Genomic DNA, 72089 nt, shown 5'->3' on the forward strand with positions numbered 1-72089 from the left:
AAGTAAACGCAGAACCTGGACTGAATGTTCTGAACTTATAGTAGGTCTAAATCCATAAAAAGATTTCAAGGTATGGTGAATTTGCTTTTGCAGCAACAGAATTTCTTGATGCCACTGCTTACACTTAGAGTAAAAAAATTGGTCAAGGAGGAATGAGAAAGTGGCTGTTCTTTGAGAAGTCTGTACTCCTCTAATACAACTATGGTTTTACTACTCCTTCAGGATGAGAAAGACCAAAACTGTGATGTACATTTGCGTGTGTGTACTGTTTCTGTTCAGAAGGGCAATGGATGATTGTTGCTTCCCACAGAATTGCTCCAGCATCTCTTAAACAAGACTCCTACATATCAGTTTGGAACAATAAAATTGTTACTTTAACTTTTATAGTTAGGTTACTGGTAATCTACAGGTAGATAATTATTATTTAAAGTGATAAAAATCAATATTGTGTTATTTTGTATAGTTTATTGAAATACTTGTGAAAGCCTTTGCAGCATGAAATATAATGGTACAACTTTGATTGGTTTTGGTTTTGAAAAGCATAATTGCACACAGAACATCTACAGTCTGTTACCAAAATTTATTAAACAGGGAGAAAAGTTATTGCATACATCACAGAGTAGGAAGCCAAATGCTGACTTGAGAAGCAATCTGAAAGGAATTAGCAAGAGAAGTATGCAGTTCCTGAAAAGTTGGTAGCAATTCTCTCTCACCAGTAAGGTAAGTACAGGTAAGAGAAGAACAGCTAAACTTCAGATGTCCCAGGTTCTGTCAAGTTCTAACACTAATTACTAACTTCTTGAGCAGTTCCCTCTACTGCCCATTTCAATATTTCCCTGCATTTACATGCTGCATTTTCAAAGGTGATGTTAATAATAAAATTTAGGTATAAAAATGCACTACACATCGATACTTCAATAGAAGCTGATCCTATCTTAATGAAAAAAACCTTTTAAAAGTATGTGTTTTCAGAGTGTTTTCACAAGATATATTGAATAGTTTTGGTCCTTTTCCCACATTTTAATAGGTTTTGCTTAGAGCCGTGTCATAATTCTGGCCAGAAAAAATTATCCAGTGCATAATAGCTAAATTTTTTCACTACTGCTACTATCCTCTTTGCCCTGTTAGAGGGGAAAAAAGAGCTTCCAGACTCATTAGCAGATACACTGATCCTACTGATTCTGTATTTCTTAATAAACAGGTTGTTCATGAAGTCAGTCTGTTTATATTAATTTATGATCTGTGGAAGCACTGGGAAATTTTTTTTTTTTTTGAGTCTTCTCATATTACCTATGGGGTTTATGAATCTAGAAAGAAGCAAAATACCTTTAAAAGGACCACATGAGGGTTGTAAAGCCTTTCTAGGAGCCCATAGGGGTCTCTGTGGGACAATCCATATGGCTGTGAGTTCTGTGTTGCAGCAGGCATAAAACAGCATCCCTGCCTTTGAAACAGACAGAGCTATTGAGATGAAATGACAGAGATGGAAATACTGCTGAAAAAAAAAAAAACCAGTGGGAAATACTGTGGCTAGAGAAAGAGTAGACTACAACTGTGCACTTTATTATCTATGCAAAGGGTTGATTATGTTGGTTTTTTTTTTTCACCTGTAGTTTCATTTTGATTTGGTTCTTTTCGGAATACTGGGGTGTATAAATATTATCTTTAAAATACTTCTTTAATTTCAAGAAGACAAATAATGATGATTATTCATGTGTTTTAGAATCCAACGTAAATTCTCCTGAACAAAGCTTCTACTCTAGGCTTTTTTTACAATACTTAGAAAATGAGTGAATATAAGATTAAGTTTTCATACAGGAAATTTACTTGAAATTGAATTTAAATTAACTCTTTGTTGCAAGCATAAAGCATCATGGATTTGTCATGATCTTATTGTCCAATTGTCTGTTCTACAGTGTTGTTCTCTTCTATCGTGGTGAGACTTCAGTCTCAGTGTGGGTACCAATTTACAGGCTTTCACTGACAGCTCTTTAGTCACGACTGCAGTCTATTTTAAATCTCATTTTTCACAGATTTCACATGGGAATTTGTATGCACGCAATGTAAAAGGAACCAAAGCAATATTATGGACAATGAAAACATAATCTTAATTTTCCTCAATTCCTGTAGAGAGAAGCTGCAGCAACTGCCTCTGGGTGTTCTTGGTTCTGTTTCACCACTTTGCCATCTGGGGAAACATGAGCGAATCAGTACATCAGATTCTGGAGGTTATGCTTCAGAGGTTATTTCTTTTTAACAGATGAATTGTTTTCCACCTTTTCCTCATAAATATAATCAAGGGAAAATATTTATCTAGTGGCAACCGAGGTAGCTAAATACTGCAGCTTCTCTTAGCTACAGATAAAAAGGCTGTAAACCTTGCTTGACAGTGTCCAGTCACAGCATGAAGGACAAATTTTTCATGGACTTTGCATTAGTGTGATGTATAGTTCTCTTTGCCCCCTCCCCCACAATAAATTAACTTCATCCAGGATAAATGTAAATACAAGAGCAAGCAGTAACATTACTTGATAATTTAATTCTTCTTCACTATGTCCTTGAAACTTCTCAAAAAGCATTGTAATATTTTAGAGTGACTTAATGCATAAGATAACAAAGTACTGAGAGATCCCAATAGTTTCACAAAATTAGACAGGCATTGATTTTAAACTGGGAGGTTTTTTTCTTCTTTACTAACATCTTTCTTTGTATACTAAAGGAAATTTGATGGAATACTCTGGTCTCTGGTCTTTAAAATTATAATGCCAATTGAGATGTTTATTATTAAATAGTTGACATTATTACATGTTGTATATTTTAAGATTACAGTTATTACATTCTGCCAATAAAATTAAGAATGCATGTAGTGATTTATTTTCAGTTAAGCATGAACTGAAATGGTTTTGACTTCTTGATCCTCTGAGAATATGCTACCTAAAGGCCTTCATCTGTAGAAATGTCTCAAATAAATATGTGTGAACATGACAGGGGTTTTTATTTTTCTGAATGAATGTGTAATGTTGAATAGTTCTTACTTGCATCATTTATGTCTTATCCTATAGTCTTCATCTCAGAGATAAAGCTCCTTCAATTTTTAGAGGTCTGGATACAAAGTAGGTCTGCCCCATGTGATACAATATTCATACGAAGTCATGTCTTTCAGTATGTCTAGAGACTTCAGAGACAAGAATCCTGGACTTTTTGCTGTTGCCACTGAGACATCCTTCTTATAATGGTAGAAAATACTGGAGCCTTCATCATTCAGCTGGAGGAATTAACTCACAGGGATGAACCCTGCTGCTTTGTGCCTTTTCTCCATCTTGCCCTATGCTCTCTGCATATATGATCACCTGCTGGCCTAAATTAATCAAAGTAGTTGTAACAACTACATTTTAACAGACCCTCAGTGACGCTGACTTCATCCTCCTTCTGTCAAAGGTATGGGATCTGCCATCTCTGCTCTATTGATAGGGAGATGTCATATCTTTTTTCTACAGCTAATCAAGTACGAAACCCAGCAGTTTCACCACTATCCCTTTTGGAGAGTTGAGTTTAAATTCAGACACCAAGTAAACTGCCAGACTAAAACCAGAAAGTCTTTAAGCTTTGTTAGTATTGGGATATTGCAGGGCATGATGACCATGCAGTCAAATTCACAGCTTGGATGTTACTGGATTGAAGTCTGTGTACTCATTAGGTGGCATCGCTGTGACTTTTGATTCTTATGATTTATAATACGGCACAGGGAGTTAAAATATATATGAGAAAAGAAGAGGAAAGCTGAAAAACTTGGTTAGTACAGACACAATACTTTTCAGAGACCACTAATATTGAATTGATTGTTAATAACTAGTAGAGGAAAAGTCTCTAGTACCTTTACTTCCCTGTTGGGTATAATAACATTTCTATTTGGTTTTGTTTTTTGTCAATACCATTATTACTGTAATTGTCATGAGCAAATAAAAGAGTATTTAAAGTGTAGTTACCCCAAATTCTCCTTGCAGGAACACAGTGCTGCATGAATGGAATATATATTCTTAATTCAAGGTTGGTAATCATCCTTGGAAATATCACTACATGTTAGACTAGGTCTAACCTGATATAAACAGATGTAGTTCCACAGATAGATTTTATATTTCATAATGCTCTTGTCCATAGTCTCCATAGTTTCATATTACTCAGAAATATATGTTGCCTTCTTCTAGGAAAAGTGTCTGAGCTGTAACTATAAACACGTGATATGCAGATGTGAAAGACCTGGTGAAAACCAAAGCCCATTAACCAATATTTGGGGGAACAATGTTTAATGTTGGCTGAAAACTAAGGACTCCTGATGATAAATGCAGGAACTCTGTTTTCTCCTGTAATAAGTGACTGTTATTCAGCCTTAGGCATAACATTAAGAAGCTCCCAACCTTTCATCAGGTTTTTTTTCTCATTATATTGATTTTAGTGGTCCTAGACCAAAAATTAGTTTTACCCAACACACCCAACAAGTTTACTAAGTTTCACTAAGAAAGTTTGAAGATAGAAAAAGAGCATGAATATACACTGTATGTATTTTTCTACTCTTCTTATCTACACTTTCTCTATGCAGAAAAGTAATGTATACTCCAATGGGATCTGAGGACTATCTGCCACATGGATGATTTGTAATAGTCATAATGATAGTTTTAGCTCAGTTTTCAGTATATTTTCTGATTTTTCCAAGATGGAATTTTAACCAGATTTTTAAAATTTAAGTTTGTGGGCAGATTTTGAACGAATTATATCTAGCTGTTAGCAGCACTAGTGAGAGAACAATCAAAATGTTTTCTGTCACATGTCTGGGACTATGGGAGTAACCTTCGTATGACACTTAGGAAAAGCATCTTGGACTCTTTTGTTCTCCTATCATACATGTATATGTTACTACTTCAATTCTTTGAAAGTTGGGGTCCTTGGTACATTTAATATCTTTGTAAATTAAACCTGCTTCAGTAAAAAAAAAGCATTACCTGTTAGATACTGAGGTATAAATTCTGTTTCATACAGGCAGTTTTTAAAAAATGTACCCTGCCTTGAATTAAAAAAAAATGCTCAAGAATTGACCTGATAGAGGAGTATCCTTGACAGTGAGAAAGAACACTATAAAGTAGTAGGTAATGCTAAGGTTCTGGTGAGACATAAAAGAACTCCGATAGTCAGACATATCGGGATATGATTTATTGTAGTCATAGTTTATCATCCAGTGTCCATGAGTATATTAGAGCTATCAAAAACAGAAATCTGAATTCATCTTCTTTTCTTCTATGGTGCTTGGATAATGTTCTGTAGCAATGCGTATTGAAGAGAGAGATAACACTACGATACATGTGTTGCATAGCTTAAATTATTACAAAGTGCAAGAACAATTTTTGACTGTCTTTCTTCATTGTTTCTAGATATTACTTTATATGAAACTTTCAATTCAGTGATGACAATTATATGTCAATGTCCAAGACAAGAATACAAGTATGAGTCTGACAGTGAAGATTTTTCTTATAAAATTATATCTGACTATTTTCTTAAAATATTAAGGGTTAGTGACAATATGCTGATTTTGAAGATAAATCAGTTTATACTATGTAAGAACTTCTGTTCCATTTGGCTATTAAAGCTGTATTTCCTATTACATCAACTGTAAGATAAATAGTGACTATGTGACAGGCTTAAGTATACCATAAAGCCTGAAAAAGAAACAAATATCTAGGACCTCCAAAATATATGTGCTAGAAAACTAGATAGATCTAAACAGCTCAGCAACAGGTTTCCATATCAATAACTTAGTCTTCAGATTTTAATAGCTTCAGTGATCTAGGGAAATAGACTATAGCCAAAAAATACAAGTTTATAGCTCAGTGGATGGAGATTCCAGCTTCCATTATAAATAAATGGCATTGCATTAAATTGCCCTAGCCTCTTACTGCACAGCACCATCTGACACTAGTAAAATATTACTGCATTACCTTGCCCTTTGTACCAACAGCAGAAGCACATATTGCCAGCAACAACTAATTTGCCCCAGGGAACACTGGGTTCTTTCTAAACTGCTGTATACATGAATAGAGGTGGGCTGATCATTTGCTTTCCCCATTAATTTCCAATGCAAGAAATATTAGCTTTTCTGGAAGAAGGATGGTAATTCAAATGACTGAAAGGTCACCTCATCGAACCATTTTTTCTATTTTGATCTAATCTTTCCCGTATATTACATAATAGGTGCTGATTTACAATATGCAGCTTGTACTGAGCATATCATGTTTTATTTTATTTTTTGAATAAAATATGAAAAAGTAGAACTAAGGAGTTTATTTTTTTAAATTAAGGTATCTTAACCATTGACAGAAAGACATACGGTCCCTAATTTAGTAAATATTTTGCAGAAGATTTTGACATAAAATAGAGATTTTCAGTGATGGATTGAAGATGGGTAGACATTACTTTACACAGGTATTCAGTGCCTTGGACTTTCAGCATTATAAAATTCCAATTGGCACATTTGGTAAAACCATAAAGGATGAACTTAAAGTACTCACAGGCACATGCTGATCAATGTTCTAACATCAGTGTGTGTTTGAAGTATAATTGACATAGAAAGAAACACCATTCCTATTATTGTCTTGCAATAAATATGTTATTTGACTTGTTTGGTTTACTTCGTTGCCAAGTTAAAAACCTGCGTATGATGAGGAAAAACACTGTTCTGCAGCCCTTCAATCTCTTACAACTTCAAAATACACTACATAATTATTGCAAAATTGTGCTATGTTATGTCCAAAAGTCTTGGTGACTTCACAGGCAATGTGCTTTCAAAACCAATGCCTAGAAAAAATTTCCTCTGTGAGTTGCTCTGTCCTACTGGAGTGGATTTGCTATAAGCTCAGAATATGTTACAAATTGTCTGCCATTGGGATTGGGACACTTTGTGTGTTTCACAGTGTTATATCTGAACTATAAGAGAAGTTAGGCAAGCACTAGATGACTACATGACCAGTTTGATAAAGTTTTTACATACATAGACTAGGAGCTCAGGGAGTTTTGCAGTTCAAAATTTAATTAGTTAATGCAATTTCTAACCACAGGATGTTATGATTTTCATATTTTAGACATTTGAAATTTGAGGAAATTTTTGTACTTGTGCTCCATCATTTTTTTCCCCATGGCATCTGTTCCTGGTCACTGCCAGGCAGAAGACTTTGGGTAAACATACTCTTCTTCAGCATTGAGGGAGTATTTAAATTACCTTTAATCCATTTAAGAAAACTATTGGATTACTTTTATAACCTTTTAAATATGCTCATTTTTACTGCTCAAAGATTTCACAGTTTGTTTAAACTGTGAAATAGTAGGCTGCAAGACTGAAAACATTAATTTTTGCCCTGTTCTCACACTTGCTGTCACTTCATCCTTCAGAAACTGTGCTGTTGTTGGACAGCCCTACACTAGGAATACATTGTAAAACACTAGTGTGTGATACAAGAAAAGTAGTCTCTTAATATGGATAAAACTCTAGCAGAAAACCTGCACTCTGCCTTGTAATTGTTAATTGTACCACTTCAAATAAAAAAAGCTCTCTTTGTGAAGTGCAATTTGGTGATATGACTTTATCTTTGATAAAAGTTTTTGTCATGCACAGACTACCCCTTATCCTTCTTTAGATCAGCATTGCTGTTATGGTTGTGAAAAATAAAACACTCTAATTCTAAATTCTTAGCATAACTGATTCAATATTCAGAATGATATAAAAAGCGTGGATGATTTGGCTGATGTTTTCTCAGTAAGTTTTTTGCTCAGTCATTTAATGATGCTGTACATACTGCATGGTTTGAACACAGTAACTACCAGAAAACAAGGATGTTCATATGACAAAAACGGTCATGCATACCCTTACTACAGTCATAGCAATAAAATCAACATAACACCAACTTAACAGTGCTGAACTGAAGCCACATATCTTGGTGACCTCTAAAATTTGCATACAGCATTAGGGGACTGGGTGTGATTTACACACTATTCAGTCAGGTTTTGCAACCTTTACTGACCTCAGTTTAGTTACAGCTGTAGAAAGAAACCCCGATATCTCTGCTAGGTAGTCTACTACCTTTCTGCTCTGAACTGCAGGGCAGGCAAATCTCTTGGTGCCTGGAAAGGCCACTTCCAGTTCCTAGTGTTTGTTGTTCAAGGAAGACTTTTATTCTCTTTGTTGCAATTAACTTGGTTTCCTCCTTTATGAGAGTCTCTCTGTTGGTGCTCTAAGTCTTAGAGAAAATTCCTCATAAACATGATCAAAACTATTTTATTCATAACTATAGTTCATCTGATGAGCTTTCTTGATCATAACTCCCCTTGTTTAGAAACAAACAAAGCTATATTCCCAGAATCACTTCTCTCCTTCTCGTCAGAAGTAATCATATCTATCAGCCTTTTTACTTAGTCACTGAGAAAACTCACCCCTTGCTGTCAGGAACTGTAAATTGAATTGCTATACAGAATATAAAATATAAAGCTTCAGATAAAAAAACCTGGCTGCAATTATAATCACACACAAAAGAGAAAAAAAAACAAAAAGGGAGGCTTTTAAAACTGAGTGCCAGAAAAGTAAACAAAACAAAAACCAAACTAAAGATAATCCAGTTAAGAATAAAACACTCCATATGTCTTCTAACTCATAACGTTCATTAGACACATTATGAAATATGTTAATGTGGAAGTGTCGTGTGTTTAAATATTGGTTGATATCCTCATATTGTTTGTAACTTTTATCAGTTTATCTTTCAATTACAAGAAATTAGGGTGAAATGGGGAAATAAAGGCTTGGTGAAGCATAAAGAGGTCTTAAGTTCTAATTCTCTACCTGCGACCTACCTGCGAAAGTAATTTTTTTTTGTGCTTTGTATCAAGTAGGAATTGTACATGTATTTTGTGGATTAATTATGTGAAAATTCTGAGGTATACTTTCTGAACATATAGAGTGCTATGTAAAAAATAAGACTCAGATCCACACAAGTGTTTAAGCACTTATAACTTTGTCAACACAAAATTAAGTGCCTAGTTCACATTTTGAAATTCTGAAATTTTGTGCTTGTTTGAAACTTTTGTATTTCCATTAATCAAGCAGTTATTGCGTGTAGAATGAGTTAGGGAACAAACTCACATGGTGGCAAGAATTTTTCAAATGCTGTAGTTTATTATAACTATACTTTCAATTTTGTACAAGGCATTTTCCATCTCAAGGCCTTATGTACCTTTCTGTTAACATAAGTAAAAATTGATAAGAAAATGGCAGGCTTTATTCCCAAAGTTACATTGCTCTTTTGGCGTACATGTTTAATTGTAATTATTACTCTAGGGAGCACTAAGTTTGCAAAGGTTTTGGTTTGGTGTTTTTTTTTTTGGTTGCTTTTTGTTGTTGTTGTTTTGGTTGTGATTTTTTTTCTCAAAAAAAAGAATGCAATTCATCCATTTTTAGTATATAGAAGTAATCATTTGTGAAAAGGACTGAGGCCCATCATGAGTGCTATGAATAGAAGAGATTGCTTTGTAACTGCATAGAAGGAAAGAATAAGGCATAGTGAGAGAATGGTTTGATAAATTTATAAGCAGAAGGTTAATTTCTTCAGCCGTTTGCAGACTGTTCAGATTGCAACAAGACCTTGAGTGCTGTTACTCCATCACTATGTAGAGGTTTTGTTCAGCTTCCAGATGGACAGGCCTTTATGCCCATTGTCCAGTCACACGTGTGAACTGTTGCTATATGAACCAAATATGTATGTAATATATTGCTATGACTGAGAGAACAAGCCATTAAGTGAAAATTAATTCCCAGACTTTTTCACAGATAAACAAACAGCATGCTGGAGACATTAATGACGTATTTGATACCTCTAACACAGAAAATAACCTCAAATAATGGCATCATCTCAATTTAGAAGGTAAAATAAAGAAGTTAGTGTGGATACAATATTGCTGCTAGCAAGAACTTTCTTGCTTCTTTCTAACCCGTGGGATACTTTTCTCTCTCACGGAAGATAATAGCAGAACTTCTATAAACGATGAACACTTGCAACCTTGTACAACTACGTTTATGGTACAGTAGAAAAATATTTTGACAGTGGATGTTTAGGATTTTAGCCAATCCACCCAGGGGGTGACTGATCCTTTGTCCAATTAGACTATGAAGAAAAAAGTCTAGAAAAGAGTTTGTAAAATAATTAAATAAATCAATCTTGCTGCACAATTCCTGCTGTTGGATCTTCTCTCCTCCCTACGGCTGCAGGATACAGTAATAAGTTATTTGTTATTCAACAATAGTTTGTATCTTGAAAAGATTAGTCTGACTCTCACAAGTCATAGGAAACAAATACACAATAAAAAGGCAAGAAATGGAAGAATAGATATTAAAAGGAATCATACAGATAAAAAACATTGTTGAACTACTGGTTCTTCATTAGTCCAGTCAATTAAATTTTAGCAAATAATGAGTGGCTATTGAATTACATGTTGGCAACTTACTTGAAAGTATGATTATAAGAATAAGACCTGTTATGATTATTGAAAAAACATCTTCTGTGAAATAAACTAACTAAATAAACTTATGCATTGATTCCAAACCTACAGACCTGGATTGTTTCTTAAACATACATATTTAAATTACAATCTTTTAACAATCTTGACAGTAAGGTTGAGGATTATACCCAACAAAAATGTAATGAGTATATGTTTAACGCTTTTAATGTCTATGTTGCTGTTTTTAATAGAAACTATTAATAAAATCTATATAACTGCTATTTGACTTAGTTTGGGTCTAGTTCAACACAGAGGGAACAGAAGAAAGAGGTGCTTTCCTCACCAACTTTCCAAAGATTCTGGGGTTTTTCTTGTTGTCAAACTTTTGTAATTGTTAAGTGGAAAAGAATCAGTTAAAAGGCTTTGGCTTAAGACACCACAAAACCACCAGGGAAATTCATGGATACTAGAGAAGCCTCTTGATCCATACAATACAGTCAATAAGGCTGAGTCTCCCAAGGGGAGTCTTAAGGTCCTTGTTTTTAGCTTTGTGCCTGTGATGCCTTTTGGACTAGTACCGTGTGTTTCAGAAGCGTCTGAAATCATGAGGGACTTGGCACCACAGAAGAGGATCCTTCATAAAAAATTAGTGGAGGCTCATTTGATTCTAGGCTATAAAGCTGATAATATCTGAGGATTTCTGATCTCAGATATATTTTTAATAGGGACTGAAGAAGAACTGCTTGCAAAGCTCTCTTACTGTAACTGTTCTGTGGGGTTTTTTAAAAATCAAAAAAAGGATGAAATGAATAATTATTTTAGAAATCTGAAACTTGAGACTTATAACAAACCGGGTTTTTTTTAATAAAACTAAGGCACCATAAGCGTGTATCTTCTAAAAGGATGTCACAGTTTCAAATTTTTACATAAATATGTTTTAATTCAGAACCATTCTAATTTTTTTGCTTGCTCAAACTTGCTGCTTTGCAGTGTTGTGCACGTTTGTAATTTAATGTTGGTAAATCTTTTCAGATGCTAACTTTGTCATTTAAACACAGATATGCATTTCAGTTTGAAAATGTAATGATCACAAAACCCAGAAGGATCTAATTTAGATGAAACAGCAGTGTAGAAATCAGGCACAATTATTTGCATAATCAAATATAATTCATTATTTTTGTGTGTGTTTGTTTACCCACTGAAAAGTTCTGACAACATAGCAACCATGTACAGATACCTGATTTCAGTGCAGCAGTCTACTCATGGATCTACCATTTTCAACTCTACTGGCAGAGCTTCTGTAGAGTGTAACCGAAATGTTGTTACAGGTTCAAAGTCATGCGGTCAGGGAACAAAACCAAGGCAGTTAAGACTCATGATTACAGTCTGTGAAGGAGGTTTCTCTTTCAGAGGTGTTTTAAAACTTACACTTCTGACCAAAGGCAGCTCATGATGTATCACAAAATATATCTAGGATGACTCAAACATGTCTATGTGCAGAGAAGTGGTTAATATTTCCCACTGAAATAATTTCAGAAGTGCTTGGTACAGGATGTTCTCAGAGTGTTTCCAGGTCACAGATTTGCTGTGGAGTCTGCAGTTTCTTTTCAGTTTCTGTCTGTCCTAGTACTAGAAAGGGGGCCTTTGGTTCCAGACCTGTATTTTTTACTCCAAGACAGCCTGTCACCATAGTAGTTAAATGAAACTTGAAAGGTATGTAAAATGCAAACCTTGAAGTCCACACCCCCAGCAATCTCCATTTTCAAAGTAATTTCTCTGAATCAAGGGTCTTCCCCATATCATAGGATGGCTACAGCATTTGTCCTGAAGAACACTCATCTGGGGAGCATTTTGCAAGTGTTACAGCTAATTTCTTTTGTTTAATCTGTATTTCAATTGTCGGTGTTTCTTTACACAAAAACTATCCATTTGGAATGTATTTTTTAGGCTCCTTTTGATTTGTTTCAGTGCACCAACAAGGACATCTGTACAAAATACCCTTTTATTATAGTTTATGCTTACTACCCTACAATGTCTGTAAAGAGAAGAGTTGGTTTTGTTTCTTTTAAATAAAATTTTGATTTTTTTTTTTCAGTAAATAGAGCCAAATTTTTTGGAAGACAATTTCTTCTTCCAAAGAAGAAGTGTTTTCTGTATTATCTATAAGTGCCTTAATTAGTGCAAAGCAGTCTGTTCATAAAGAAGCTTTCTCTCTTACTAAGGACATAGATAAACACTTAAAATTTTAATGTAGCGTAAAAGCATCTTTATATTTGTACTAATGTCTGCTAAGGATAATGTTCCTGTATGAAATTAGCATTATGAAATTAAAAATTATATGCAATTGTTCAACATTTTCTTACGTCCTCTTAACGGTTAGAACACTAAAACTGTATTTGACAAGTAGGTAGGACACAGTAATTAAACTTTTCTTTAGTAAAAGAAAACAGGAGATTATTAAAGATTAAACTAATACCTTTAAGTAAAAACATTTATCAAAGCAATGTAAGTAGGAGAGGTCTTTTGTTTTAATCCAGGCTGGCTTGGTCTCTGTTCTCCCTTTCTTAATAGGGTAATTTACATTTTTCCAGGTGTTGAGAGAACATAATACTTAAATGTAGATTACTAATAAGAAAAGGCAGTCACAACAGATCAGTTTGTGTAGGCGGTGATATGCAGGAAGTAATTTTGTTGAGGCCCAGTGGTTGAATAACAGAATACTTACAGTTTAAGAATTTGGTTTCTGTGAAAGATTTTGATCCATCATGAAACCTAAACTTGCTACAGCAGTTTTACTCATCATACTGGGGAGAAACAAGGTGCAGAAGGGAGGCTGGAGCACATTCCCTAATTAATTAACATTAGTCAATTTACATGGAAATAATGGAATTACATTACAAACACTTAATGCAACAATCTCAAACTTCCCTGCTGAGACCACTTTGAAATGTTTTGCACTGCTTATTTTTTCACAGAACATCCTAATTAAATAACTTGACAGATAATCCTGCTTCAAACTATGTATCACGATGGGACAACCTGTTCTTGCTTGATACTTCAGGGTAGTTACCAGGTTAAATTTACCTGTGGATTAAAGGTGGATTTATTTACAATTTCAAATGACTGCACTTTGAATTTTGGAAATCTCTGAACACAGGAGTCTGCAATGCCTTATGCAAAACAGAAAATACAAGCCTGGCTGTCACAGCATTAAGCTTCTGAAAGCTTGACTTATCAGTAGATCATTTTAGAGGAAGCACAGGGAAAGTGTCCTAGATAGCAAACGTGAGTGACCAATTTTAAGTAAAGTGCAGACTGAGAGCTCTGTAAATGCAAGTAAATTACACAGATAGGAGTTCTAACTTTGTTACCTTCCCAGCTGCCATCTCTTTAATATTATTCTAAATTATATTATTTTCAATAGGATAATTTAAACACAAAGCATTAAATCTGTTTCACTGGATTATTACTATGTGCCCAGATATTAATATAAGTTTCTAATCCATTGGTTGTTTTATGGATATTTTCCTCTCTTAGCCTAGCCTTTGATATCAGTAGGCTGACAATCTTTGTCCACAATGAATTACATTGTTCAGAGGTGTTGATCATTCTAGAAAAGTGTAAAAGGGATTTTGCTGGCTTATTGATGCTGGTTTCCCTATTAAACTCTTTTTGAATTAATGAGTTGGTACAGCTCTCTTGACAAAAGATTTCAGATGTATAGACTAGCTATTAACCAGATATGCCTGGCTTCTGATTCTTTATTTGTATTTCATATAATATACAATTTCATAAGGCATTTGGGGAATATACTGGAATAATTAATAAATCCAAAGAAGCTGTGATCTGAAAATATATTGCATAGGTAGAAAAATGACAACATGTATCAAGCTAAATATTTGATTTATTTGATTTATTCCTTTGGCTGAAGTCCGCATATTAACAGTTTTCGGGTTTTGAAAGTGGTGCTGCTGACTTACAATTCCTAATGAGCATATCCAACTGTCAGCAAGTTTTATCATTCTATATTGCATATATGAAGTTGTGTGCCTGATTTGAACTTTAGAAAGTTTAAGTTCAAATTTTTTGAGTAATTAAACCAAAACAAAACAATTATTCCTTGTGGCCATTGAATCACTGCCATTTTTTTCTGTACTGAAGTCAGGATTGCTTCTCCTGCCTTGCTGGTTGCTTTTTGCTTTTAATATTCTTAGATATAATCAGACAGAACTGTATGCCTTACGATCATAACCCTGTCTTGTGACCGTTTGCCTTAATCATGTGTTGTGTAGGGTGTCAGCCCTTACAGTCCCCAGAGAGGGGAGGCAGCAGGGACACCTGAACCCGATTGACCAAAGGGGTATTCCACACCCTAAGGAGTCATGCTTAGAAGAATGGGGAACCCTTGGAGTCATGTCATTTTTCTACCCAATTCACAGCTGTGTGTGATGAAGCCCTGCTTTCCTGGAGATGGCTGAACATCTGCCTGCCCATGGGAAATGGTGAGTGAATTCCTTGTTTTGCTTTGCTTGGGCATACAGCTTTTACTTTCCCTGCTAAAGTGTCTTTATCTCAACCCATGACTTTTCTCATTTTACCTTTCTAATTCTCTTCCCCATCACTCTATGGGAGAGTGAATAAGCAGCTGGGTGGTATTTAGCTGCCAAATGGATTAAACCATGGCACCAAGCTAAATATTTTTACCTCATGAATAGTGTAAGTTTATTGCTTTTTTTAATCCAAATGAACTCCTTTCACTCCAAATTTCTCGTTATGTCACAACCCATAACTGGTGAAGACTTCATCTGATAAACTCCTGCTATTGATATGACTGCTAGTAAGCAAACTTCAGGCTGTTTTGTGAAACAACAACTTTGACTACAATAGATGTTAACTGCTGTTTTCTCAGGCAAAAAGTTGAAACGTATAGACTTTAATGCAGTCTGTTAGTTACACAAGATACTGCTATGGATAAATTTTTCTGTGTATTTGTATTGTCAATATCTAATTGTCAAGAAAAATTCGCAGTCATTTTATAAACTTGAAACAGTTGAATGTAATGAGAAATGGCATCACCTGAGAATCCCCTTGCATTAAACACTGTTACTTAACAAAGTTTGGGTTTAATATTTTCTACATTGCAATTATTTTTTTTTTCTATTGCAATCAAAATGCTTTTATGGGGATTCTGTGAGATGCGACAGTACATAGATCTTACAATTGCACTTTATTCTAAATAAAAGACCTAGTCTTTGGGAAGCTTCTATTCTCTTTAGGCCATGGAAGCAAATCTATGTTTACTAATTCCCTAGATGAAGCAGGATGAATTACAAATAGGAGAGCAAAGAGAACACTCCATAAATACACTGAATTCCTTTGGGTACCTTGGTCCATTCTCTTCAGTTTAGCACATTGTCTGCAAATATCAAAGAGGTGCTTTACGTTTCCAAGTCTGCTGGATGATTAGGGAATTGTAACTTTACAGTTTTGCTTGCATGTTGGCCTTCAGTATTCCTGAATGAAAAAGCTAATATAGATTTTCAGAAGTTTTCCTCCACAAAGGCTGGATGCAGACAGTCTCTAGATCCTAAACTTTTGGAAGGTGATAGAATAGAAGTCTGATAAAGATATTAATCATAATTTTGGATATTATGGTGGTGGGTCACAAATAGTTTAAAGAGGCAGGACAGGACCAGAAGAGTCTTCTTTATTATAGTGCTGTTTTATTCACTTAGACAACTTCATCTGCCATTGTTTCTGTTGGTTTTCCCCTTTGGGCTGAGCAAACAATGAGTACAGGAGGACAAAGATAAGCTATCATCCCTCCGCTATAAAACAGACTGGGGATTAGGCAGAGCACCCTGGACAGTCTGACTACCAATGGCCAGAGTGCTCACTCATGCCAATCAGCAACACACAATAATCTCACTGAAAAATATTGAAATGTCTTCTGTTCCCTAATGAAGAGCATAAAAATAGACTTGGGGGAAACAAAATCATCTCAAGGGACAGTGACTGAAAAGAAAGGGAAGAGAGTGAGTGTTGCACTACTGAAGATGGCAAATATAGGAAAGACAAATCTGGCACCAAAGAGATCATTCCTAGTGTGACCGTTTGTATCAGCCAGTGCATAAAACAATGTCAAGAAGGGTCTTTGTTCTGACACAGGATGGCTGTTCTTGTTAGAGTTTCCCTTTGGATAATGAAACTTGACTTTGGAACATAAACACTTTTCAGCAGCTAGCCACAATCTTCTGAAGTCCTTTGTTAGACCTAGGTGTGTGCCAAGTCTAAAACAAAGTTTGAAAATAGGGCAGTTGAGGGAGGAACTTTCACAATCTGAAGGTTTGTCTTGCCAGCAGAAATTTTACCATCATCATTTTTTCTTTAACAAATTTCCTCCTTGAACTTCCTCTTTTTGCTATATTTCTGACTTCAAATGTAGGCTTACTTATAAATGCAATGTTTTTTTCTTAGATAATTTACTCTTTACCCATACCATGCTTCTTCTGAATGCCCTTGTTCTAAAGCCAGAGTATTGAATAAGCTATTATTTATATATTCAAACCTGTACATGAGAATTACACAGAAACTGAGAATCATCTGATTTTTCACCCTTTCTTCCTCTAAAACAGCTATCACTAGAGCTGATGATTACAATTTTGCTACCTTCATTCCATCTTTGCCTATTTCTGTTTAACGCAAATCTTCAGATAAAATATTCCATTCTCTCTTTAGATCTATTTTACCTTTACTAATTAACATTGTTCTAGTTTGTTGTATTTCAGAGGAGATCTCAAGAGCTGCATACTTTTTTCCATCTTGGAAAACTACTGCAATGCTCAGATGCAATTAAGATACCAGCCTTGAGGCAGGACAATTCATTCATTGAAAACCAATGTCCCACAAACCATTCATTTGACCCAGTTCCTGTTTTAAAAAATAATTCTAGTAGATTGATTTGCAAGATGTTTTTTCTAGTGCTTATTATGAAAGAATTAGTAAAAAGTGAAATCCAGACCAATTATTAATTCATCCACTACCTTTGATATTTAGGGGTTTTGCTTTAAATTCAGAGGCTGAATTTTGAAACATGAATCTCTCTTCCTCTCCCTGCTGCCACCCTCCATGGTAACCAGTTCCTCCTCTTTTCATCCCAAATAAGCTGTTCATATTTACTAACATTTTTAGCCTGCCTAGGCAAGCAAATGTCAGCTCAAATTAATGCCCAGTACTCCTGGATATTATCATGTACTTTGTTTTGTAGATGTGCTTTCAAGCACAGTACTAGCATATTGTGTGTAGGTTCTTTGGTAAAATAGGTTCTATCTATTTGTACAGTGTTAAGTTACTTTTTGCCACCATACATTGGTTTAACAAGAGTTCATATCACCTGTGAAACTGCATGTGAATAGGGCAGATACATCCTTGGAAAATTCATGCAGGTATATATAAATAATTAATATTTACATACATTTACTCATCTATTGTTCTGGGGGGTTTTTCGTTTGTTTTTTTTTTTTTTTTTTTGGTCAAACTATTCTGGTTCTGTGCTTTCTTGAGACTACACCCAATATGGACTGAGGTTAACAGAGAAATTAATATGACTTCAATGGATAGAGATCAATGCCATACAGTGTGAAACCTAAAATCTCCATTTTAATTGAGAAATATTACCCATTACTTAAAGTTTTGGAACTCTTTTTAAAGTATGAACAGATATTTTTTTGTTTGTTTATTTATTTTCCAATACCTTCCTACAGGGAGTTAATGTTTGACCTTTCTTTTCTGTTTTGTTCTTTTAATTTTTCTCCCTTCTGTTGTCTTTGCTAGGATTATTTTTCTTCCATTTGTTTAATTCGTTTAATTCTCCTCTTCTTTTTTTTTTTTCTTCTCCATTCCAGTTTGGTTTTCTGAAATGTTTAAAAGCCCAGTATTTGAATTTCTGACAACTGTAGTTAGTGTCAGCTCTCTTTTTCTTCTTGTGCTGAAGCAGCTTTTAAAAGCAACACCAGCTCTCTCAGCAGGTGACTGCTGACTTGTACTACTGGAAAATCATGTCTTTCCAGGCAGTCAATGCCAGAGGAGGAAAGCTGCCTTGTGGAAGTTTTAATGACCTAAATTGAACTGGTACAATTGGGTGAGGAAGGCTTGTGTATTACACAGCTGATTAAGAGTTGCATAATCTATAATTCTATTGCACCAGAGACTGCCAAGTGACTCTTCATGTCAGTAAATGAGGACAATGTATTTAGCAGCATGGAAATTCACACTTGAGGCTGTTTCTCAGTGTTTTACAGTTGCCATATTTTTCACCAAAACTTATTATATCTGAGAAAATAAAAAGATACCAAAAATGTATATTTTAAAGTCAGGAGAGCACCACGTTGCCATTTATCTTTATTTTCTGACAATAAATCATTGGCATTTTATTCCCATGGTACTAATTAAGAGTGTTCTAAAGAAGTGAATTAAGTCATGACTCAGTGGCTCTCAAAGCAGTCTGCTGGGGGATATCTTCTGATTTCAAAATATATTTTAGGGTTTTTTTTTTACTTTTCTGCAAAGAAGAAAGACTTTTAAAGATTTTTAAACTATGAGTTACATTATCAGGGTACTTAGGTTACATTAGGTCATGTTGTTAGTGCACTTAGGTTCTTCCTTATTCTCTTTTGGCCATGATAGGAAAATTTCTTAGATGGGAAAGCTCACTGTACAAAAGGGGGCATGATATTGGAAGTGATGTATAGGGATAGGGATGAGGGATTTTGGCTGAGTTACAATGGATGGGATGTTTATATACTTACAGAGGAGTAAGAGAGAAAAGAATGGGTTTCTTAAAAAATTTACAGCTTTATTTCAATTCTACAGAAAAGGAATATAAGGAGTATTTTTTAACTGAGAGAAACTGTTCTTCCTTTGGTAGTCCTTTTCTGCCATGTAGGGCAGATTGTTAAGTTACATGCTCATAGTACTGAAATCCCTATCCAGCCCTTCTTATTCAAGCAGAGCTGTCACTGATTTCAGTGGCAACTCTGCCTTATTAAAGAGAATTGAATAGAACCCTGAAGCAATGGTGTTTTGTCCTTGTCTTTGCACTTCTGGCCCTTAACCATTACTTTTAAAGAGCTTGAAGCAATACTGGCACCAGCAGTGTTTCAGGTGAACAAGCAAAAGAATAAAAAACAATATCATGAGCTGTTTCAAGTAAGTGCTACTACAAGTAAAGGCAGTGTGCATCATGTTGAAATAATGGAAAAAATCAAAAATGCATAGAAATATTTTTCAGCTTTCTGTAATGTTTTAAATACAAGAACCATCAACATATAAAAATGTGTAAGCTTTGTTATTGTTTCTATTTATATTCATGCAAATATGTTAAGTGCAACAGCAGGCATAGGCTTATTCCAAGGTTATGACCATTGCACTGCTAAATTCATTCCAATATTGGCAGACAATAAAAATATGACTAGTTTTTGGAGTTTTTTTTAATTGCCACACCAGAATTACCAAATAAAATGTCAATTATACTGTTTTATAGAAAGAGCTCAGGCAGGGATTCTTAAATTTAAGAGCAAAACCCTTCTCAGTAATAACTGAGAAATATGATTGAATAAAGGTTTGAATTGAACTTTTCATAATTTGAACACAAAGCAGTGGGACTGATATGACTAAATATAAATACATATATTGGAGTTCAGCACTCTATAGTCTTTTTGTAGTCAAGTAAAAAATAACTGGTTTTAAGATTGGATTAATACAATTTAGGTCTCTGCTTTCCGGTAGAAATATCACTGTATGTACAGAAAGGAGACTATCCTGACTATTACAGAGATGAACCATGTACTTGCAATCAGATGAACATATTTAAAATACATATGTTACTATATGTAAGTGCAGAATCATAACTACTGGACATGATTTCATCTTGGACAGTAAGACTGTTAAAAAAAAAAAAATCTAACATGCTTATTCCTCCTCCTCTGTTCTTCCACTTCTCAAACAACTCAAACTCGGTCTTACAAGTCCATGGCACAGGAGTTTCCGTGTCCCAGATTTTACCTTATATTGATCTCCCTCAGGCCAGCTCTTATTTATTGGTCAAAGTACTGTTCTTGTACAAGTACTGTTCTTGTCATCTGCTTTATACATTAAAATTATACGTTAAAAAATGTGTATCAGTGTTTTCAAAACAAAGCTATGTTTATTATTTAACTCAGAAGATGGAGAAGACATAAAACAAAGGGTCAAATCAACAGAATCCTGTGCACATTCTTCCTCTTCCTGGTTCTTGTTTTTTTCTAAGTAAGTATGTTAAAAAAATCTCCTTGGTAACATATGTGCTTGGGGACATCAAGACAAGTCTATCATTCTTTTTTCTTTTCCTTTAATATACATTCAGCTTTAGCTTGAATCCTTTGTTCAATGCTCTCTTTCAGGCTAGAGCCTCTTATACATATCTGTTCTGTTTAGACCAGAAGGATAGATCAAAGGTCCTGATTCTGGAAGGTGATAGAGAGCTATTTTGAGAGAATGAAACTAAACAGAAAATAAATTTCCAACAGGGATACCTTATTCCCTCAACAGTTTTCTCTTTGTTATAAGGATCTAAGGAGATAAAACAGAACCTAAATGAGCTAGATGTTCTCCATACATTGCCAGGAGACTATCACTTCAATCTATCTGGTATTCCAATAAAACCTGCACTAAGATTACATGACTTTTTCTAACATTTGGAAGATTTAGAAAAATTCTGAATTCTGGCCTTGTGTTCTCCTCCCATAGGTTTTTTTGGATGTCTTCATGATCCCATCAGATTAAGCCATCACAACTCAATTTATTCCCACCTGTATTTTTAATGCAGTAATTTTTTAGCAAACCCAGAAAAAGAAAAGAATAACTCACTCATTGCAACATGGATTCATGTTTCCCAAATTATATAACCATTCACAAAGCTGGTTGCAGTTTATAGACTGGTGTGTTGTGGGTAACAGTATTTCTACTAGCAAAATGTTTTTATGCAGTACCCAGCAGAATACAGTTAATAATGCATTGCTTAGCATTTTGAATAATTTTCGCAAAGGAATAATTTTAGCACTATAAATTTACTTGAGATGAGTTTTTCCCAACAGGTCTTCTTTATGGCTCTGCTCATAAACTCATTACCTGTCTTACTGACATACCTCTCTATTTTTCTTTTCATAGTAAATATAAAGCAAAATGAAGTAAATTAAAGTGTTGCTTTCCTAAGTGAAAAACTTGGAGGTGTTTACAGAATGTATTCTAAAAAGCTCTTTCAATAGAAGCTTATTTAATACACCTGGTTTGACTTGAAATAATTTTAAGGATTTGGCAAAAACCTGTGCATTTCTGATCTTCTACTTATGTTCTCCTCATGATTACATTACCTCTTTCCTCTGCTTGATTCCTTTTGACTTCTTTTTTTCTCAAACCTGGTTCACCAAGACTGTATCCTGATGAATTTACTTGATAGAAGTAATATTTCCTTAATTACACTGAAAAATTTATCATCTGCAGCACCTCACACTTGTATTTCTCTTTCACAAATAGAAAATGCTGGCAGTTCTAGACATCCCATATTCAAACTCTTGTCCTTTTGCTTTTCAATTTTCAGCTGACAATTCTACTGACAAAAAAGTTTTGTATATTAATCACAAAGTGTGTGACTTTACATCTGTACTACACATATTTAATTTAATTTCTATTACTGTGATTCTCAAGGTCATCAGGTTCTTTCTGTATTATTTCTAAGCACTGCTTGATGATGTTTCCAACATAGTGTCTTTGGCAAACTTCATTGTTATGTTTCTAATATCCATGCCAACATCACTAATGAAATTATTAAATAACAGTGATGTCTGAGCTGATCTGTGATTTGTTGGTAGCCAATCTGATAGTTTTCTGTTTTAGTTTTTCTTATTTGCATCCTCTCTCTTGCAAGCTGTCTATTCACCTTATAATTCCTCTTCATCAGAATTCATCTCTGGCCATTTCCCCCATGTAATATTTCCAATGTTGTGCCACATTAAACTCTTGACAAAATCACCAAATCACAGAACTGTTAGGGTTGGAAGGGGTCTCTGGACAGCATCTGGTCCAACACTCCTGCCAAGGCAGGGTCACCTAGAGCAGGTGACACAGGAATGCATCCAGGTGGGTATTGAATGTCTCCAGAGAGGGAGACTCCACAACCTCCCTGGGCAGCCTCAGCGCTGTGCCACATTCAATGTAAAGAAGATCTGCCTCATGTTGAGGTGGAATTTCTTGTGGTTTAGTTTATGGCCTATGGTGGAATTTCTTGTGTTTTAGTTTACGACCTATACTTCCTATTCTGTTGCTGGGCACCACTGAAAAGAGACTGGCACCTTCATCTTGGCACCCACTTTTGAGATATTTGTATGTATTGATGAAACCTGCTTTCAGTCTTCTCTTATCCAGACTAAACAGGTCCAGGACCCGAAATCTTTCCTCATAAGAAAGATGCTCCAGATGCCTTATCACCTTTATAAGGTGGTAAGGTTTACTCCAGTGAACCCTCTCCAGTAGCTCCTTGTTTTTCTTAGACTGTGAAGTCCGGAATTGATATGGCCTCCAGATATGGCCTCACTAGGTCCAATTAGAAGGAGAGGATCACCTCCCTCGACCTGCTAGCCACACTCTTCCTGATGCATCCCACATCATTGGCCCTCCTGGCCACCAGGGCACACTGCCAGGTCAATTTAATACTGAAATTCGGGTAGATTGTGTTTATTGCCTTCCTTTATTTTTTCCCCCATGTAACGATGACTTTGTGGAAGAATGTTGTGATATTAATCTGTCATAATTCACATTTTCAAACTTGTTTTACACATTTTCCCAACTTCTGTATTCCTCTGTGTTATCCTCTTCTTCAAAGTCTTCTTAACAGTCCAGGAGTTTAAGTCTTACTAATATCAAACATACAGACATCTAAAGGCTCAGATCATAATTTTCTTGATTGAAAGAGAAGATACTAATTTTTCAGGGTCTCCACCTAATACTACCTTCCTGAGATAATGAAATTGCAAAAATCATCTGCTATTAAGACTTAAATTCCAGTTTTCTATCATGTTTATGACTTAACTGCCTTTGCTCTCCTCTTAGCAATCTCTGCGTTTGCAAGTGACTTGCTTCTGCTACTGGTGTGATCCTTTCACTTGGCAACATCTTGTTAGTTTTGGTACTTTTTCCCCTGGGACATATTTTTTTCTCCAGCAGAATCAATCTCCCCCTGCCTCTGAAGAATTTCACTTCGTCTAGCAGCTTCCACTTTTAAAATCATGGAACAGAGAAACTGATAAAAAAGAAATAAGAAAAATCCATCCTTTTGTAATACAGACCCTCAATAATATAACATTTATCTTCAGGAAACTCCAAACATCCCTGAAAACTCAAGATCTGTTACTCCACACTCTCAAAGATTTTAGTTATCATTTTATCTTTTAAGTTTTAACCCTTTGGATTTAACTTTATTTTAATTTGTTTGTGTTCTTAATAAAAGTTTATTTTCAATTATTAGCCTTTCAACTCTGTACTGACCCTAAAATAAAGATAGCTGGTTTTTGTTCCTTCGGTTTGCTCAAGAAATGTGTACTCTTTTCCCTGTGAATATCTGGGCAATTATTGAAAATGTTTCTCAATCTGACGCTAAATGAAAGAAGGATTAAGTTTAAAAACAATTTATTAAGCTTATCAGGGAAATCTCTCTAGCTTTTCCCAGAGTTTTCCAGATGGATTTCTCTCTCTTCCATACTATTGAGTATTTTGTGTCTGCCCATTTCTCCTATTCTGAGCAACCGTCCTAGGCCCAAAAAGTATAAACCAAAAGTCTCTGAAAGGGGGGAAAGATAGGGGAATTGCTTCATTAAACTGAAGCTTAATTGGAGAATTAACCCTGATATGCAAATGAGCCAAACCTATAAAAGTGTGAAGAACTCGTGACCTGATGTCCATCTTGGGGTCCATTTTGGCAATACCAGGGTGTACCTCTGAAGGCCTTTCAAATAAATACCTACCTTTATTCCCTTACTCCTGTCTAGTCTCTGTTTCTAGGTGGCCTCTCAAGGCATCAAGATCAATCATGTTCTCCTGTACTACTGATCTTAAGTGAGCATGAATGTTTTTACATGATAAAGCTTATTTGGTTTTAGAATGTTGTTGGATAGCTGTGTTCACAAAAGATCACTCACAACAATATGAATTAAATGTTCATTTTGATGTAAATAAAATAAAATGTTCTTAATGTAGGTCAGGTGTATTATGAAGTGATATATTTAATACAATATCTGTGTTACTGAAACCTGTGCTTAGAAGTCAAGAAAGGTGCTTTAAACTTCTATCAACGTTAAAAAAAAAAAAAGTAAAGAATTAAAAGGTGTTCTGTAGCAGTCTGTAAAACATGAAGTTTATATGCTGGTAGGTCACAATTGCCAAATACGATGAATCCCTTATACACCTCATCCATTCAACCAACCAGGTGTTTGCAGCCAGAATTTTAAAAACAACACATAATAATGAGGATAAGAAGTTTCCCACATATTAACTGCAGCAATATTGTGGAAGACAGATGAAAAAGATGAAAATTTGTGGTAAAAATCTCATCTAAGTAGATATGTATGACATTAATTATGTATAAGGAAAACCACTGCAAATAGTCTTTAGTTTCAAGCTGCTGGATGACTGAACTTTTTATCTTTTGATTTGATTACTTGCATGCTAATACTTTTAATTGTTGTTTGCTTAAATAAAGAATGAGTTTTCTGTCAAGGTGTGTGAACATTTTCAAGAGGCAGAAGTAGTTTGGAGAAGCCAAGTGTGACTAGGAGATGACGAGCCAAACTTTTGAATTGCTCCACTAGAGCAAAAGTGGAAAGGCTTGAAACAGACAACAGCTCTATCTCTAGCTTCCTCTGTCATTCACATCTGACATGTAAAAGATTCTCTGTGGGATATTCAGTTTCCCATTGAGATGATGAGCTGGCCCTGTACATGGTGTTCAGAGTTACTAAAGCAGAATTCCAAGGTATGCTGAAGATAAGATTTATGAAAGTTTGTAGGAGAGGTGATGATGACAGCAATAGAAGCAATAAGAAGAAAACAAAATAAATTTCGGAAAAAATCATACCTTAGTGAAATGACTAACATGAACATTTTTAGTTGTCTGAAACTCAGCCATTAGAGACTAAGTAAGCTCTGGAACAAAATTAAGTCTATCTATACATGGGCTATGACTGAGTTTTTGGGAAGTTATTTGTTTGGTTTTTGTACTTTATAGCTATGTACAAAGTACTTATTTTGTAAGAATATTAGGAATATCAATGTACTTTTAATATAGGACATCACTAGTCTTACTAGACATTTTGAACAAATGAAACAATGGATTCTATACATAAATTGCTTTCTATGTATTGTTATATAGCCTTCCTTTAGTGCAGTCTTTTGTGGTGAACTATCTAGAGCTTTCAAATTTTTTTTGGATGTCTAAATAAAGGAGGAATTGGTTCACTTCTTGACTGGAGACAAGATTATTCAAAATATTCAATGGTTCATTGAACATCTCATAGGTTTTCTTGAGTTTTTTTTTTCAATGTGAGTGCCATAGGCCTTTAATTGCTTCCTGAAACAGGAATTAGATCAATTTCTTTTCCTATAATTCCTGAATAAAAAACACCCCCAAAAACATAATGCTCAGCTGGCTTCTGATTTACCTTGATATCCTAATTTCCTCGTGGTTTGTTGTCTGGTATCTTCTAACAGTTCATGAAGGTTATTAGGATACAGAAGTTCTTTATGGTGCACATGGACCTTTTACTTAGTTGTAGAATAACCATTATACCTGCCATTCAATAAACCACAAAGTTAAAACTCCAACTGAAAACACTCAGGGACTCACTGAGGCTACATGAAGTCTGTACTTTAGGACTGAAAAGGAGCTGGAAAAGGTGCTGTTAAAACCTTATCATTATTCAGGAGTCTTTCTAATTGTTCTGGCTGGAGAATTTTTGGCAACTCTGTGCTAATATTCATAAATATTCTTCAAAGAAAATAAATGGGAACATTAAAATTCTTCCTATCTTCTTATTAGGAAAAAACTAAGTGAGCAATAACCTTGAGGGGTAGCTTTCAAATTCTACTCAAACAAGGAAATGGAAAAAAACCCCACCAACCTTGAATCTAGGTATCTTCTGCTTCCTTTAAGATCTAAGATTACTATGCTTTAAGAATTACCACAGTGAAAAACAAAACAAAAGGTTGAACTGCAGAAAGCAATGCTTAAAAATGCTTTTATTTATAATGTCTCAATGTAATGTATAAGTTATTAAATATTTGCAATGTTTGTTTTATGTTATAATGAGTCCCTTTACTGGTTCTTTTTAAGCATTTCAACACCACAATCATTTATCTATTTTTTCTTTCAAAGCTGAAAGCAAAACAAAAGCAATACTTGACATAAATTCCTGTGGTAATTACTTTCTTCTAATTCCTTTTTTTCAGTCCCATTCTTCCATTTCAATAAAGATGACATCATTAGACCATTACTTTAATTTTAATATTCAATATCTTAACAAAATGAAAAGTCAGTAGAGTTTTCCCAAGGGCAATAATTCTGTAGAGTACATGTGCATGAAGTTCAGACACATTTTCAAGCATCAAGCAGTGAAAGACTACCATTTGGGAATTAATGATTTACTATATATATGGCTGAAAAGAAGGTTTTCTTTGCTGTTTTCTTTTTTTTTTTTTTTTTCTGTATTGTGTATGCACAGTTCATGTTTATGAAAGAGCTTTAAACAAATGTTATCAGTACACTGAAGAAAAACTGAAAAGAAGGAAGTTGCTATTATTCTAGGTCTTTGGGGATAAATACCCCAAATACATCCTTTTAATATAAATGGGTTTTTTAATAGTCAGACCTTAGAAGCTGTGGGTATCAGTGATGAAGTACTCTACTGAAACATGGGCTTCTTTACAAGGTCATCTTCACTTCTTCCACTGTATTTGTTTTTGTCTTGTAATTCAACAGAGTTAGGATTTTCTATTAGTAAAATTCATGGCTGGGTAATTGATCTTCAGGAGAAAGACTGGGTGCAAAAGACAGGGCCATCTCTGTTAATTAGAAGGAAGCAGGTAGATATTGTGACTGTAGGTCAGAAAGTATTACAAATGATCCCCTGAGAAAACATTTTAAATGAATGATGGGTAAAAAAGTAAAACGACATAACTTTATGGTCTTTCTCATTTAGATTTGGCTGTTGGAACACTGATGGACAATACATAAATCACTACAAGAGTAGTGTCATGAGACTCCTAAAATACCCATGTTTAGTGAGGGAAATTAATGACAAAGACAGACCAAAATAGATCTGCATTTCCTATTTTTAACTGAATCTTCTGTTTTACTGCAACATGAATTCCAGTATTTGACATTTCTCCATTGGAAACAGCAGAAGTTGCTCTTATTTCAAAGCAGTTCCTTGCTGCCTGTTACCTTTTAGGTGCTGATCAAGGTTCACAAAAGTCTTATATGTTGCATATGTTCTCTGACTGAAGATGTCTTATGGGATGATTGATTACTTTTAACACTTCTCAGTGAAATACCTATCACACGTCTCTTAATTAATTTAATCTGATGACATTTGTCAGATATAGGAAAATAACACCATATCTAATTAGGTAAATCTGAAACACTTTTTATTTTTAGTAATTTCTGTTCACTTTCTAACTCTCATTTTGCCAGCCACAACAGAATTCATCTCACCTAGCCTTAGACTTGATAAATTGATTGTTTAATCTTAGCTCCATCTAGAGACAATGCAAAGAGAAATGTTTCAGAGCAATGTCTTCTGCCTATTCATGTAGTTAGAGTTGCTTCTCTCAGTAAAGGAAGATCCTGTTAAGCTACATAGGTATGTTGTGGGCCAACCCTGGCTGGCTGCCAAACCTACATCCAGCTGCTGTCTTAAAGAGAACTGAGGAGAAAATAAGATGCAAAAATGTGGGATAGGGAGATCACTTACCAAGTACTGTCATAGGCAAAGTAGTCTCAAATTTGGGAAATTTAATTTAATTTGTTGTCACTTAAAATAGATTTGGATAGCAGCAAGCAAAGAACAACATTTCCACCCTGTTCATTCCCAATTCCCCTACTTCCAGTCCCACCCCAACTGACATATAACTAGCTGTCAGTAACAGCTCCTCTCTGCCACTTCATCCTCAAGGCTTCCCCACTGTAGCTTGGGCTCTCCATTGTCCACAGCCTTTCAGGAGTATGTAACTTCTCTGGTGTAGGGTGCTCCATGTGTATGGATAGGTACTCCACCATGACTTCCCCACAGGCTGTAGGTGTCTCCTTATCCTCTTCCTTCTCTGACCTTGGTGTCTGCAGGGCTGTTTTTTACACTTTTTGTTCCTTCCTCCCTCTGTTAAATGTTTTAAACCCTTTCTTGAATACATTTTCCCTGAGATGTCCCCACATCAGATGTGCCCTGCGGTGGGTGGGTTGGATCCAGCTGGAACCATCTGTGTCTGGCACAGGGAAGCCCTGGCCTTTCCTCACAGAGCCCCTCTGCAGCCCCTGCTGCCAGCAGCTTGCCAACTATGCCTCATACAACACAATATATTGATGGCTAAAGATAGGTAAGAGGAAAAATTTTCTGCGAAATAGAATACTTCAAATTGTAGGAAATAGGCCAGTTTTGTGGAGGAGACTTTTAAGGACCATAAAACTATACTTGCATATGTATACCACATGCAAAGCCCCACAAGGAACTGATTCAACCCAATTTAGAAATTTTGGCATATATATTTATTTTGCATGTAGGTGACTGTTCATATTCAGTTTAGATGTTTATTTTCTTTTTTTTTCATTTATTGTTTTAAATATTGCTACTACTATAAACAGTCAGTTTAAGGAGCTTAACAGTCAGTTTCAGAAGCTCAGAACTCAGTTTTTAAGATCCAGAACATAGGCATTAGACAAAATTTTAGTATAGAGACTTGATTTTTTTGGAAGTCAAATGAATAACTGAATTATTAAATATAGTAAAAAAAGAGTTCTTTACTGTGAGGTTGATGAGGCACTGAAAGAGGTTGCCCAGAGTAGCGGAAAGGATCAAGGTCAGATTGGATGGAACTTTGAGCAATCGGATCTACTGAAAGGTGTCCCTGGTGATGGCAGGGGGATTGGAACTAGAACATAGAATCAAACAATTGTTAAGGTTGAAATAAAAACCTCTAAGATCGAGTCCAACTATTAGCCTAGCAACACTGTGTTGACCACTAAATCATATCCCAAACTGCCACAGTCACACACCTTTTTAACACTTTTTCCTAATAACTAATCTAAACCTCATCTCGTGCAACTTGAGGACATCCTCTGATCTTTCAGGTCCCTTTCAACCCAAATAATTATTTGACTCTATGATTCTATCTCTGCAGATGAGCAAATCTGGTGCCACTAATACTGTTTCTTCAAATGGAGTGGAAAACCATATAAATTATCATCAGAAAGGGAATTAATATATTTATTATATAAATATATTTATATTGCATGACATTTTTAGAGTTTCTGATATAAGCACAATGTTAAAAATCACAAACTTGGTGACTAGTACATTCAAAGCTGTGGTATAACCTGTTGCCTGTTTAAGGAGACCTGCACTAAGATGGTTGTCTAAATAGTTTCCTCACATCCTCAAGAAGGACATTTCCAGTATAAAGCCATCTTAAAACAGAAATTCAGCTAAAATATTTAAAGTAACTTAAAAAAAAATAAAGTGTCTGTGGGAAAGAAGACACTGCTTAGGATGTCCTCCACTTGCTGATTAAGACAAAACTTAAAAAAAATTTCTTAATTATTTAGAAATATTTCTTACTCTTTTTGGACTGTATTAACCTCATAAAATATCTCCAACTAATTCCCATGTTAATATAAAAACTGAAAAGGAATATTTTATACAACCCTTCATTAATGTTATGGAAAATGTTGAATAAATAATAAATTACTTGCTTTGTTGGTAGTATATTTGCTCTGGAAGAATGGTGATGCCAACTCAAGGTATGAAAGCTTTTGATATATCCCTCTTTTTTTATTCATCTTTTCCATCTTTCAAAGCAGTATAGAAACACAAATAACCACCGTAGGACTGGATGGATCAGGGAATTACTAATCAGGATCAGAGCCAGTTCTTGCTTTCCTACTAATAGAAATCTATCTTGACTTGCTACCAAAGGTTGTGACTATATAACAATTCAATGGAATATGCAATGGAATATTTGTTACACTTAGTTGTGAACTCAGCCTATGGCACAGCCCTCACATATAAAACAATTCCATTACTAGTAGTATCAATAAAGTTGTCATGGACTGAATGGTAGAGACACAGTATTGGTGTTTCTTCCCCTCAGTCTCACAGGACAGTGTGGGAACTTTATGCTGCAGTTTCCCATGGTGCAAATAAAGAGTAATTCTTTTCTGAGGATGACAGGAAAATGTTTTCATGAGCATGAAAATTCATCTGTGTTAAAGCGAAGAAGGGCAGTATGTTGGAGGAAGCTCTGACAGCAGAGGGTAGTACAATAACACTACAAAAATGTCAGACTTGAAAGGATCTACACTAATGAGTCAATCTCAAGCAAGACACCTCCTTTGGGAAGACTCTTTGGAAGGAGGAGTGCAGTTAGCAGTCTAGTTGTTAGACACATTTCATTTTTACATTTGTTTTTTAAGCAGCTGACTTGATAAAAAATGTCCTCATTAACTTTATTTTCTACTTTCAGCATGCATTTTTTATAGCCGATTTACTCCATTCAGCTTAATATGTCTGCTCTTAACTCATTTCTTGACTTTGCAACTGAGACTCCCTACAATGCAGAATTTTGCTGAATGCTTTCTGAAAGTTTGTGTAATGTTCATATCTCCTTTGTCTAGGTTGACAGCCATATCCTCTGAGAATTCCAATGAGTTAGTGAATCTTTACCTCCCTTGTCTCTCCTTAGGCCATTTTAAAATAATGGCATTATGTTGGCTGCTCTCCAGTCATCTCAGATTTCACTTGATCTATTTTGAAGAGCAGAAGTACATAAAAATGTCTGCCAAAGCTTCTTCAATTTCTCTGCTTATTTCCTTAACCCTTTTGGACATACCCTATTTGGTCATGGCCCAATCAGTTTCAGAAGCCATTTCACCTTATAATAACCATATTTGACACACTCTGTACATATCTTAATTCCTCATCATCCATCTCCATAAATATAATTTCAGATATAGTAAAATACCTACTCTGATCCTTTATAAGGCGTTATACAACCATTTTATAGGGTATCCTCCATCCCCTTATACTCTTCCTAGGAGATGAATTGCAACATGAAAGTTTCTTTCAAGAATAAGGATGTGTCCAGAGCTCAGGACTAGGCTAGTGAATTGGTTTTCATACAGAGTTTCAATTAATTTTGTGTTTCTTTCCTGCTGTAGGGAGGAAGCAGCCTGCAACTGAATTCCAGCTGATAGTTATTTGCTTCTTTATGACAATGTGCTGACCAAGAAAGATTGTTTTTCTCAACTACGTGCAATCTGAAGGTTCGCAGCACCATCACGAAAGCAAGAACTACTTTTCTTCTCTGCATAGACATGTCACAATCACCATGATTTTCTCTTGAAAGGACCTCAAGAAGTTAGGTAGTCTGTCCTCCTACCCCAGAGTAAAATTGTGTTTTCTACTCTTAGTATCTTTCAGTTATGGAGGTCCCATAACCACCTTGAGCAATCTGTTCAGTGCTTGTTTATACTTGAGGTTTTCAACCTTTCCTTAATTTTTTTATATAATTCTTAGAAACAAGATTAAAAAATAATACATGCTACTGCACACATTACAGCAGTTGAAAAACCTCTTAATGTTTCTGTGTGTGAGACACTGATTAAGCCTAACAAAAGTTTAGAGACAGAGCCTGGGGCTGATCCTAAACACTTACAAGATCTATTTGATGTGAGTTGTCCTACTGAAATCAAGATGACAGCTGATTATAAATACTTTATATTGTCATTTAACAATGTTTTTTAGCTGTAAAAGCTTTCAGCATTGAGCAGTATGCTAATTCTGAGGTACTTTTATGAATGCAACACTGATCCTAGCTGGATCATGTGCAGGAAGTGAAACTAGAGCCTTTGAATTTAACAGAAAAGGCTGTTACTGTCTGAGTCACATTTGTAGTTATATCCACTTGAAAGCATTATTAGATTAGGAAATCTCTGTACACGTCTTCTCTTGCTGATCACTGGACGAAGCCCAAAATTATGCTGACATGACTGCATCAGCCTAGTGCTAGATACTGAAAAAAAACAAAGCAATAAAATTCTATGGTCCAGACATGAGCTGGATCATTTATTGGTCTATATCAAATAATGATCCAATGTGAAACATCAGTCATGGAATCTTATACTGAGACAAGGGTTCACTTCAGTTGCTTCCCTGAGACCATAGGCCAAGACTGAACACCTGTGCATGTACAACGGGTCATCTGGTAAATGCTGACTCATTACTCTGCTCTAACTTTTGTGATTATTTTTTGAAGAACTTCTGCTTGGGCTTATTTAGGCAAAATGAAGATTTTTGACATTGAAAAGTTAAAGAGTAGAATTCAGGTACTGATTGTGGAGACCCTTTTCTCCACTTCTTCATATTTGAGTGTATTGGTCATATGTGATCATTTTAAACACCATTTTAAAGGCAATTTTTAATAGCAGAAATGGTACCCTGGAATTCCACGCTTTCTAAAGACACTAGCCTTTTAGAAAATTTGCCTCTGCCTCTTACATTGAAGATTCTAATGGTTACTGAGCAAGCAAATCATGATGTCCCTTTGTTAAGGTAAGGAGAGGAAGCTATACAGAATGATGTACACTAAATTCTTCTTTTCCATTTTTCACTGATGACAGCTGATAAAAGTATTCTTTTTCTAATTTTTACCCTGTTTTTACTTTTTCATGTCTTTTGTTATGTTAAGTCCCAGAGAAGAGGACCAGAATGACATGCTCTTTTGTCTTATGTTGTTCCTATTATAACTTTGAATTGTATAGGTCTGTGTAACTGACCTTTGTATTGCATTGCATTGCATTGCAAATTGCAGCCTAAGTCATTGTTACGCTTCCCAATTATATGCTGGAAATAATTTGTCATACTTTAAGAAAAATGCTCCCAGGACAACAGAGCCCTATCAGAGCTCACAGGAGGGCTAGACATATTGTCATTTGTTACATTAAAATTTTAACAGGTGGGTCTTAAAAGCAAGGTTATCAGCCCAAACACTATGATCACACACACCATTTGATTGCACTCAAGATTTCTGTTCCATAACATTCCCTGGCACTGAGGTCAGGCTGACAGGCCTATAGTTCCCCAGATACTCCTTTCAATCCTTTCTGTGGATGGACATCATATTTGCTAACCTCCAGTCAAGTTGAACCTCCCTGCTTAGTCAGGAGTGCTGATAAATATTTCGAAGTGGCTTGGTGAGCACTTCTGCCAGCTCTCTCAGTACTCTTGGGTGGATTCCATCTGACCCCATAGACTTACTTGTTTCTAAGCAGCAGCTCACTGACCTTTTGCCCCCTCACATAGGGGATTCATTCTGTTCCTCATCCCTGTTTTCCAGCTGAGGGAGCTGAGTACCTGGAGAACAGCTGGTCTTACTATTACAGACTGAGGCACAGAAAGCATTAAGTCCTTCTGCATTTTCCTCATCCTTTGTCATTCTGTCTCTCTCTGCATCCAGTAAAGAATGGAGTTTCCCCTTAGGCCTCCTTTTCTTGCTGAGGTCTTTATAGAAACATTTTTATTGTCTTTTATGGCAGAGCCAGATTAAGTTCTATTTGGGCATTGGTCCTTCTAATTATTTTCTCCCTGCATAACCTCACAATATCCGTCTGAGCTGCCTGCTCCTTCTTCCAAAGATCATAAACTCTTTTTTCCCCTGAGTTCCAGCCAAAGCTCTCTGTTCAGCCTGGCTGTTGTAACCCACTGATTTGTCTTCTGGGACACGGCAATGGCCTGCACTTCCATCTTCTCGATTTTCTTTTTGAAGAATGTCCATCCTTCCTGGACTCCTTTGCCCTTCAGGACTGTCTTCCAGGGACTCTGTTGACCAGGTTCCTAAACAAGTCAAAGGTTGCCCTTTGGAAGTCCAAGGTAGCAGTTATGCTGACTCCCCTCCTTACTTCTCTGAGAACTGAAAAGTCTGTCATTTCATGAATGCTATGCCCAATATGTCCCCTATCCATCCAAGATCACTACTTAGGACTAAGAAGTTGCTGCTTGATTTCATAGGCAGTGTGTTGTCACGCTTCTTTGTTCTATGATGGGGTCCTCAACAACACCTGTTTGCTCAAGTGCCTAGGACCTTCAAGGCTGCTAAGGAAGGGAGTAATTGGCTTGGCACACAGGAATCTTGAGACTGGTACAGAGTAGAAGTAGAAATAAGTTTTATTTTATTTTTCTTCTTAGTTAACAGGATCTTCGGCCCTAATTGTGGGAGGACAGGAAATGAAGAGTGACCCACTTGGTCACAGAGAATGGCTGCTTGCTTTATAAACTAGGGTAAGTTATACTAACCACATTACCAGGGATGTGGAGCAGGGTAATACTGGTTATATATGGCCTCTCCTTGGGTCCTAGGGTTGATGAAATGAATTTTCTTCAGGAAGAAGACAGACACTGCAAATTACCATCCCAAGCTCTTTGTCAGGAGGCATCTTATACTTAAGCTAATGATTTCTTCTTACTCATTTGGATTACATTAACATAATTTTTATGGTTTTTAGATAGTAGAATTAGCTTATTTGTTATTTTCTTCATTGGCTTGCAATTCGATAACATATCTGAATTTACTATGTGTGTTCTGCTTTAAATGCATTGGATATTTGCTCTTTGTTATCTTTCTTCTCTCTGTAACAAGTTTTACTCAGTTACCAAAAATCAGACTATCAAAAGACAACGCTATCTTGTCTTGGACCACTGGATGTTGTGGACTGATAGTTGCTGCTCACTTCTTAATATGAAATAATTAGCCAGAGCCATACATAATATAAATAAAGATTTTGCCAGTAAATTTGGCAGTGGTTAGTAATATCTGGATGTATTCCCTATTTACAGTGCACTGAGACATAAATTAGATTTTGTAGTGCTTGTAAATAATTGATAGCAAGCTAACTGATGGCAAGCTGTAAAGTGTTTTTTTGTTTTATTTCCTGAAAAATAAATATGTCATCATCTTCATTGGAATCTGAAATTCATTTGGAAACTGACTTACTGACAAAAATTGTAATGGCCTGGATTAGCTGCTACTTCTTAAAAAAAACCAAAAAACCCCCAAAAAACCCCAGCCATGAGAAGAGTTTAAAGGTTGTTGGGACAAGGTAGTAGAAAGACAAAATAAAGAACAGTAGTGGACATTATTTCTGTCTTATTCACTAATCTCTAAAATGATCCAAATATCTCATAAGAGACTCAGTATATTATCGTGACTGAGAGCCTATGTACTCTTTTCACTACCTTCACTGAATGAGGAAATCTGACAAAATTTTTTACATAAATCACATTTACGTCATAAAACATAAAATTTGCCCCTTCAACATTTGTGTTGAAAATACTGAAAGGGTTGTGTCTGACGAAGGGCTTCAGACTTCTGCAATTTCAGCAGTTATGTAACAGTGTTGTGTACTTTATCCTGTCTGACTCCTGCTAAGAAGATGTGCATTTGATTTGTTCCTATTAGGCTCATGAACAGTATAGGAAAAATGTCAAATTTACAACAATAAGATTCATTTAGTTGGGTACACAATCATTCATCTTAATTATGTCTGACACCTTCACCATTATAAAATCAGTTTCCCAGAAGAAGAGAAACTCACATTCTGTCTCCTTTAGGAATCCTTCATTGAAGGAGACTAGTTATTTCAGTCATCTGAGGAAGCTAATAGTGTAGTCGAAGCATAAGGAAAAAAAAGGAATATTCATCAAGAGCAGGGAAATACTACACTGTCGTGTCTGATAACCATAACTCCTAACCAAACTGCTTTCTTGGAGGGTACTAGACTACAGTAAGCAAGATTTTGAAGCAGGAGATGTATAAAATTTAACAAAGGGCAATGATTTACACTTTTTGTCTTCATTGAAATAAATGATAGCTCAGAGAAAAATATATTAGAATTTTTTTTTAATGAGGTATATTTTATTTATATTATGCAAGGAAAAAGAGATAATGTAACTACTAAAAAAACCACTCTAAGCATCTTGATTGCCTGCATAGAATACTAGTTGTAACCAAATTAAGACACATTACCATATGCATAATAAAAAATTAAATCAGTTTTTACCTTGATAAACAAATAATAAAATAAAACCATTATTATTACAACCATCATTAATGTAGAATTGTCCCATTGTAGCACTTACACAATGCATGTTTAACTGTTCACAAAAGGATAAGTAAAACTGCTAAGTCAGATGCCATGTCAGATGAGGCACTAAATATGACCTCTGCCTTTCAAATGGTCTTTTCCCCTCAAAGATAATAATACAGGAGGATGGAAGATCTTAATTTTAAAATATGTCAGTTTGTGGAGGATAGAAGATCTAGTACGAATTTGAATCTTAATAAATGCTGTTATACGGCTACATACATAGGACTTATAAAAATTAGACTACAAAGTCTCTGTAAATATATCACCTCTCTCAAAACATTTTCAACAAGAAACAACATTCAGAAGAGTACTAGGATTAGGGAATAAAAAACATTACCTGTATTGTACTGTCCCCATCTGAGAGGCAATCATTGTTCAGTCTTTTTCTTACAGAGACAATCTCAAATGACAAGAAAAGTATCTCCTGCTTTTATCTTTCTCTGCTTAATATTTCTGCACAATGAAAGTTTCTTTTAACTAATTTATTAAGGAAGACAAGTGTAAATGATCTGCAAATAATTTTGATTATTGAGAGATGGAGTGGTTCTGAAATGACAGAAAGTTGAAGTTGAATGTGCCTCAGTATGCCAGCAGTAGATTAACTATTTTTCATTCTGTCCCTTACTTCTATGTTTTTTGAGGCAAAGACCTTCTCTTGACATGTGAACAAAGTAAAGTTTCATAGCTTGATTTGAGGAAAAACCTTCATAGTAGTATTGAGAATTACGATGATGATGATGAAGATGATGATGATGAAGATGATGATGATGCAGCTAAGACAGAGGCTCTGAAAAAATTCAGTGTCCCAATATAGACAACTGTAATCAGAGGATTGGGTTACATTTCAGTAACAATGCTGGCATAGTAGTTGCCAGTGAGCTCGTAACTGCTTCATTACCCATGCTTGACCCCTTGTGATGAATATGCTGAGCCATGACAGATTCAGATGGCAAGGGAACAAGCAAATTAATTACTTTCCCAAATTAAATTTTTCATCAGAATTGTAATGAAAAATATAAAAATGCCACTAGGGTTTGAAAATTCCCAAACTAAGTGCCAAATTCTGATCTACTGTCAGTTGAATTGCTCTGGCTTAATTGTGAACTGAAATGTAAATTTTTCCTAATTCTAGTCAACAGCTCTATTGTGACATGCAAGACATTATTTCTAAGGACAGGCTTACTTAATGAGTACTTACCTGGGCTTTTTTGTGAAGTCAAAATAGAGCTTCATTCAATAAGTGCCAAAACATTTAGATACCTTTGAATTCATTTTACATTTTCTTTTTAAAGTAGTCTAACAAACAAAGCAGATATATTTTAAATACTCTCCAATTTAAATGAGATTTTTCCTGATTATTAAGAAATTTACATTTCACTGAAATAATATTTTAATGTTTTTCTTTCCATTAGTGGGTAACATGGTGTACTTCAGTTCTCCTATCAAGCTGAACATGTCTACTATTGCACCTGTTTCCAGTGGTCACTTGGTACTTTGAATGACTTTAAATGGGTAACAAGCAAACTAACAGGAAGTAATCTTATCCTCAAGTTGATCAAGAAAATTAAAAACAAAAACAAAAGAAAAACTAAAAAAACCCCAAACCATCAAACAAGAAAAACAACCAAAACCCAAAACCCACAACCCAAAACAGCATATAATGATAACCAGAAAATTTGTGGTAAGAATTTGCCTTGTTGGAAATGGTAACTTTAAGAAGCTATGGAAGGGAAGATTGAGTTTTTAATGCAAATCACTGAACTACAGTAATCTGAAGGTGAAATTTGCAGTGGTTGTATCTAAACTATAGAATATTATCCGAGCTAAATCTAATAGTGTTCTCCAGTCATGTTCTGATGGTCTCTAATCATGTTCTGACCCTACATTTGGAATTCATAAACTCCAGGTCATCTTCTTCTTCTATATGAGCAAACCTCAGTTCCTATGAAAGGAGAAGTCTGATGGAAAGGCTGTTCTGGCACATCCAGCTTACCCCCAAAATAAATAACCAGGCAAGTAATAGTCAGAGGCAAACAGCAGTGCAGGCAGTAAGTTTAACTTTCTTCACTGGCATCACATGGACTCTGAACAATTACTTTAGATTACTTCTGTGACACTAAAGCTAAGTGGGATATATTCTATAAATAGATGCTTGGTTTGTACCTAGCTCAAGATACTGGATCACTTATTTAAGATTCAGTTGTCCATCTGTATACTATCTTTCATCTTCATGCTACTACCTATTTGAGACAAAATGCACCTAATTGCATATTAACATAGTACATGGAAGAATCAGGTCTCAGTCTTGATAAGGGCCATGGTGAACAACAGTTCTAAGAGTGGTTAACCAAATGTAAGCGAATATTAACAAAGTTTACATTTTGAATTACCACATAGCCCACCAAAAATCTCATCTTCAAAATGCAAGTTTCTATTAGCAAGAAATTCAACAACACACCAGACAGCTGAATTCTTGTTCTGCCATTTTGTAAAAAGTTTTACCTGCCAAGATTTATTTACATGTATAGCTTAAAACCTCCTGGAGACACTGTTTTTCTTTCTAATGAATCAGAAGACACTTAACATATACTGCCCTATGAGTCAAGACTGGTTCTCCTTTTTGTCCTTCTGACTTGCAGAGTACAGATTAACTTGACTTTGCTCTTTAAAAGACTAGAGTAAAACTGATAAAGAGTGATGGTCTGTGATTTACTTTGACATCAGAGAGGAATATGTGCATTTTTAAATGCTCTAGTGATGATTCATCTAACTTTAGATTAATAATACCTTGCATATTGCAAGCTATTAGACATTTGAAACCAGTAAGATATCTGTGAAACAATTCTCCACTACAAAATAAAATCTTAAATGTAACTTAGATTCTGTCTAGTCATTCAAATTATGTTTCTGCACTGAGGCTCCTGAAGGTTCCATTAAGGTTCTGCTTCACCTAATAATCTCATGCTATGTATTAAACATCATTTAATTGTAGCTCTTTTGCAGTTTGCTTGCTCCAGTTATGGTATTAAGAATATTTCTTTCTTTATATGTAGGAAATGTACTATACAAGTAGAGAAAAGGTTTGATAAGACATGCAATAACATACAGTTCTGCAAAACTAATACATACTAGGCAATTTGGTAGATAAAGAACAGAAGCAGCTGTTCTGTGCACAGATATAAAATACTGGAAGCATGGCTTTTGGAAAATTATTTCATGCCTTAAATACCATGTCAAACAGCCAACAAGTTTGTGAATAGGGGTCAATCCCATTGACATGTATTGCTAGATTACCAAAAGTCTTTTGACAGGGAAATAACTCAAAAAAACTTTAGACGAGAATAGAAGTTCTTGCATGATTAAGAGACGGAAATTAGAATGTAAAGATAAATGATCAATTTTCATAGTGGTCAGAGTTCACAGGGAAGATCCCCAACAAACTGTGCAAGATATGCTGATGTGACCTTTGACAAATTTTCTGATGTTATCGCATTATTCATTTTAGCAACTACAAAGACAGTCTGTGAATAATCATGAAAAGTTCTTACAATACTGGTGGGAAATAAAGTAATTAAACCAAAATACATAAATAAATAAATATATCACATTGCATAAAAAATTATGTGTTCTGAGCTGATCATTGTGACTCAATCTGAAATCTAGGGATTAAAGTAAATTGTTCCATATAAACATCTGCTCAGTATTTGGTAGCAGTAGAAAGCAAGCAAACAATCATACTGTTAAGAATTATTTGAAAGTAATGGACAACTACTATACTAGACTGTAAAGAATTGGGTCACAATATGAATGTACATGCTGGATTCCTAAATTTCAAAAAAAGTGTATTAAAATAGAAAGCTTCAGAAAAAGAGAAATAAAGGCAGTGCATGAAAACAGTCTCTGAAGGAATGACTAAGCCACAGCTAAATAAATTTGGGCTCTTCATTATTAATAAAATATGCGCAAAGGAGAACTGACAGAGGTTTATAGGGTCAAGAGGGACATGAAAATTATGGGCAAGAGGGTAAAGAGGGTAGGGATTGATTTTCCATTTTTTTTTCCAACACAAGATTAAAGGCACATTAGAGCAAGCCAGGAGGACACTGGCTCAAACAGAAGGACATGGTGCTTCAAGCAATGGGTTGTCAAGCTGTCTTCACTCTAGGAAACTGTACCTGTTAATAGTTTAACAAGTTGGACAGAGACTGACTATTAATGGAAGAAAAATCGCAGAACTTCTAAGTTTGGGAAGAATCCCTGGGTATTATTTAAACATCCTTGCTCAATCATGGTTGACTACCATAGGTTGCTCAGGACTATGTCTCCACTGATGAAGCCTCCACAACTTGTTTGGGCAATCTGATCCTGTGTTTGATCCCCCTCACAGTATTTTCTTTTTCTTATGCTTAAATGCAATTACCTGTATTTCAATATGTGACCACTGTGCGTTGTCCTGTCACTAAACAACTCTGGATGCAGTCTGGAGCCATTTTTTTTACCTCCTCCCACCAAGTATTAACACACATTGATAAGAAGATATACAAATGACATCTATCTTAGACCAGCTGAGTACATGAGGGAACAGCCCACCCTGGCAGTATTACTTGTGATTCTGATGCGCAATAACCCCATAGTGCTAACAGGAAGACAAAAGTTCTCTTAGCACTCTGCCCAAGAATTTCTCTACAGGCTACAGAACAAGCTTGATTCATTTATCCAAACGTCAATGTTAATAGGCATTTGGAATGTTATAGGATATTAGAGATATCAGGAAAGCTAACAAACATGACTTGGAATTGATGGGAGAACTGTTCCTTTGTGAAGCAGAACCTGAAGGCCAGGCACAGTGTTTTAGGTATCTCAAATGTGATTAGACAACTGTGTGTGGCCTGCCAAGTCATCACAGATGAGTTCATCCCCAATTTATGTGTTTTCTGGCATCAATCCTTGTCTTTAATAATACTTATTTTATATTACCTATTTTACATGTTGTAAAATAAAATATATACTGTGTTAAAAAATACCCTGTTTATTATCTTGACTGCTGAAGCAACAGAGTCATTGGTAACAGGAAACTGTATAATTGAAAGTCTTCTAAATTCTTTGGAGTAGTACTTGCTTCTTTCTGGATAAAAATGTCCAGAAAAATAATTTGTGTTATTGTTAAGGTCTTTCTTCTAGCTTAGACTGGCACACAAGTTTCAACCTATACCTGTATGACAGTTAATTCAGAAGAAACAATTCAATAGTTCAATACTTCTGTCACCAATGCAGACTTCAACAGTTATCAGTCAGACTCATGGAATGAAAAACTGTGTCCACTGTGATGCTGATAGATTAGATTGCAATTATGATTTTTTTTATAAGAGTGACTTCTATTTCATCAAGGTAAGGACTGCTAGATTTTTTGTGTAATTACTAGTATTTTATTTGTTTTTCTTTTATCTTCAAGTACATGTTTTCAATCCAGACATAAAACATACCAACATTCTGGATATTTTTGTTTCGTATTTGTCAAATATAACACAATAACATAGTATGATTTGTTAAGATCTCCAGATACACCTAACAACAGCAAGAATAATGCAAATAAAATACTAGTAATATATTAAGATCATGTTTATTTAATTTCCTTTTCTGCATTACCTCAATACCTCTCTGCACATAACCTTTCACTTTTAGGAACTACAAAATGGTTTTATGAAGTGCTATAGGGTCACGGTGTTGAACAAAACCACCTTAGTTTGCAGACAAATGAAAAATTCCATTCTGCTTTGTAAAGAGTAATCTGGATATCCTTGAATTCAATGCCAATTCCTGATCGTCTATATGCATAAATTAAGTTTACATTTACTTGCTTTGAGTCAGTTCATAAAATAGCTCAGACTAACCACAGATGATTTCAGTTACATTTGTTATTCTTTCTGTAATGCAGTGAGAATATAAAAAGACAAAAAAAGTGTTGGGGTCTCCTCCCCTGCCGTGTAGCCCTGGGAGAGGGGCCCTGAGGGCACAGACACGGGGTTTCCCTGCCCCTGCTCAGCCTCGTTCCCATTGGTTGGTTTGTGTTCCCTGCGCGGGCAGAAGGACCCTTGGTCCCGTGACTGGAGCAGTTCCTCGGCAGAGCTCCGGCCATGCGGCTGGAGAAATAAACATCTCTCTGAAACAGCTATCAAGAATCTGTCTGTCCATATATATTTCCTTTTCCACGGGACTCCTGGTTTGATATATGCGTGTTGCAGGATCCCCACTGCAACAAATGGTGGAGAATTGAGAGCAGAACGATCCCCGATCCCTAAGCGACTGATTTGTGTGAGTAAACCCTGGAAACTTTGGATTCCTCTTCTTGGTTTTGCTTTGCTATTCCATATCTAAACTATGGAGGAACCGTGGGAAGACTCTTGGCTCTCAGAGCCGCATATGGACATTTATCTTAAACTTAAAATGATTCTTGAACAACGATTTGTAAATTTTAGCTTGATTCAAGCTCAAAAAGAACTGAAACACTTCCTGGCATGGTTGTTTAAGAACTTTTTCTATGTTTCTTGGGATTTAATTCTTACGAAGGGCTTTTGGAAAACCGTTTGGACACAGTTAATACTGGAGTCAAAATATATGCCGATGGAAGAATATTTTCGTGAATATTATTTAGTTACCGAGACTGTTGAGCAATGTCAGCTGTGTCCTGGCGAAGGGAAGCCTGGCGCAGGGACCGTGCGGCCCAGGCCACGTGCACCGAGCGCTCTGCGAGCAGCAGCGAGGCAGTTCCCGCGCGCGGGCAGAGCCACGCGAGCCGCAGTGTCGGCGGCGGAGCGAGGCGCAGCGGGAGTGGTGGGACGCGGCGGTGCCCGCACGGCCCCGCGCAGCGCGTGGTGGAGCGAGCCCCGTGAACGCCCGACCGAGAGGGGCGGCGTGCGGGCGGCGGCTGGCGGCGGTGGCGGTGGAGCGGAGCCGCGCCCAGCCGAGACGTGCGCTGGAGCAGGGCACGGGGGGGTCATCGCTCGGGGGCCCGGCCGAGACGTGGGTGCAGCGCCTGGAAGTAGCAGCGAAGCTGCGACCAGAGGAGGCGACGCACGGAGAACTGAGCAGTGTGGCCCGGCCCGGCCCGCGCAGCCCCGAATGCGACCCCAGGAAGAGCGCGCAGGCACGAGCAGCCCCGACAATTCCAACACGGGAGCGACCGAAAGAGAGGGCAAAGACGCAGCGAGACAGAAAACAGCACCCACTCGGAAAAAGGAAAAGATCATAGTAACTAAGACCTTAGGGGTAGTAAAATGGTATAATGTTAAGCAAAATTATGGTTTTATAACAAGGTGTGGCAACCAGCAAGACATATTCGTGCATAGAACTGCCATTAAAAAGAATAACCCTGAAAAATGCATCCCAAGCTTGGCAGATGGAGAAGTCGTGGAATTCAAAATTATACGAGGTAGAAAAGGGTTACAAGCGTCGCAGGTCACTGGGCCTGATGGTGTTCCTGTAAAAGGCAGTATATATGCAAAAAATCGTAGTCATGTTAGGCAATATCTCCATTGTAAGCCCTCCCTACAGTCTCCCTTTCATAATCCCACCTTCCCCTTTTACCCTATGTCGTATTACCCCCAGTGTATTCCCAATCCGTTTTTTCACCCATGGTTTCCCTCACAAAACCACGCTTTTGCCAACTGTTTCCCCAAAAATCCCTTTCCAATGCCGAGTGGGGGATGAAAAGGGGGAGGGAAGAAGTTAAACCCTCTCCTGCCTCAGTTTCCCCACAAAGCATGCTCAGAGTTCTGTCTCCCTTCTGTCAGCCCTAAGATGTTCCACAGAATCTGATTGGACATTTAAAGACTCAGGAGGGTGGCTTGTTTTGTCTTGAAACTGTTCTTGTTATGTTTATCCAGTTGTTTTCATTCTCCTGTTATTAAAATAAAACGGGTGAGGTGTTGGGGTCCCTCCCCTGCCATGGAGCCCTGGGAGAGGGGCCCTGAGGGCACAGACACGGGGCTTCCCTGCCCCTGCTCAGCCTCGTTCCCATTGGTTGGTTTGTGTTCCCTGCGCGGGCAGAAGGACCCTTGGTCCCGTGACTGGAGCAGTTCCTCGGCAGAGCTCCGGCCATGCGGCTGGAGAAATAAACATCTCTGAAACAGCTAGCAAGAATCTGTCTGTCCATATATATTTCCTTTCCATGGGACTCCTGGTTTGATATATGCGTGTTGCAGGATCCCCACTGCAACATAAAAGGAAAACAAACAACAAACCCCCCTCCATATGCTCAAGTTTAGAAATCTTGGTTTTGTTTGGAAATGTACATACACGTTCCAACATTATTATACCACTGTGGAACCTCAGTATAATCGATGAAGCGAGACTGGCGTGTAATTGAAGGCTATAGACATGACAGCGGGAAAGAGAAAAGATTGTTTAGGTAGTAGCTAGATAATCTTAACCAAAGGAAAGCATAGACTGATTACAATGAAACATTCCAGAATACAGGGCAGCCTTTCAGACTGCAAAATAGCCTGTGCGGACAGGAGGCACACATTCTATATTTGAGCTTTTAAAAGCTAACTTGAGCAAAACATTTTTAACACACACTTTAAAGAAACCAGTAACATCAGAAAGATGGAAAAGATAATTAGATGCCAGAAAACTGCTACTTGGTTAGTCCCAATCCTAATATAATCCAAATGAAAACTATCCATAATGAGAAAGTACACTAAAAAAGGATACACGGGAGAGGAACCTCAGCTGTTATGTTACTGAATCAAGAATTGCTATACCAATGCAAAACCGTGTCCAGTGGAAAAAATCAGAAACTCTTGATTTCAGTTTTTCCACCATTATTCCATATGTTAGCACATTCCATTATTGACACTGAAGTCAATGTGAAAAAAAGAAAGGAAAAATACTCCACCCAAATAGAAACAAACAAACTAAAATGCTCATTGGTTTTGAATGTCTTGTGTCCTTCCTGTGATGTCTGAACAGCAAAACATGCCTGCACTTCTTTTCTGTTGATTTCAGTGATCCAACTTTTGAGTTTAGAGTTAGCTGCCCATAATTATTTAAATAACGATTTATTTAAATCATTACCTTTTCAATCATATTAAAACAATCCTGCTGACTGGATATTTTGATATTATTTAGTACAAGTCTCCTGGGATACCATAAGTAGGAGTGCAAATTCTATATTTAGAGTGCATTTTCTACATGAGTCCCTTAACTTTGTGTCACTATATTTATAAATTACCATTAATGAAAGTTTCCTACTTTTGGGGAGGTCAAAATATAAGAACTTCATGACACACCATGTTACTTAAAAAATATTAGATTTTTTAGGTAATATGAGAACTTTCTTCTTTTTTTACATCTGAATAAAAGAAAACTAAACTAAATTTTATTTTACTCATTAAAAATGCTTTATTCAAATTAAGCTGTTTCTGCCTATTTCAAACCAAACCCAAGCCAAAATGACAAGTAATAGGCAAATTATGCCACTCAACAGTTTAGTAAGAAAATTGTCAGTTGTTTCACAAACAACAAATGGTGAATATAGTGCTAATTTGGAGATTATCACTCTATCTTACGAACACAGTGAAATCTCTTGTTTCCAGTTACTCATTAGACAAAAAATGCTCCTTACTTAACTCAGTCTTTTGTTATGATTGTGTAATACAGTGCTGAATTACGAAATCTGTGATAAAAAGCAGGCTAATATAAATCAATTTATAACTTTAAATATGTACAAACCATCACTATTTTTCTTGTGTATTTCATCTAATTTACAGTAGAGAAGAAGTGATAGTATTTTTTCTAATTATATAGATCATAAGGAAGATAAATATAAAAGATATTTAAATGTTTGAATTTAAAAATTTTAAGGCTAGAAATATAAATATCACTATAGAGCCAAATCTGATAAAATATGACGATTTTTTAATGCAGTTTCAACATTAATTTAAATATTTAATTGTATTCATTATCTACTTTCAAAGCAAATATAAGTGCATTTTAAAATAGACACGAGAAAAAGAATTTTTAACTGGTGATCAGTGATGTGCCCTTACTGTCCACTATGCCAACATTAGCTTATCATTGTTAGAATTGATTTTATAACACCGAAAATGCAAGAGCATAGAATGAGGCCTTGCATATAGAGAGTTTATTGAAACAACTATTTCTTTCTGTTATGTGGATTTCAGGCATTAAAGAAAAATCACTTTGATTATGCAGTCACAGAATAACAGAATTGTTAGGGTTGGAAGCGACCATCCAGTCCAGCCCCACTGCCAAGGCAGGGTCACCTGGAGCAGGTTACACAGGAACACCTCCAGGTCTCCAGAAAGGGAGCCTCCACAACCTCCCTGGGCCTGTTCAGTGCTGTGCCACCCTCAATGTAAAGTTCTTCCTCATGTTGAGGTGGAACTTGTGTTTTAGTTTATGGCCAGTGTTCCTCATCCTGTCACTGGGCACCACTGAAAAGTGTCTGGCACCATCTTCTCAGCACCCACCTTTGAGATATTTATACACAGTCATAAGATCCCTCTTAGTCTTTTCTTTCTAGACTAAACAGTAGTGACAGCTTAGATTCTAAAGAATAATTTCCTATCTGGACTGAAAACCTGTGAGCCAAGTTTTAGCTTAGTGGTATTTTTGCTGTAAGAATAAACCATTGAAAAGACGGCTTTTGTGAAGAATGCTGATCTTCTTTTTATCTAAATCTCAGGAGAAGGAACAAGATACACAAGGATGTATACCAAACTTATATTCAACCCAGGTAAGATTAGGGATTTTGCTTTAATGTCTGAGTGGAGCAATTAAATTTAGGAGAATTTAATTCAGTCCCATATTTTTTAATTATGAGGATATATAACTTTCACAATAACATTATTCAGCTAGAGGAAGAACAAGCAATTTTTTCTTTATTTCAAGCAACAAACTTTTCTGTATTAATTCTATGGTAAGAATTGTGAGGCTGTTTCATAGATAGCAGTCTTTTTTTTTTTTTTTTTTGTGGAGTTAAATGGATTGTCCAGTTTTCTCTGTCCAATTCCACTTGTACAGAATGAGTCACTTTATTGTAACAAAGTGAGGCCTTTCAGTGCTAAAGCTTTACCTATTGTTATCCTTCCAAAATTTGAAAACACAGCTTTTGAGATTAAAGTATTTTTCATTCTGTGATTTGGCAGTTGATAGGCTAGACCTACCTCTCTCTGCAAAGCAGGGTATTGTTGATTCATAAAATAGATAATGAAACTGAAAAAAATATTTTCACCTTTGAAATGACTTTATTATTTCTTTCTATATATCTAAGTGATTTTCAATTCCTAAAGCCATCACACTTTCTCTGCATTAGCTTTTGAAGATAGTCTTTGTCTTTTTCTGTTCCTTATTGAAGTTTGGGCTACATTTTGTATCTAACCATACTGTAAATAATAGCTATTCCTGATGTAGTGATATAAAATCTATCAAATAAATAAATAAATGAATATTCAAAGTTTTCCTCTACAGAGATGTCTTTTGCAACTAGAAATATAACACCAATGATCATACAAGTGCTAATATTCTAGGGCATTAATTTGGCTTATAAAAGAGCTTTGAAAAACCAGTTAAAACCAGAAGACTAGCCTTTTGTGGAGTTGCTTTAATATATGTGAAAGGCTGGTCCAGCAAAGTATGCTCCATCATCCGGGAGTTTTAACAGCAGTCCACTCAGTTTTACGCTTTGCTTAGTCAATAAAAAAAGAATTTATTAAGATGGATTTTCCATTTTGTGGAGCAATGCAGTAATTGGATAATAACAGGTTCCTGAGGTAAGATGTTGATGAGGATATCACTTTATCTTTAAGCTGAGTTTCCTTAACATGGCTGCTTTAAACTCAGTGTAATTTTTAATCTTCTATATAATTGTAACAATAAACTGTTGGGTATAAATATGTATCCAAACACAATCATAGTAGATGTAAAATGTTTTACCGTCAATGACCCATGGTCAAATACCAATGAGCTCAATGAGCTGTAAGTCAATATTGGCTTTATATTCATTAGATGATAGCATTTTACAGACATTGTGTTGAGCACTAAACTGTGATACTTTCTGAATAACATTAATGGCTTATACTTAAAGATTATATGACATAGCTCCCATTTAAAATCGAGCCTAGTTGTGCTTTGGTACATCATAGACACGAAGTAAGTTTTGTGTTACTGAAACACAGTAAAATGTATACAGCCATAAGACTATATTGCATCATTTTAATGTTGATTTCTCAGTATTTCACCTATCCAGAAGAAACTTTGTGTCTTCCTCTTGATCAGGAAGAAACAAAACAGTATGTGTGGATAGTGCAATGTCACTAGGCTTTGGTGCAACAGAAACTTCTATATGAATATCAAGACTGTACAGAGATACTTATTTTTTAACAAACATATCTCATTTAGTGTAAGACTCAGTACTACATATGTTATTTGGAAATAATGGTGGGTTGTCCTGGGTCTTTAACAGTCAAGGAAATATAATAGAAGAGCACAAAGCAGTACTCTGCAGTACACTGTACAAGCAAACTATCTACATTAATTTAAAATAGAGTTTAACAAGCTTAGGAGAGAAACTCTATAAAAAAAAGCAGTATTCTTAGGTTTAGAAATTAAGTAATCCAGTATAGCACTACTGAGTGCTGCTTTGTGCTCATTTATTGTATTTCCTTTACCAGGTAGCAAAAGGAAATTGAGTTTTTCAAGCAGGACTTCCCCCTTCTGAACTCGTGCTAGCTGTGACCAATGGCTTGTCTTTTATAACCCCAAATCACGGTTTAAGGCAGTGTTCCTTTGATGATACTTCTATAGTGGATATTTTAATTTCTGAACCAAAAAACGGTCCTTTTTCCTTTTTCTTCTTGTGCAGGACAGTGTACTTTGTACCCAATTGCAATCTTGTTTCACTGCCTCAGTAAGTCAGAGTTAACATGCGCTGCTACCCAATCTAGAAACTTTAAACTTAGAGAAATTTTTATTTCTTTATTAATTGATCCTATATTTGAACATAGATACATGATGTCAAAATGTTAATAGACTGAAGAAATACCTACAGCTCATGTCTTTTAATGATGTGATTATTTCAGTAGGCATGTGCACATTATGAAAATAACAGCAAGAGGACAACCTTATTGATATATTTTCTTCTTTACCACTCCAGCCTATGGGTTGGAATGCTTGTCTGCTTTTTTAGACCAAAAAATGGAAAGCAAAGCTGAAAATAGTTGAAATTTTATGCGTTATTTTATTGATGGCATAATAATATATTAATGATTCTAAGGCAAGTAATTGGTACACTCTAATAAAGAGTAGTGTAAATTTGATATAAAAGGAGTGTTTAACTAACTACATGGAGAAAATTATATCTTCCTTAAGTATTTGTGAAAGAATTAACATAAAAGAGGACAAAGTCAGAATAAGTAGTTCAATTAAAAATTCAAAGTGGCTATCATATTACAGCATTTTTCCAAATTTTTTCAGTACTTTACCAATTGCTGTGTTACCTGCTCCTTTTCCTGGTACTGTGTATTCCTTACAGAATCAGATTGTCTTTCTAGAATTCCTTACACAGTCTTCATTTCTATTGCTAGGTAAGATCTGAATCTGTTCAGGGACCAGATGTACCAGGGAATCTCACTCCCCACAAGAGCTTATCTGTTTGTTACTTAACCTGTCAGATAACTCAAGCAGGGCAAACTGTCTTGTCGTGAGTTATTTTGGCACTATGGGGTTAATGCTGGTCTGGCATCTCCCAGCTGCCAACGAACATCTTGCTGTTGAAGTGAGATCTGGGAAGATAAGCCAGATTTCTGACTGACAGACACCTCACTTTATGACCATAAAAGCCACTCCAAACTTTCACAAAGAGAAACCTGTATATTTTCCTGGAACTGTGTGGAGTTTCTCCTGTGAGTAGGGACTCTTCACAGTTACTCCCCAGGGATTAAGTGAAGGAATCTGTGCACATTATTGTCATTCCAGTGGTAAGTTACATTTGACTCCTAATCAATACTATTTCTTTTGCTAGTTTTAATGTAAGTCCCTTGATGTAGTCCACTGTTTTGTGTTGTGCTGTAATCTGCTAGTAGCTCTTTAGTTTTATACTGTGTAGTAAGTAATTCTGATTAAGATCTTTTATCTGTGGTCTCTTGTTTGTTTAATAAACAGTTCATTTTTATAAATAGACCTGATCTGTCGTTATTAGAACTTGAGGACCAGAGGGATTCCTTAAATTTAAACTGTTGCCAAAATGTGAGGCTAAGGCAGGGCTTGAATGAAGCTTCCACTTATCCTATGGCACTGAAACCACCTCACATGGACTGTATTCTTTTAAACTCTGTTTCATTTCTTTAAGAGCAGATCTTGCTTTTAGAGTGAATATATATGAGGTTTAGTACTATGCAGTAGAAAGTCAGTGCATTACACACCTCACTGTTTAGAATAATTTTGCTGCTATATCCTTAGAGATGAAAAAAATCCATGAAATACTTGATTTTTTGAACTATCATGTAGGGGATTTTTAGGTTAATGTTAACTCTAAGTCTGAGACTTCTCATCTGTGCTGTTGCTCTTTTCTCTTTTCTCTTTGTCTTCTTTCTTATTCATATCTTCCTGCTTAAAGTATTTCCTTGCTTAAAGTGAGATTTTAAAAGCAATCTCAGTGTTGCCTTGTTATTTTTGATTCTGATCACCTGTCTCTGGTGTTACACATACACATTTTAAAAAGACAGAGTTACATTGATGAAAGGTAAGTAAGCTCATAGTTTTCATCTTAATTAGTCAAGCACTGGAAAGACTTGGGACAAGGCTGCATCTTAATCATCTAAGAGATCAGTTTTCAGGCTCGTTTCTTATGCAGTTTCAGTCTTGGGTGACTTGCATCCTTCCAAAGGAATCTGAGCATGGTTTAGGAATATTAATAGTATGGGTGCAAGTTGTTTCTAGGCTTGTGGGTCAGAATATAGTCTTGGCACTGTTTATGAGTGCATATTTTTATCATATCTCCCTTCCTCCCCCCCCCTCCTCAAACTACAGGATATATGTTAAAGATTATTCCTAAAAAAAATACCCATATTTTTCCAGGGACATCTAAGTTTCTCTCAGAGGTATGGACATTTCCTTCTTCTATTTTACCTCTGAAGCCTTACAATAACTTACTTAATCACACACAATACAGAGGTACATGAATGTGATCCTTTCTCTATCCCAGGTCCAGTCTTCCACTAACTTATCATGAGAATATTTGACAGAGTTCACATTCCATTTCCTAAGCAAATACATTCACATGTCTGAGAGTTCCACCTCAAATCCCACTAGCTGGTTATTAGCTCTCCCCAGAAGAAGAATGAATGTCTTCTGATTTTACTGGTATTACCAAACATGCAATGGAGTCAGTACTGAAATACAGAATATCTCTCTCAACTGGTGGTTTCAAAATGTGCTGTGGAGTCATTCTCTTCCTTTTTTACACAATAAATGATTAGATTAGTTTCTTTGTTTCTTTTTTCTTGAAACCAGAGATTCAATTTTCATGCGCTGTAGACTGGATCTGCTTTCTTTTTCAGAAAAAATACCTTCCCAGAATGAGAGAATCAGGAACCTTTTTTTTAATTAGAATTCTATGAAACACAATGCATTTTCCACATAAAGCTGTTCCCAGGTGATAACATCTAGCATCACTGAGTTTAAAAAGTTGCAATTTTGTTTTCTTTAGAAGTCAAGAAGAAGCGATGTCCTTATTGTTCTTTATTTTCTATATATTTTTTAGGATGGAATAACTTTGTGTAATCTTAGCACACCAAAGATTTGAAGCCAATATATAGAGTATGATGATAAAAAATGATACCTCAGTATAAGAATCTGATACTGAAAAACTGTTCCATTTTTGCCAATAAGAATTTTGTAATAATAATAAATACAATTATAATGTCTATACTCTGACATTACTCTTCTGCTTTCTTTTCCTTTTTCTGCTGTTCAGGTAATGATATGATACTTATTTTGTTAAAATTTATTTAATTATATTAGATGACAGATGAGAAGGTGGGAGACATGATACTATCCTCTACAGCCTGAGAATTTCTTTGAGGATACAGGAAACTACCAGAATATCTTCCAAAAGGGGATTAGTCATGTTGCAAAGTCCTATTCAAGTTGCACAGAAAGGAACAGATTATTCATTGAAAGAACACATGTATTTGGAGACAGGTTCATGTACCTCTTGTAGAGCTACATTATAGGTTCTGCTCTAATTTCTTCTCTCCAACCATCCTTCAGTTCTGTAATGATGCCTATATTTTTTTTACAAATGAGAGAGGAAAAAGGACTTTCCAGGCTACAGTATTCCATCCATTTTCTTATATTTCTTAAAATAATCCAAGATTTTCAGTTCATCCTGGTATATCTGGAACTCTTTCAAACACTCTGTGCTTGACTCTCTTCTGTTTTATGATGGTAATAATGGTTATGCTGTGGTTACCCAATCTCAACCAACCAAATGTTTCACTGTCTCTAAACCAATAATTTCTCTATCGCAAAATATATACAGTATAGCAGATGTAATGGTAGAATAGAAACAGAGAGAGGAGAAGCTATAAAAAAAATGTTGTCTTGCTTTTAGGCTAAGTCTGCTCATCATCTGCTGGAGAGAGCTAGGATTGACAGTGATACTAAATATACATTTAACAACTACCCCGTTAGAGGACGACTGTAACAGATTTGAATTGCTCCACAACAGTGCACCTGCCAGTGTCTGTAGTGTTTGTACTCACAGTAAGGCCTAATGGCCATTTGTTATCTTTGGAAGGATGGACTGTTCTTTTGTATAGGACAATGAAGTTGAAACCAGTCTTCTTTTAGCAAGGACAATGAACCATGAAATTGGGCAGAGACAGCAGTGAATCAATGTAGCTCATACAGAAACAAAGAGCTCAGTATTGGACAGCAAAAGTGTTTGTGATTTTTTTATTCATCATTTCTGTTGTCTGCTCTGCCTGTGGGCATTGTTGTCTTTCAGATGTTTTGCGTGTATTATATAAAAAACTTAAGGACTTCTACGTCTGAAATCTTGACTGATGTCTGTATTAAAATTGTTCTGAAGAAACCAATATGTAAAGAAACATCATGTTACTGTTCCCATGAGATCTTGGACCCAGTTCCTATTTGGATAGTCACTTTGCCTTTCATATTTTTCCCTCTCGTCTTGTATGTAGCTTTCTGTCCCTGTCTTTTTTCCAAATCATCTTCTTGAGAAATATAGCTATGATTTTAAACAGTTCCACTGTTTCTGTTTTCTTCAGGAAAATAAAAGGTTAAGTGTTTTTCAGAATCTGGAAACAGACAAGCCAGATGGCCATTTGAGCAGAGAGAGCATCTGATGGCTACCTGCCTATCTGGTAGCTTTAGATAGTGACTCTGGTGTGTTGTACTGGATACTCAGTGGAGCAGAGAAAAGAACAGAGCTTTGAGACCAGAACGAGGTACCAGATGAGAAGCTGACAAAACCAATAACAACAGACATTTGTCCAATATGACCTATTTCCTCAAATAAAAAGAAATATTCAGAAAAGGTTGACCATTTGTTGAGACCCTCAACCAGTATGCATTTTACTTTGGTCTTATTACAAGTTTCACTACCCAGGTTCATCAGCAGACTTCTCACATGTGTCTACTTTTGCTCAGTTTTGGTGTTCTTTGGGTTGATTTAGTTTTCAAATGAACAAACAACAAAAAAAGAAATCACATTTGTAGCATTAATCATATTTTTCAGAATTTATAGGTTGCCAGAAAAACAATCAGTGATGAAGATGGGATAAATTCAAAAACAAAAGTAGGCTTTCCCATTAAAAATAATAATTTATACTTAGAAGTAGTATCTAGTAAAACTCACTATGCAACTTTACTCCTATGAGAAAATGTCTGTTCTTCACTGTGCAATTGATATCTAAGATGAATGCAATAGCTCTTCTCCATCATGACTGGGTTTTTTTTGTGATATGCCTAATCTTACACAAGTTTAAAATTGTTGACTTTTTGGCTTCTTCTGAGTTTTGTTGTTTGTGTTTTGGTCTGCTTTTTTTTTGGATCATCTTTGTTTGAGTTAAATTGTCAATATCGTTGATTATACTTATTGGAAACAACTTTTTGCTTAACTCTCCTCATGACTTAAAGCATTACTGAGATTCCTGGAACCCAAGAAAATAAAATTGGCATGGTTCAGTGTTTTCCACTTTAATATATCATTAAAAGTATCACTTTTATCTAATCATAAAATGTTTGTGTAATTCTTGGAGCATGAACAAAACAGTTGCACACAACTGAGGAGACAGTCTTTCTGGACATGTTATCGCTCCTGACAGAGGGAGAAATGGAGGGCGTTCTTCTTGAACCAGAAGAATAAAATTCTTAAGTAATTTATCTGGAGTTTCTTAATTAAGTATTCCTTCTGGTAGATCCTGAGGAAAACAAGAGATAAATTTTTGAAGAAATTAAACAAAAGAAAACCATGCCATAGGTTCAGAGTGAGCACAGTCTTGAATTAAGCTAAATAAGATTTAATTTGGTGTCTGACATAGTTTTACGCTTTTCATTATTGGGGACACCATCTGTTTTAACAGAAGATGGTGTATTTAACACTGCTACATATATATTTGGGAGGCAAAAAATATCAGTGTGGAGAAAGGTTCCATCTTACTGTTATCTGTCAGAATTTCTGTATGTGATATTTAAGGAAACCTTCAATACGGTTAGTGAACATTGCATTCAAATTCAGAACAGCTGTATAAATGAAGTAAATTATGATGGTGTCGCAGCGGGGATTACTGCAACAAGTATATTTCAAACCAGGAGTCCCGTGGAAAGCGAAGTATATGTGGACAGATTCGTGGTAGATGTTTCAGAGATGTTTATTTCTCCAGCCGCGTGGCCGGGGCTCAGCTCAGGAACTCTGCAGTCACTGGACCCGAGGGTCCTTTGCGTTTTCAAGGTACCCAAACCAACCAATGGGAAATGAGGCTGAGCAGGGGCAGGGAAACCCCGTGTCTCCCTCCCAGGGCCCCTCTCCCAGGGCTCCATGGCAGGGGGAAGGGACCCCAACATGATGGCATCTTTGCTGTTCATCCTTCTAGCTGTACTCAGTAAGGCCTTTCACTTAGTGCAGATTAACAACATTGTTTTGCATTTGTTTGTATCTCTATATCTTGGTAAATGTCTGCATTGCTCATCAAGAATAAGAGCTGGATAGATCCTCAGTGTATGTGGTGGGTTGACCTTAGCTGGCTGCCAGGTGCCCACCAAGCTGCTTTCTCACTCTCACTCCCTTCAACAGGACACAGGGAAAAAATATGATGGAAGAGCTCATGAGCTGAGATAAAGACAGGGAGATCATTTGCCAGTTACTGTCATGGGCAAATAGACTAGACTCAGGGAAAAACGTTTAATTTATTGACAGCTATTTGTAATACAATAAGACAGTGAGAAATAAAAACACCCTTCCTCTCCCCTCCCACCTCTCCTCCTGTTTTTTTCCAGTTTCAGCTTCACTCCTAACTATTCTACCTCCCCCTGATCATGCAGCCAAGGGGGATAGAAAATGGAGCTGTAGTCAGTTAATAATGCCTTCTCTCTGCAGCTCCTTCCTTCTAACACCCTTCCCCTGCTCCAGCATCAGGCTCCTCCCACCGGATGCTGTTCTTCATGAACTGCTCCAATACAGGTCTTTTCCATGCAACACAGTTTCTCCCAGAAAATCTGCTCCTGCATGGGCTTCTCTGCGCATGGTGCAGATAGAGAAATAATGATTTCAGTAAGCTGTCTTTGAAGAGGACTGTGTCAATGTTTTTGAGGGTTTTTCAATTCTTCTCAAAGGGGAAGATTTTTGCCTCATAATATTTGTTGCAGTAGATTGCCTTATAATTATTAATAAGGATTAGAATTATCAGATTAACACATAGCACATAGAATGTCAGGAAGCATTTCTGCTTTTAGAAATGGGATGATTTAGATAATGTGTGCTCCCATGTCACTCTTGATAGAGATTCAAACTATGATCTCCTGTGGTTGTTAAATAGTGAATATAGAAAACTAATAATGGTTAAAAAAGAAATGTAATTTAAAATGCTGTACTGGTTTTGGTGGAATAGAATTAATTTTCTTCATAGTAGTTTTTACAATACTGTTTTATATTTGTGACCAAAAGAGTGTTGATAACACAGGGATGTTTTAGCAGTTATTGGACAGCATCAAGGTCTTTTCTGTTCCTCACATGAACCCACAAACAAGCAACTGGGGCTATGCAAGAATTTGGGAGACAACACATCTGGGACAGGTGACCTAAACTGACCATGTCATATAATGCCATACTTGGCAATAAAGGCTGGTTAAAGAAGGAGGAAGGGAGGGACATTTGGAATGATGGTGTTTTTCTTCCCAAGTCACTGCTACATGTGATGAAACCCTTCTTTCCTGGAGATGGCAGAACATCTGTCTGCCCATGGGAAGGGGTGAGTTAACTCTTTATTTGGCTTTGCTTGCATGCATGATTTTTGCTTTTCCAATTAAACTGTATTAATCTCAACCCAAGAATTTTCTCACTTTTCCAATTCTCTTCCCCATCCCACTGGGGATGGGTGTGAGAGAGTGGCTGTGTGGTACTTAGCCTACTGGGGCTATTCCACAACAGATACCAAGCCAAATATACATATTCACAGCCTATTCATATATAAATATATATCTGTAAAAAGTGGCCTGTTTCTGATAACGATCCTATAAGACTAAATATTTAAAGTCATCAGAAGTTAAGCAGATTGTGTCTAAAGTTCTCTTCTCCTAATGCTTGTTTTTCACTAAAATTCCCATCTTAACTTTCAACCAAAACTTAATTATTTAGCAAGATATCATGTTTCAATGCATCCCTGCTCAAAAATTGTGGAACTTACTGTTTTATAAAAGCTGCTGAAAGTATAATCCCATGCAAACAAGGATTGCTAAAACAGAAGTAATATTGAATCAAAAAATCTGTACATTTCATGATACATGGTTTATTAAAATTTCAGGTGAGCTAAACATTTATTTTAAAATTAATTATTTAATTTAAAGCATACTGGAATCACAACAATAAGAAAAGAAAACATAGCAACCCCCCAAAAGACAAAAAACTTACCATCTGTCAGTGAAGATATTCATTCAGTATGAGTCTGAGAAAAGAGCATGTCCCAAAGACTTCATTTTATTAGACTTTTGGCACACTGAAATGGAGTATACCTTTTCCGAATTTAAAGAAGATCTATAGCAAAATCTGATTTGATAATAATATGAAATATCAGGTGCAAATATTTCCCCAGATATGTACATTATAAATGCTCTAAATCTAATTTTCTGATTTTTAAAAAGAACACATCATAGAACATTTTTGTTCTGAGATATTAGAAGACATTATTGTACAGGTTGTAAAATAAGCTCAGATGAGTGATGATCACTGCCTAGTGAGTACCAGTGCTTATCAGTCACTTCTAATTCATGTAAATGTGACATAATTTCACTTTATATAATCTTTTTTTAGGATCGCATTTAAGGAGTTTGTCAAAGAAGGTATTTAAAACTGGTTTAAGCATATCCTGGTGGGGGTTGTTTTTTCCTTTTCAGTATACCTTTGGATGACATGATAGCCTAACATATTCATATTTATAATTGCAGGTTTTCACACATCCAAGAACTACAGTATAATCTAATTCTGTTTATTAAATTTTAATAAGGCTTTTGACACTGTCCCCATTAGAGACTGGACTGAAAACCAGCTTAGTCCAGAGGGTTGTGATTAGTTGCACAAACTCTGTCTGGAGGCCGCTCACCAGTGGTGTACTCCATGCGTTGGTACTGAGTGAAATACTGTTTAGCATCTTGCTGAATTACCTAGAAGTTTGGACCAAGTGCACCCTCAGCAGGTTTGGAGGCGACACAAAATTGGGAAATACAACTGATGTGACAGACAGATCAGCCTGGACAGGCTGGGCAGTTGGGCTGACAGTAATCTCACAAAATTCAGCAAAGGAAAATGCAAAGTCCTAAGCCTGCAGAGGAATAACCCCAGACACTAATACAGATTAGAGGCTAACTGGCTGGAAAGCAGCTCTGCAGAAAAGGACTTGGGAGTCCTGAGCGAGCAATGTGCCTTTCATGGCAAAGAAGGTCAAAAGCATGGTGGGCTGCATGAGGGTAAGCTGTGCCTGAAGGTTGGGAGATGTGATCCTCCTCCTCTGCTCAGCACTGTTGAGACACATCTGAAAGTCTTGGTCCATGTCTGGACTCCCTAGTGTAAGAGAGACATGGATTGACTGAAGTAAGTCCATCAAAAGGGTACTAAAATGATGAAGGGACTGAAGCATTTTTAATTTGAATATAGGCTGAGAAAGCTGGACAAGGCTTGAGAGGATCTCATCAATGGGCACAAATTAAAACACATGGAATTCAGTCTAAACACAAGAAAATACTCTGTTTTTTAATTGTAGGAGTGGTAAAACTCTGGAAAAAACAACGCAGAGAATTTATGGGGCGTTTACACTTCAGAGATACTAAAACCATGACTGGATACAACCCTGGCTAACCTCCTGAAGCCAACTATTTAAGCAGTGTTTTTGGACTAGAGAATCTCCAGAGGTTCCTTGAAATCTCAGAGACTCTGTGATTCTGCAAGTGTGTGAAATAGATTTTATCCAATATGGTTTTTTATGTAATAAAGTTATATTAAAACTGGAATATAAGCAGCAGCAGACAACAACAAATACAAATACATGTATTAAAATACTAGTTTTTTTAAAAAAGTCATAGCAGGAAAATGAATCTTTTTTTTTCACTATTTTAATTGTTTTTTTTTTTTTAAGTTAGGGACTATTGAACAGAAAAAGAACATTCAGATTTGGAAATATCAAATATCTATGTATAATACAGTTCACACTTTAATTTTCAGGTAGTTGTTCTGTCAAGTGCATAGCAATAGTGGAATTGCAGTGATGCTCAGACAATGACATATTTTGACCAGTGGGAAGGGAGTGAATAGGATCTCTTGTGACTCCAGACTTTTAATTTATTTTTTTGTACTGGCTTCTGAAGAGCATATTAAAGAGCATATTCAATGCCTCAAATAGATGCCCTGTGAGACATGACAAAATTAGTCCTTTGTGATTTACTATCCACAAGCTATCCTCTATATTTAGCTATGAAGTGCTTAAAATGTTACTTTTTAAATCTAGTGCATTATTTTTTGAACACATTATGATACTTTGGCTCACAATGAATAATCCTATATAATCAGAGTTGTCTGACTCAGTCAGCTCATTTGCAAAATGCTTTTCATCACAGTCTATTCCAGTCATTATAGTCCTCAGTCTTTCATTATCTTCTCCACATCTTTAATTTTAGAGCATGTCAGAATGCCTGAAGAGGTTCACTAGATTGAACTCTCGTATTAATATTTGCTGTTTGCAAAGAGTTTAGCATGTATTGGAAATCTCAGGCATTTAGTGTCTCAGACTTTGTAAGTCTTTGTGTTTTCTTATAATAATAATAAATATACTGTTAAAAGAGGCTGGTGACTAAAGAAAAAAGTTAGGAAGCAGGAAGATCTTGAAGAATCAATTGATGGACATTATTTATGTTACCAAGAATGCATTAGTATTATTCAAGAAAATGGGAAAGTGAGACTTTGAATTTTTGTTTCTGTGTTAGTCCAGAAGAGAGCTTTCATATTATTCAGAAAGGTTTTATAACCTTGAACATTAAAAAATGTACCACGAAGCCCTGGTTCATAAAAATCAAGTAAGCCATCAAGAATTATACTGACCAAAAAATCAAGTTTTACTGAGAATGATGACGTAACTAGTTGCTTCCTTAATGAGCACTGAAGTGACTGACAATTTGACATAATCCAACTTTCTTATTGTAACTTAATTTAGGTTATAACACAGAATTGATGTCATGCAGAAAATTTAAAGGGTAGTATCCATCATGATGCATGTCCACTGCATTTTTTCAGACATTCTGTTACTTGCCACAGACCAGTGCAGAGGTTTTCACCTCTTCAGTTAATCTTTTTCCCTGTGCCTGTATTCAAGGGCTGGTTCTGGTCTCAAATCTACAGTGAGGGTCTCTGAGGGGTTTAACAAATAAATGCCCATTTTTTACTAAAAAGCAGGTCATCCAATAGTGCTTGGTTTTTTTACAGTTTCTCTGCATATAGTTAATTTTCTTCCCAATAGCTGACATGGGGCTAGGTTTTGTATTTATACTAAACACAGGGTTGGTATTACAGAGATGCTTTGTTATTACTGAGCAGGGCTTAAACACAGTCAAGGCCTTTTCTGCTTTTCCAACTGCCATGATGATGAGGAGGCTGGGGATACACTGGAGTTTGGGAGGAGACACAGCCAGGACAGGTGACTCAAACTAATCAAAAGGGTATTCCAGAATATCACAGGTTAGCAAGCATAGTCCCAGAAGGGATGTCCTTGCTAAGGGGCGCTTATAGCTTCCTCTGGGACCTGATAGAACCTATCAGCTGGCCACTTTGAATATGGACAATTCTTTGAGCCACTTAAAGTTGTGACCACCTCTGTGATCCACACTTAAGAATAGACAAACTCCCCCCCAAGCTCTCTCTCGTTTCCGGTGCTGGGACAGGTGGCTGCAGGCCCCTTGTGGTGGCCAGTGGGCCCGGCCAGGCCCTGCTTGGGCCAGGCCGGGCCGGGCCACGGCCATCCTGGAGCCGATGGGCCTTGTTCCACCTGTGGAACCCCCCCACTGCCTTGCCGTGGGCAGCCGGAGCAGCTTTGCTTTTCCCCCTCTCCACTTCGATAAGCCAAATTCCAGCTGCAAGGCCTAGGTGAGATTAACCCTTTTACTGCTGTGAAGAGCTGAAAACCTGAGGGAAGAGAAAGAGGAGATGCTTAAAGCTGAGAGTCTGTTGTGAAGCTATGATATATCAGAGTATCCCGTTGTAATTTCATGAAGATATGGGGGGTGGAGTGTTCAGCTCGTAAGCAAAAGCACCTGCGCTGAGATAGGCAGATGCTGACTCAGCTGTAATTTCATGAGAAGTTTGGACAGGGAGAGATGGAAGCGATGAGGACTTTGGCTCCAAATGGGAAAGGAGAAAACCTTAGTTCCTAGAGATGCTCCCAGAGATAGTCCTAAAGATGAAGATGAGGAAGACCCTTTGCTCCCAGGGAAGGAGAAGGGCCTCTGTTCTTAGAGATGAAATGCTCCCAGAGATGGGTGAAGAGAACTTTTGTTTCTGAACGGCTCAACCTTAAAATTGTACCCCAAAAACCTTCAAGAGTGGACCCTCGAAAGCAGTTGTGGGAAAAGCTGCAAGTTGGGGTAAGGGACTCACATGCGAGCAGAGAGAAACTCCTCTTCCTAAATGGACTGAACAAGGTTATTATGGAAGTGATAAACAGACTGAACATCTTAAGGTTTGTCTTTTTACATTGTCAGTGGGAGAAGGGAAGAAGGTGGGGAGAGGAGGAGAGTTCTGAAGGTGTGGTATAATTTTTTTTCTTCTTTTAGGTCTGTTAATAAACTTCCTTATATTCTTTCAAGTTTGGTGCCTGCTTTGCGTTTCTCCTAATTCTTATCTCACAGAAGACAAACAGTAATGAGTATTTTGGACCAAACCACTACACAGACCATATGAAATCATGCTCAGTATATAGAGTGGGTGGAAGAAGGAGGAAGGGGGAGACACTTGGAATGATGGCATTTGTCTTCCCAAGTCACTGTTATGTGTGAGGGTGCCCTGGTCTCCTGGAGAGGGTTGAACACCTGCCTGTCTGTGGGAAGCACTGAATGAATTCCCTGTTTTACTTTACTTGTGTGCATGGCGTTTGTTTTCCCAATTAAATGGTCTTTACCTCAGCCCATGAGTTTTCCAGCTTTTACCCTTCCAATTCTTTCCCTGAGCCCACTGGTGAGGGAGTGAGTGAGTGAGTGGCTGTGTGCAGCTTGGTTGGTTGGTGGCTAGGGTTAAACCATGACATGATTAAGGAAATTAGGGAAGGGAAGGGAAGGGAAGGGAAGGGAAGGGAAGGGAAGGGAAGGGAAGGGAAGGGAAGACACAAATAAATGTAAACATATCTGTTTAAAAAAAATGAACATGTTTTAACTAACAAACCACCTTAACATTTTCTTAGGTAACATGCCCTTGGAAAACTTTGGGATTTTCCAAAAGAGGCTAATTTTGCTAGAGCACATTTTGAAAAGAACGAATGAATATTCTGCCTACATGAAATATATGTCCTACTAATTATTTGAGTGAATTTATTTTGTTTTATTTCTCTGGTTTATACACAGAACGATGAAGAAAAGATAATGACTTATAATGACATGATATGTAAGCTAAGTGAATTTGCTGCATTTATAATTCTGACAGTATAAATTCTAATTATAGAATTATAGCAACATGCTTTTAAGAGTCAAATATGACATATTGTGTAGACAGGCTACTTTATAAGATGATGCTTAATGCTTACCTCCAGAAATGTGGAAGATTAGCGAGATTGAAGAAACTGGAAAAGACATTTGTAATGTATATCATTAAAAGGAAATATTTTTGAAAAAAGAAGTGGGAGAGGTGTTTTATTGGAAGTATGTTATTGAAATATATACTTGGAAGCTGTATATTTAGTTAGAAGATGAAGTTGAAATGTCAGGATATAAGAATATATTTAGTATAAAAATATTTTGTATTGTATTGTATTATACCTATGACTGCAAATCCCAAAATAAACACAATTTTTAATCATTCCAAGAATGAACAGGTGAATGAGCAGTCACCAACTTTTCTTCATCATATTCACGCTCTGGCTATTTTCTAGGATAAAATATGTAGCAGTTGCAGGTGAGAAGTAGTAGACACCATATAGCTTGATTTTTGTAATTCTTTTGATATGGCCTACAATATTTTCCCCATAGGATTCCTCTCAGGTGAGCAAAACCCTGATTGTAAAGCTGTACAAAAAGAACAGTTATTAAAGGTTTACTGTGAAACTTGAGGAATGAACTGAGCAGAATTCTCAGGGAGCCTGTGATGGCTCCAGTAATGTTCAGCAGTTTTATTAACAGCCTGGATGATGGAATGGCAAGTACACGGATTAAATTTACAGATGACATCAACCTTTTGGAATCTGCAAGCACATTGAAGTTGAATTCAGAATAATTTTGAGAAAATGGAGAAACCTTCAGAAAAAGAGATGCAATTCTACAAGGACATTTGCAAGGTGGAAATAATCAGTTGCATGAAATGAGGACAGAGAATAATTGCCTAAGTTATTGAAGAAATTGGGTTATTTTATCTAGACAAAAAGGAGAAAGAAAGATCAAACAATAACATTTATATATAGAATATACCTGCCAAGAGTAAGGTAATAAGCTGTTTTCTCCAAGTCAACTGTAAATAGGTTAAGAAGTGAACACTATTTATGTCAGGATATTTGATTTTTTTTTAACGATAAAAATAGTTAAGCATTAGAGCACATTTGCTAGAGAAACTGCACAACCTCTGCCACTGCAACCCCTCTCTCACTTCATCCATACTACCCGTGGGAGTTGAGACGTTGCATCCAGTTTACTCTGGACTTTGGGAGATTAATTAGCAACATACTTTGGGACATGAATGGCAACATGGTAGGCAAGAGCTGTGTGGACTGGGGACCCAGACATCTTGCTCGTAGTCAAATATGGCTATAATTCAATCACAGAATCATAGAATCAAAGAGTGGTTTGAGTTGGAGGGGACCTTAAAGTTCATCCAATTTCAACCCCCTGCCACGGGCAGCGACACCTCCCACTAGACCAGGTTGCTGAATGCCCCATCCAGCCTCGCCTTGAACACTTCCAGGAATGGGGCATCCACAGCTTCTCTGGGCAATCTAATCCAGTACCAAAGAAAATGGATTATCATCTTTATAAATAGTGGACAGCACAGGGCTTGCTGAGCTTTCCTGCACACCAGGATTTTCTCTTGAGCAGAGACACCTCTCAAGAATTTCTTGCTGCAACAGTGACTAATAGCACATTAAGTTTAGGCGAGTGATGTGGGAGATTGTGAATCCACTCTTTTAGACAAAAATGTTGACCATGTCTGGGACTAAGCTGCACATAGACTCTTCTCTGAGATGGAATTTAGAATACAAAGGGACATTTCTGAACCTCATGACTCAGTGTGTGTGGTGTTTCTTTGACATCTTTGTTTTACCCTCTCCTCTACGAAGTAAATAATCAAGTGTACCTTGCCATTGAATCTTGATATACCACTGTTTCATTTCCTATCAAACTTTGTTAAATCACTTTTTTATAACAATGAACATATTTTTACTTGTCTCCTTACAAGGGAAGTGAGTCACTCCATCCACTATAATATTTTTTTAAAGAAAATAGGAATAGTCTAGCTAATCTTTCCATACTAATGGGGTGAACTAGCTGACCTATTACTGAAGCTTTTGGACAAACATTTTTTGTGGGATTATATGTATGTGTATGTATATATGTACACTTGAAGCTCCATGTTTCATTGCAGTGAAATATCACTTAACAAATTAATTTCTTATATTATAAACTAAGCATCATGACTCTTTTTTAACCCTGAACCATTTTGCCAGTTAAAGCTCAGATGTTTACCTTCACTATTGTAACATAAGAGTTACTTGTCAGCTACACTACATTGTGTGCATGATCTTAGGGAAAAGGATATTGCCAGTTGTGGTTATTCTTATTTCAATTTCTTTTCCTCTCTGTCTTAACTTATGTTACTCCAGAATATCTTATTGTGGTAAAAAAATAGATCAGAATCATGTCCAGGACATAGTAATGCTTATCACCCTTTTAAAACTGCTTAATTAGAAGGACATCCTTAGTTTTTTTGTAGAAATTCTATAGTTTGCAGTTTCCTGTAGAGTATGTAAAGAAAGAAAGAGACAGGCTGATGTATCATACAGAGTTGTATGGTATATATAAAATATTTTGGTTGGAATGTTTTGTTATATACCCCTAACACCTATAGAGCAAAATGTGCCGCTGAGAAAGGGCAGCCAGTGAAAAGGGGTAACCTTTGTCTGTGTCAGTAAATGTGATCCCTCCCACTGCTCAGAAAATTTTGGCAGCTAAAAAGAGTTCAGATAAATAGACTGTCCAGCCAATGTGACCAGATTCTATTTTTCATCCTTTTATCCTAGTAAGCTTGTGACAGATACTTTCTTTGCAATGAATTATAGATGACACATATGAAGAAATTTTAGTTATTAGTGTAATGGCATTCTGGGACACAATATGAAGTTATATATGTATGTAATATGAGACTATACTGATCTGATGCATCAGTAGATTTGTTATAATGCTTTGATGTCCATATCTATCACTGTTTCACTTTGGCTCTCAAAAAAGAACTGAGAGGACAGGAGAAAACATGTATTTTTGCTTACCTTATGGAAAGCAAGGGTTGCCTGTATGGAAAGCAAGGGCTGGCGGCTCAGCACAAACACAGCAGTTGAAAGGAGCTGCAAAGTATTCTCAGAAGATATTTGGAGCTGTATGGAAGTAGTCACTGGGAATGGATCAGCCAGAAAATGATTTATTCTCAACACTAACAGAAGGGTTTGACAAAGACAAATGTGAATCTATGCTGCGGGCAGGACACAGTGCCTCTATCCCTTTGAGTGTAGTCTATGGATTGACATTTTACCAGGGATAAAAGAGGTGACAATTCCCAGAAGACTGAAATATCATTATCAATATTTCACATAGGGGAAAACCCTATGTGATTTCTGTAATCACTCATAAGTTACCAATAAAGGCAGAGTCTAGATATTCGCTATCAGTATCAGAAGAAATTCTGTAAGTGTATAAGTAAAATGGTAAATAAATAAATAAATAGGGTTTTTTTCCTCTCAGAAGAAGAATTTTCTGCTTATTTAATAAGTATTGTTTTCGGGGTTGTGTATAGTTTTCTGTATATAGCTAGCCTGAACTAATAATTTATAATCTATCTTTTTTCTTTTCATGTGTCAAAATACAACCCCAATGCTTTAGTGCAACAATGTCAAAAATAATATTGCAAGATGCATGGAAACCATTTTTTCCCCAATAATTTTTAATTTTGGTTCAGTACCTTAAGTGCACCAAAATCTAGGATTCACATCTGTAGCTTTACTGATTCTTCCCCTATGAGTGTGTCACCCAATTATTTTTCCTTAATCTGAGGCCAACAACCATTTATTCTACAACTTTTCTCCCTTTACTACTCTAGTTTTCTTGTGAAATGTCTACTGACTGTAATTAGTGGCTTTTGCTATATCTCATGCGCACCTCATCTTTTCCATCCTGCGAGACAGAAGTTGCAGAATTTAAAAGAACACGAGTAGGCCTCTCTACCTTTCTAAAACTCCAGAAAATCAATTTTTTGACACATCTGACACTGTTTGATGGGCCACATTTTTCTACAAATCACAATATGGTCATGAAATACAATAATAACAGCTCTGAGCTCAGAAAGTGCCACTCATGAAATGATTTGGAGAACAGCATAGTATCAATTGCTTGTGATAAGAATACTTCAGTGGATAGCAAGAATATAATCCTTTAGTCCACTTTCATATTCTAATGCAGGCTAGGATTTGTAGATAATAGCAGGAAATCTGTCCCTTGGCTGATGGCATGGTTATCAAAAGCCCTAGTTCTTGCTGTTTCAAGCACCTGAGGATTATATTTAGGATGTATTAAATACCCAGCTCATTCTGATCATAAGTATCTCAATAATTTTATGACACTGTGCTAATTATGCCTCGCTAATCATGAATAAAAAGTGTCAGGAAAAATGTTACTATGAACTTTGCCATATCTTTTCTTTTCATGGTTTTGTTAAAAATTTTAAAAAACAAAGAGTTTATGGAATCCAGAGGAAAAGGAAACCCAGGACACAACATTTTCATGCTAAGAAACAGAAGGAAATCGTTAGTGTATGAGTCTGGATATGGAACAAAGGATAATCTTATAGCAGAAACGTAATAGAAAAGGTATGAACTAGGTCACAGGTATATAAAAAGGAAAGTAAAACAGACTTGGGGTGAGGCTATAGAGTTCATTTATTTTGTGCTGGTTATATGATTACATGGGCTAGCCCTATTCTGAGTCAAACAAGCTCAGATGTGGTAAAAAGAGGTCTTGGTTCAACAGTACAAAAAGCTTTTATCTGGCCATTCTACAGAATACTACCAATGAGAAAAGGCAGAATAAGAACTGGTGACTGAGAAGTACACCAAAGGGAATTAAACAACCAGAAGTGAAAAATTTAAGGAACCTGAGTAATGAATCTGAATTAATTAACATAAATATATTTCAAGTATGTATTACCAAATTAAAAAAAAAAAAAATCTGAGTGTTATATTTATGCATTTCAGAAAGCACAATGCAGAAAATAATGAAATTTAGAGTTAATAATATTAATGGATAGTAGAAAAGTGGAAGGTTGAAATGGAAAACAAATTTGACTTCCAAATCAGTTAAGGTGACCACATGAACATTTTTACAGCTGAAAATGATTCAAAGGATGATGATGCAGAAATGGGTGATTCACCTTCCAAAATAAAAACTTAAAATTACAGACTTGAAAGGTTACCTTTTTTAACCTTTGATAAGAATTTCCTTTAGAACTATTAGATAGTAAATCAGTCACAGGTTTCAAAGGGAAAGTAGTCAACTACAAATTATGGTAATAGTGTCAGTATACTAAACAAGGAATTATACTTTTTTTAAGATAAGCCATCTGGCGCATTCTGAGAGCACTAACGTTTTTAAAGGTCATATGTATCTTCTTACTATATTTCAGAGTAAAAAGAACTAATAAATACCATGTTTAAATTATATAACAACAGATATTGCTAATGAAGTTCTGATATAATGAACATTTATTTGAAATGCACTTACACCAAAACAATTGACTTTGCATTGTGTTTGCTTCATAAATTTGGAAAATGTACAGCTATAATGAGACAGGCAACACTTTGCCATCCTAAACTTGGCTTCAGCTTATCTCAAACACTTGTTCAGTCTCCCCTTAAACTGACAGGTTTTTTATCCACAGCATTCTTTGTCAAGGAGTACTGCAGATCTGCTTGCTATGATGTGGAGACTCAGTTGCACTTGATTAGTCTGAATCGGTGTTCTAGTAGCTTCAAATGAAGGTCACACGTCTGAGGAATGGAACAGAGAATAAACAGCTAAACAGTTCCTCCATGCCCAGTATGACCCTCACACGTTTGTAGACTTTTGCTATATTCCTTTCATATCATCATCTCCTTTTAGTTCTTTATACAGACAGTTCAGTCTGCTTGACAAGCTTCTAGTGACAGGAACTTTCTGTTTACCACTGAAGTTAGATCTTACAGAAGACAAAAAGGGACAGGTTCTTCATACGGATATTATAAAAAAGTCAAAGAATATACCATGTTTTGTGTCTGTCATTTTCACACTTGAAAAGGGAGTTAATTACTTCTACGTTTTAAAACGTTAAGTTGAAACTTACATACAACGATAACACAAATGCAGTCAGGACTGGCTCCTGAATTTTATATTTTAAGCCAACTTGAGCAAAAGTCAACAAGGACGATAGACAACTTATCAGGCAAATGACTGGTGATTGGTTTTAACCTGAACTGATTTTGTGTATCTGATTCATAAGTGCTACAAAGAATTTTGGCTTAGGACAGCATCATGATACATGGGAAATGGCAGCACTAATGGATACCAAAGTGATAAAGATAGCATTCTGTGGAGATGAATTCTTTAGAAGAAAACTTTAAAACCCTGTAATTAGCTAAGTAATGATGTATTGCAATATGCTCAATTTTACACCGGGAAGTACTATATAAAGCACATCGATTGGTTAACATAAATCTCAACTAAGGGTTTGATCTATGGATAACAATGATTTGTATTACACATTTACATTTTACATTGTTTCTATCACTGCATCTCATAATTAATAGTAATTCTCTCATTGGGATATTAAAAAGAATAGTAAGTGGGAGGACAATTTGATTTCTGTACTGGGAAAAAAGAGTAACCTTAAAGACCTTCTCTTCCACAAACCTTATCTTTAAAGATCATTTTAGCTGTTGGCAACAGGCCTGTTGTTGTAAATGGATTTAATGTAAAAATGCAATCAAACTAATTCTTAGTTTAGACAAATGGTAGATGGTAAATATTTAAAAATGGAACAATTATTGGAGGGAAAGCGTTGTGTGAAAATAATGCAGGCAGAAGAACATAAGGTCTTGGTTCTGTTAAAAAAGGTATCCATCAACGCATAGAACTTTGCATAATTTCAGCATTAGGTTAATATAGAACTTCTGGCAGGATTAGGGTCTAGGCATATGTTTCATAGTTCTCTAGCATTCATTACTTGAGGCTTGGAATCTTGGAAAAGCAACGAAGGAGACAGTTTCTGCCTTGCAAACATGCTTTTTGACATCATCTGTGTGCTCTGTCTTTGTCCTTAGAACATCAATCTGTGAAGGCTATCTTCCAGTCAAAGGGGGTTATATACACTCTTTTATCTTGGAGAACTAGTTCTCATATTGAGTTTGTATTGTGACACTGTAAACATGAGCAGTAATATAGGTTGTAGAACAGTGAACATACAGCAAGTGCAAACAATACATTGAGAGAAAGTGAGGATTTAATGAGTTATTTCATACAGTCATAAAATGGTTTGGTTTAGAAAGGAGGTTTAAATTTCATCTAGTCTTAATTCCCCTGCAATGAGCAGGAACATCTTCAACTCAGCCAGGTTGCTCAGAGCCCTGTCCAGTCTGACCTTGAATATTTTCAGGGATGTGGCATCTACCATATCTCTAGGAAACCTGTTCCAGTGTTTCATCATCCTCACTAAAAAAAATTCACTATCCAGTGAAGATACAATGAGAATAGAAAACTGAAAAAAACTCAGCTATCCTAGTGTACTAATAAAAATTAAGAAGCTCAGCTCTGAATACTGAAGGAAAATGCAAAACATCATCATCCTAAGGGCAGTGCCATCCTCACTGATCTCGTAAGCTATTCTTTTGGTCTTCTGATAACAATCTTTCCTCTTGTATCTTGAGTCAGCCAGGTCCTCAGAGACTAAAACAACATGGAAGACTTATTTACTGTAAGAATTGCTCATAAAAGAGATGGGGGAAATGGTAATATTCTTCAGAGTGAAACTCAGATTTCTTTTACTTGAAGAGGCTTAAGCTGGGCAGCAAAGTGCTGTACTTTGTCTGTGTCACTGTATACATATATACATATATATATATAATGTTTATGTTGTGGCTACTTATGATAATGTCTGTTTTCCAGCTGCTCATAATTAGTAACTGGTGATATACTTGCAGTGCTTTCTGTTCTCGTTATTTCCTGTATCCCGTTAGTACGTTATTGAAACTGATAGCTTTTTCACAGTCTAGCTAAAAAATACTGGGGCTTCATAAATGTTTTTGTGCAGTCTACTAGCTGTTTACTCATGAGAAGTTGGATCTCAGTAAATTTCATTTGTGTTTTGCACCACTTCTCCTCCATCATGTAAAGATTTATTAGATTGGTTCATTTACTTCTACTCTTTATCATTAGTAAGAATGCTTTGATTAGTATAAGTAGCCAAGGAAAGATACTTTCCCCCCAGTCAGAGTCCATTTTTTTTGTGTTTTACAGCTGAATTTGTTTCATCAAGGATGAAAATAGGAAGTTTTTCACATCTGCTTTTTAAATTATAGCTGCTCTAAAATAAAATTTTACTCTGTGGTGCATATGCACTGGCTGGCAGTCAAAGGCCCATCCAGCTGCTTACTTACTTCCTTCTAATCAGGACAGAGGGGGAAAATAGGAAGAATGGGAGCAAGATAAGGAAGAGGAAATTCAGGAGATTACCATTACTGTTGCAGGCAAACCAGATTTGACTTGGAACAATTAACTTAAATTATTGCCAATTAAAATAAATATTTAATTACTGATTCAGGTAGTGGGAAACAAA

The 72089-nt window shown here is 36.1% G+C and overlaps 1 long non-coding RNA gene across 1 annotated transcript; it reads left to right on the forward strand.

The window, feature by feature from the left end:
* Nucleotides 1–14828: 14828 nt before the first annotated feature.
* On the forward strand, nucleotides 14829–43012 carry LOC109144713. Its single transcript, XR_002045625.3, has 3 exons — nucleotides 14829–15029; nucleotides 35064–35156; nucleotides 38434–43012. It is a non-coding gene; the product is annotated as an uncharacterized LOC109144713 (long non-coding RNA).
* The last annotated feature ends 29077 nt before the right edge of the window (nucleotides 43013–72089 follow it).

Source organism: Corvus cornix, chromosome 3, assembly GCF_000738735.6.
Source record: "Corvus cornix cornix isolate S_Up_H32 chromosome 3, ASM73873v5, whole genome shotgun sequence".
NCBI classification, from domain to species: domain Eukaryota; kingdom Metazoa; phylum Chordata; class Aves; order Passeriformes; family Corvidae; genus Corvus; species Corvus cornix.